Genomic DNA, 60,958 nt, shown 5'->3' with positions numbered 1-60,958 from the left:
TATTATGAATATTTTTTTTAATCTTATATTAAATAACAAATTTTAGTTTAAACTATAAAAATAATTTAACGTAAAATATATAGTTTTATTTTTTTACATATGGTTTGTTAAAGTGTTTGTGTTAAATTTGATTTTGTAAATATTTGGAACTACATAAATGTTTAGAAAAGAGTGTAATAAAGCATATAAACTATATTGTATGTTTAGAAAAGTGTATAATAAATTATAAAAACTATATTGTGTATATCACTATCATGTGATATGGTCTAATAAATAAAAGTTTATTTGTTGTATAACTTTGTCATGTTTAAAAAGATGTGGTGTAATAAATTATTGTTAGAGAAATTTTAGTTTAGATATTGTTAGTCAAATATTATGGTAACACCAAATATATTGCTAGTTAATGAAAGGTCTAATAACCTTTCATAAGTAGATTTTTTGAGATTCTTTTTTTTTAATAGTATATATGAATATGAAATAACACAATTCTATTGTTTGGTGAACCCAAGAATAAATATTTTTATTACACTCCCCCCATCTCGATCGCTTGATTCTTGTACTATATGGCCAGCCACTAGCCCCAGAGGATTGAAGTTTCGTTACAACGTCATAAAATGCTACATTTATAGAACTAAATGGTCCCTAAACCATAGTTAAGTATTTAAGCGGATGCTACCGAAGATCAGAGAATCAGGGAGCCCATGTGGGTAGATAAAGACACAAACAAGCTGAAAGACGCATTTGTCTTGTCCGAACATACCACAACATCATTATTCATGGAAATGCCCCCACAAATCTTTGTTGATTTCGGAAGTTACACTGATTTCTTGTTTGAGTTTATCAACATATACGTATGGGCAAACAATAGGCACAATGCCTTGGGGTCACAACGATGAAAAGGGCCAAAACATTTTAAAATGTAATTGACGTTAAAGGAAACTTCCCGGAAGCTACCTTCGTGAGGATACGTCCATGTACTTCTCACATGCATGTGGGAAGATGTAAGTTGTTATCGACCCACCCTTCTTGGATAGAAAATAACAACAGTGTTTATTTGTCTGTATCGTTAGATTTTTAAATCAAATGGAATCAAAGGCCCTACATTATTTAAAGTTCTTTCAGTTTGACATGTTAGGGCATCTATACTATAGATCACTAGCTTGGTCACAGACCATCTGACGATTTGGTCCCTTGAAGTGTTCGGAACAAGAAACTTACGTTACCATTTAGAAGTAATCACACTCATACCTTCTCACAATGTAAAAATAGATGTCTTCTCACAAAGAAAGAATATGCGGCTGTAACGGTTAGCAATCAAACAATTATATTTGCGGCAACCGCCCACATACGATTTCTACTGAAACGTTTTTAACGAACTATTTCAATTAAAAGTAGACGAAGTATACAGTATGAAAAATACAACCTCGTGAACAGAAGACGAGAAATCAACTTCAAAAAACAGCAAAGGAATGGTCATAAAGTGACTGACCACAACAGAACCTCCACATCCAAAAAAGCAAAACTCAAGAAAAGGGTATGTGGATGATCCCTCTTATGGTGGCAGCAAAATAGACCACTCGCCCGAAATCATGAATGGAAGATTAACACTGACTTAAGAAGGCAGCGATTGTTCAAGAGAGAGAGAGAGGGTAGCGAATCCAAAAAATGAGATAATATTTCTACTGGAATTTCAGATTTTTGTGCACCAAAAAAATGTATACTGGAATTTCAGATTTTTATTGTTATTTCTTTTGTAGAATTTTCAGATTGTTACACGGTGACAGCAATATATTACAAACTACTTGATCACAATCTAGTTAAGGGTGATCTTAACAATCTTAAAAGCATGAAAATATCATTCAACGGATTTTGTAAGTAAATTATGGGAGAAAAGATATATTCAAGTTGGCTTATTTTTATGTTATACGTAGCTAGAGTAGCTGAAACAACAAACAAGTCTAATTACTATTTTTTTCCTTATCCTTTATTTCTTAGTATAAGCCCAACCACATGCGATCGAGAATGTTGTGAAGGAGCAAAAATAACACGGGTCTTGTCCGAAAGGCTCTGATGATGGGATCCATTTCACCGCGAAGTCAAGCAGGATTGTCGTGAAAGAGATTATTGAAGCCTTGAAGGTAGTGAGAGAAGCGGATTGGCAACCAAGTCTTCACTGGAAACCACTACTGGTGAAGTTTCCCTTTTATTTTGGTGAACCGAACTCCCTAAGCCTTAGTGATCTTGAGTTATAAAAATAATAAGTTGGAAGCACCACCTGGTACGGCCCCGGTTGAAAAAAACTTTAGCATTTAGAGATAATCGTGCTTCTACATTGACAATTGATTGTGTACTGTACCAGTTCCACCCTTTATTTGCATTTGGATATTCATATTGCTAACTTAACATTTCATGAAAACCTTATGTTGTATTCATTAGGCTCGTTGGGTCTTCTTCAGATATAAGAGCATCATTGTCCAGAGTTTCTTAGGGGAATATAAGAAATTATTTTTTAATTTTTAACTAAAATATTAAAAAAATAATTTTTTATATTCTTCTAAAAATAATTTCAGTCGTGACAAATACGATATGTACAAATGTTCAGTGCCAATTATGACCTCAACTCAGTTATAATTTTTAAATAATACCTAAACTTTTTAAAACGTACCTAAATCTTACAAAAGTTAGTTAACCGTCGACAAAACAAAACCTGTGCCGTAATATCCTTTTAAAAGGGCACACTAACAACTAGATTAACGTAATTTTTTGAAATATTATTACAAATTTGTTATATAAACTACTATTCTTCTTCGTCTTATCAAATTTAAAACTTTAGTAATAATTGTTTCTGATATATATAAATATACATTAACATGTTTTTACTTATCATATCTTTGATAAACTTATATCTTACTAAATATAAATAATAAAATATTTGTGATATTTTGTTCAAAAATGTTAAGAGGCCTCTTGCCGTTCTTTCACTAAGATATCTTATTCAAAATATTAGATATATTAAACAATAAGTAAAATATATAAAAACAATCACCAACGTTTAAATTGGATAAGATGAAGAAAAATAGTAGTTTTTATAATTTCAAATTTGTAATAATATTTTAAAAAGTAACTTTAGTCTAGTTGTTAGTCTTCCTCTTTAAAAGAGTATCATGGCATGAGTTTAAGCCCCAGAATGAACATATTTTTTAAAAAAATATATATATATATATATCTAAACGACGTCGTCTTATCTTCTGTTAACGGTTGACTAAATTCAGTTAGAGTCAATGTAGATTTAGACGTGTTTTAAGAAGTTCAGGTATTTTTTTAGTTATAACTGAGTTGAAGTCGTAATTTGGTATTGACCTTTTGTTCATGTCATATTTGGCACGACTGAAATTGTTGGGGTCGAAATTAGCATTTTTTCTCGTATATCAAAACAACGTCATTTTATCTTGTTAACGGTAACTAACTTTTGTTAGAATCAATGTAGATTTAGGCACGTGTTAAGAAGTTTGGGTAGTATTTTTGAATTATAACTGAGTTGAGGTCGTATTTGGCACTGATCATTTATTCGGGTCGTATTTGGCACGACTGAAATTGTTGGTACCGAAATTGACATTTTTCCGTGTTTATACTTTTTCGTTATCACTATACTAGCTTGTGAGCAGTATTCGTTGAGTTTTTGGCAAAAGGATTATGCATACCTACTTTTGGCATGGGCTGACACTGCAAAAGCATTGTATCTAGCAACATTTTAGGTAATATGTTTTAAAGTTTGAAATCCCATAATACTTTTAATGCAGTAGAGAGGGTCCAATCTATCAAATTATATTATACTTCTTAAAAATTTTAGTTGGGCATTAGGCTTAAGCTTAACCAATGCCTCTTAACCAATATAATAGCATTGGGCTAAACACAGAATATAAACCTTTTTATAAATATATTTTATATATTTTATTCATTGCATATTTTAAAATTGAACTCTAAGACCTGAAACAAAGAGAAAAAAGTATTCCAAAACTAATGGTGAAAAGTAAATATTTCTTATTGTTTTGTTTTTTAATAAGTAAACTAGATTTTGATTAGCGTTTTTAAAACGTATGATTATTTTTGAAAAAACAAAATTTGAATGATATAAATTTGTATTTTTTATTGTGTATCTACATTTAAATTTTAGACATGAAACATTATATTCAGTGTTCTGAACTCTGACACGAACCCGAATTTTTAAGTATATATAATTAAATTAAAATTTACATGAATATAATTTTATGAAAAATAAGATAATTCATTTATATAAACTGACTTGTATCAATTTTATTATATTTGAAAACTTTAAATATTATAATTTTTTTTGAAAAAATTTTATATTAGAAACAATTTATTTTATATTATATTTTCAGCATATTATATAATTAACTATTGTGATTCAATCCGTTTCATACTTGATAAATATAATAAATTATTTTTATATTCTTATTTAAATATAAATATTAAAATATGAAATTATTTATTATTTATATATCTTATGTTAATATTTGTTTTATTATGTTGAAGTACGTTGTAAAATTCCTGAATATATTTTATTCTGTTATTTTATAATTTATAAAATAGTTAATAAATGGATTAAGTTACTTTATATTTATTAATAGGTTTGGTAATTTAATTATGAATATATATTATGTATATATAAATATTATAGAAATGTCAATTCTTATTATATAAAAAATAAAAATGACGTTTTTAATTTTAGTTGATATTAATAATGATTTTTATTATTTAAAAGTAAATATTAAAATGAAATGCATATTTAAATTTTAATAAAAGATATTAAAAAATATTATTAAAATGTAATCTTACAAAAAGATTCTTGAGAATATATTTTTAAATATATTATTTGAAAATATTAAAATAATTGGTTAAATATGATATATATTTAAATAAATTAGTTGTATGAGAAATAATAAAAATTTAAATAAATGTAATGGTACAACCTAGATTATTGCAAGTAGATAAAAAGTTCTCCTATCTAATAGTATTGATACTTGATTAATATTTTAATATTACAATTTAAATATATATATGGAAATATGAAATTATTTATTATTTATTATTTATACATCTTATGTTAATATTTGTTTTAATATGTTGAAGTATGTTGTAAATTTCTTGAATATATTTTATTCTGTTATTTTATAATTTATAAAATAGTTATTAAATGGATTAAGTTACTTTATAGTTATTAATTGATGTAGTAATTTAATTATAAATATAGATTATGCATATATAAATATTATAGAAATGTCATTTCTTATTATATAAATGAAAAATGAATTAATAATCTTTTTTTAATTTGAGTTGATATTAATTATGATTTTTATTATTTAAAAGTAAATATTAAAATGATATGCATATTTAACTTTAATAAAAGATATTATTAAAATGTAATCTTAGAAAAAGATTCTTGAGAATTTCTTTTTAGATATCTTATTTTGAAAATATTAAAATAATTGGTTAAATATGATATATATTTAAGTAATTTAGTTGTATGAGAACTAATAAAAAGTTAAATAATTGGTCCAACCTATACTATTTGCACGTAAATATAAAATTTTCATGGTTTAATAGTACTGATTCGATTTACTTAATTATAGACATTTTGATAATTTAACAAATTGAAATGAACCTTTAAAATCACACAAAAAAAATTATGGACCTATGGCAAATGTTCATGTTGCCATGGGTAAGAGCCGGCACTGGGCTTAACCTAGTTCAAATACGCATTAGGCGAAACACCTGCGGCTACTCCAACCTAGCAAGTTAATAGAAAAACAAGATAAAATCGAAGAATGCGCGGAATTTTTTGTTAGATATATCTAAGTATAATATACATTAAATATATATTTACCTATTTTGATAATCAAATTGACGACATACAATGTCAGAAAACAACCGGTTTTTATTGGTCACATGGATGCAGAACTTCCGATTTAGTTTACAGAGTCAGTATGAATCTGTTTGAGTTAACGAGGAAAAAAATGATAAAAATTGACCTAACATACAGTTAGTTAAGGTGGACATGCCTTTTCACTTTTTGTCTTTGATTCCCATATAAGCACTTTTTTTTTTGCTTTTATCTAATAAAGGGCAATATCATAATTAGATTTCATCTTCTTCTTCCACTTTCCTACTTAACTTGACGCATATTTTTCATTCCGTAACATGATTCATCATTTTTTATATAATTTTCTTCGTTTCAGCTTCGTTTTCTCGTTACCAATGACGAAATATAATAGAACTATGATGTAAACACCGATTACAAGCTTGAAACCGTCAAAAAAATTTGTTGACTCTTGAGTGTTTGGCCGCATATAGTGCAACAACGATTACACGACCCAAAATCGTCCCTCCATGGATTGGTTTTAGAACAAGGTTTTTACCGAACTAGAGAATAGGTTTTCTTTGTGTTAGAGGTTAAATTTTCAGCCTAAATATAACATTTGATAGATTACAATCAATATTCCGATAAAATTAGACATAAATATGACCATACAAAAAGATTGAAAATGTTACTTGAATATTTTTCAGATAAGTACATCTGCATGAAAAAAAATCAGTATGTTATATCTTACAATAACTTATTCTTTTCTATAAAAAACTTATTCATTTTCTGAATTAATCTATGATTTATGGAGCTTAAATTACTTTTTAGATAAGAGAATCTTAATGTTTAATCTTATGTTTTTTTCGTTTTTTCTATATTTATTTTTATAATTGTTATATTTAATCAATATTTTAATAAAATTTTACGAATACAATGATTTTATAATTTTGTTTTAACAATTCTATTCTACGATGACCCGTGGTAATCGAGGAATCTTTTCCTTATTCCCGTTAGTAAGACTTATCTGTGTTTTGTTGTCTTTTCTTTTTAGTCTAACGAATATATTTTTTTGTTTTCTCGGTTTGTTGTTGTTAATATTTTTGTGTCGTTTAGTCATCTTCTTTTAATTCATTATAAATGTTATAAATTCTGTCAAAATTTCAAAATTTAATGTAAATTTAATATTTAACAAATTTTAGTATAATATTTACTAGTGTTAAATCTTCCACTATAACATATTTTAAATATATTTCAAATAAGTACATCTATATGTAATAAACTTAGTACATTATATTTCACAATATCTTTATCTTCATCTCCATTAGTATAAACATACAAAAATTATACAATGTTTAATCAACATTTTAATAAAATTTACAAGTGAAATATTTTTATAATATTTAGGTTAATTCTATTCTACGATGACCCATGGTAATCGAGGAATCTTTTCCTTCTTTCGGTTAGTAATATTTATGTGTGTTTTGTTTTCGTTCCTTTTTAGTCTAACGGCCGGATATATACTTTTTCGGTTTGTTGTCGTTATGTTGTCGTTAGTATTTTGTGTCGTTTAGTCACTTCTTTTAATTTATTATAGATGTTATAAATTCTGTCAAAAATTCAAAATTTAATGTTTAACAAATTTTAGTATAAAATTTACTAGTGTTATATCTTCTACTATAACATATTTTACATATAATTCAAATAAGTACATCTATATGTAATAAACTTAGTATATTATATTTCACAATAACTTTATCTTCATCTCCATTAGTATAAACATACGGAAACTATATAATGTTTAATCAAAATTTTAATAAAATTTACAAATAAAATATTTTTATAATCTTTAGGTCAGTTCTATTCTACGATGACCCGTGGTAATCGAAGAATCTTTTTCTTCTTTCCGTTAGTAAGATTTATGTGTGTTTTGTTGTCTTTCCTTTTTAGTCTAATGAATATATTTTTATTTTTTGGTTTGTTGTCGTTATGTTGTCATTTAGTTATTTTCTTTTAATTCATTATAAATGTTATAAATTCTGTTAAAATTCAAAATTTAATATAAAATTTAATATTTAATAAAAATTAGTATAAAATTTACTAGTGCTATATCTTCTACTATAACATATATTTCAAATAAGTACATCTACATGCAATAAACTTAGTACATTATATTTCACAATAATCTTCATCTCCATTAGTATAAACACATGGAAAATATATAATGTTTCAGATGACTTAATTTCTAGCATTTCTTTGTTTTCTTGTTTCGCATACAATATAATATTATATTTTTAATCAATATTCTGATAGATTTAAACAAAAGAAAATATAAACCATCATATCATTAGATAGCATATTGGATTAATTTTCTACAATTGATTACATGTAATCTAGTCAGTGGAGTGTTTGGATATTATTCAATATTTCTTTCCTAAATCAAACAAAAGTCTTTGGATGCAGATACTTTATTACTAAAATAACGTATGCGCATTTAATAAAACTTATTAGTCAAACATAAAATATTTACTTTCTTTTGGCAGTATCTTCATTTATTATACAACTAATTAAACTTTCGGTATAGGATACCTTAGGAATTTCACTTTTAACTTTTAAGAAATACACTTTCCTTAAACCAAAACATAACCATGTAATGACAACAAAGCATACCACTATTCAAACAGTATGCTTAAAGAAGTAAAATAATGTCTAGTCTTTGACTATACCATCGTTTGTCTTCTACTGGTATACCACTATTCAAACAGAGTAACCGTTACATTAATCAACTTGCAACTTTCTTCATGGACTAACGTCCTCACAGATTCTCAGATTCTTCCTTTATAACACTAGGGCTCCCATCAATCTTATCATCATCATCTCTCTGTTTTCTATCTCTCTCTCTCTCTAGATTACTTAAGATGGATTTTCGAGCTCAATTACTTGGTGATCACCCCCGCCCCCGGTGGGCCAGTTCGACGTCTGATGATGAATTAAAATTTTCATACGCGGCTATGGTTTTCTTGGGCTGGATAAATGGTTTGTTTCGATCTCAAATTAACGATTTTGATTTTTGGTTTTAGCATTGAAAGACTACCCTTTATATTTGATTTGTTTGAATCTGCGTTCTGAATCAGTGGCGATGTATATGCTCGCGCCTGTTTTGCGCCCAACAAATGTCTGGATTGGACCTAACGCTTCCATGCTTGTTGAACCAAACTCCATCTTTATCAAAAGCGTTAAGGTTGTTGTTGTTGTCTGGTTACATCTTTTTGTGTTCCTTCATGTGTTGTGCTAATTAATGTATTTTTTTCTTTCTGTTAGGTGGAAAATGTGTATGGTTCTGAACCTGGTCTTCAGCTGTTTGGGTTCTATGCATCTCCTCCTGTTGCTGTAATGAATTGGTCTGAATCTCGTTTGGTGTCTGTCTCACATAGATCTTACGGGGTAGGTTTGAGATTCCTCATGATTGTTATGACTATTTGAAATTGTTGTCGCATTGGTTGAAATCATATAAATTTATTGAACTGGTTTAATTAGTCTCAGGGATGCCCTTACTATTTGAACGAAGGAGCCTCGTTGAATATTTCATATAATGTTAAACCTGAAGGCTGTTCAGTTCGGCTTGTGGTCGATAAAGGTTGGTTAATATTATATATGTTCGTGTTCTTGCTTGTCTTTCTGCTATGGTTTGCATGTTGGTTTGATATTTGTCATCAAGGTTGTGATAAGAGTACAAATACCCTAAAGCTCTTCTTTAATGAAGAACTTGTAACCGATAAAACCCCTTAGCAAAGTGTATAATTTTCCTAAACATACTCCAAAACGTAAAGCAAAACCTAACTAAGGAAAGATGTTTTAATCGTGAATGTAGTTGTTTGTTTAAAAGTGTTGCCTTTTTAGGGATGCCAACATAATTATTTAAATGCTCTCGTTTTCACAGTAATGGCCACTCGCTGGTTGTGGGAGGAACCTCCAATTGATCTGACCGCTCTCACACTGAATCTGATTCAGGGTTAGTCAACTAGGAGATCCAACTTAAGTGCTTTGGTTACACTGGTTATTCATGAGTTAATAAAAGTTTTTTTACAGGGAGTGGTGTGATTCAACTGAACATAAGTAAAACTGAAAGTTATCAACTTAATGTGGCTAACCCCAACTTGAAGGACGTAGAGGCAATAATTACTTTGGTTTCTGTTGTGTTCTTGCACACGTCCATTTTTTTTTTTGAACTTGTGATGGAATTTGTTCAGGTGGAACTGGATATTGATGTGAAGGCTGTCGTGTATGATACTAAGGAACCATCATTCTACAAGTGTAACTTCAGCAACAGCGCGTGCACATTTAATACAATGCCTTTTGTTGGAACTTCTATTGTTTTAACTTCACCAGCACATCGACAGGTATGTATTCTCTATGAACCACACTAACAATTTTTTTTATATATTATTCTCAGTCTCAGCTGAATGAATCCTCATCTCTCACTGTCTCTGAGTTCAGAGAGTATTATCTGGAGACCAAGAATGGTTCATCAGAATTTCCTATCAAGCTAGATGCACTTCATATGCCATCGTCACAGGTAAACTTTTAATTCATTTGGTATCTGAGCATTGTAAACTAATTCTTTTGGTATCAATTACATGTAGCATTTGTGAATATACAGGTCTCGTGATTTGCTTCATTTTGCTATCTATAAAACTAAATAACTGGTTACAGCATCATGGGGAAGAGAGATATGTAATGGATGATGATTCATCGATTATAAGTCTACTTGTAAACAAAGATGACGATGTATGAATCAATGTATGATGAAATTATAAAGCTTTATAATAATAAAAGATATAATTAAAATATTAACAAATCTCAATTTTTTTCTGTATTATTATTTTTTGTTTCTTGACCAACACAATTGTGATAAGACCTCTTTGTTTAACCCATTACAGGATGAGTATTATATTGAATGTCATCTTTCAAAAATGTAACGAAACCTCTAAATTAGTCCCTAGTTTTATGGTGATTTTTTTTTTTTTTGGACCATAATTTTTTTTATCAAACATCAAATTTTGTAACTACAAAGGGAAGAGGAACATCTCCTTTGACAACCAAAATAAAACTGTTATGGTGGTGAATTTTTGTTTTTCTCAAAAGAGTAAGATAATGAAATATTGTGATGGTTCGAGAAATTTAATCAAATTTTTTAAAAAAGAATGTCAAATTTTAATAAGTAAAATATTTCAAAAAAAAAATGTTTAGCTTAATTCTACTATGTCTTGAGATAGTGGATTAATTTTCATTCTTTTCGTTAGTAAGATTTACGTGTGTTTCGTTATCTTTCCTTTTCAATCTAATAAATAAGTTCTTTGGTTTTCGGTTTATTGTTGTCATGTTGTCGTTGGTATTTTAGTGTAGTTTAGTCGTTTTCTTTTAATTTGTTATTAGTGTTGTAACTTCTGTCCAAAATTTAAGATTTGATGTAAATTTTAATATTTTTTAAAAAATTGATATAAATTTTACTAGTGTTATATCTTCTATATTAAATATATTTCAAATAAGTACATCTATCTGCAAAAAACTCAGTACATTATATTTCACAGTAACTTAGTCTTCATCTCCATTAGTATAATACTAGATCTTGATCCGCGCAACCGCACGGGTGTTTGATTTCATTTTTATAAACGTAAAATAAGTTATTTCATTAGTAGCAAATATGTTTAACATTAACTATATTTTAAAATGTTTATATGATTTTTTCAAACACAATAACGTAATATGTTTGGAGTTGTTAGAGCATCTCCAACCCATCTCTATAATAGAGATCTCTAAAATAGATGAAAAAATAAAGACGATATTTAGAGGAAAAAATAGCATTCCTCTATTTATAGAGGCAAATATAGCATTCCTCTATTAGAGAGAAACACATTAAAGCAAAAACACCGTTTCTATTTTTTCTTCTATTTTAGAGATTTCTATTATAGAGATGAGTTGGAGATGGTCTTATGTTATGGAAAATCTAACTTGATTTCGTGTATTAAGATTGTTATAAGGGCAATTGTCAATAATAGCACCTTTTGAAGTTTATGTCTCAAAAATAGCTCTAGAAGGAGAAAGTCAGAAAAATGACATTCATTAAAGAGTGAAATATCCCTAATACCCTTGGTTTAAAATTAAATAAACAAACAAAAATAAATAAAAATAAAAAAATGAAAAAAAGAAAATTTTTATAGATTCAGATTATATTTTTCAGATTCGAAATTTTTATAAATTTTTAAAAAAAAAAAATTTCGAAATTTTTTTTTATTTTTTTTTCAAATTTTCTTTTTATAATTTAAAAATACTTTTTGAAACTGTTTTCAAAATTTTTATTTTTTATTTTAGTATTTATTTTTTATAAAATTTTAAACCCTAATTCCAAAACCCCACCCCTTAACTCTAAACCCTAAGGTTTGGATTAATTAACCCAAGGGATATAAATGTATATTTACCTCTTTAATGAAATATATTTTTGTGATTTTGAGCCTTGAGTGCTACTTTGGGAACAAAAACTTGGTTTGGTGTTATCCTAGTCTTTTTCTCTTGTTATAAACTAAAATATGGAAACAAAATGTGGATTTTATGGTATTTTAAGATAGTGATTTATTTCTATAGGATAATCAATATTTTTAGGGGAAATTTTACTTATACACTTTCTTTGGTACCACATTTCAAATATACCACAAGTATGTGGACATTTTATATGATTTTCTTCGTTTCAGCTTTGTTTTCTCGTTACCAATGACGAAATATAATAGAACTATGATGTAAACACCGATTTCAAGCTTGAAACCATCAAAAAAAATTTGTTGACTCTTGAGTGTTTGGCCGCATATAGTGCAACAACGATTACACGACCCAAACTCGTCCCTCCATGGATTGGTTTTAGAACAAGGTTTTTACCGAACTAGAGAATAGGTTTTCTTTGTGTTAGAGGTTAAATTTTGAGCAAATTAGTTCAATATACTGAAAAAAGTGGGATACCATTGAATTGGGGGAAAATGGTAGTGATAAGGGGAAAAAAATTGAAGGGAAATAGGGTATGGAGTGCAAATATGGAGGAAATTGTGTGTAGGGAGTACAAATACTCTTAAATTTTCAGCCTAAATATAACATTTTATTGATTACAATCAATATTCCGATAAAATAAGACATAAATATGACCATACAAAAAGATTGAAAATGTTACTTGAATATTTTTCAGATAAGTACATCTGCATGAAAAAAATCAGTATGTTATATCTTACAATAACTTATTCTTTTCTATAAAAAACTTATTCATTTTCTGAATTAATCTATGATTTATGGAGCTTAAATTACTTTTTAGATAAGAGAGAATCTTAATGTTTAATCTTATTTTTTTCGTTTTTTCTATATTTATTTTTATAATTGTTATATTTAATCAATATTTTAATAAAATTTTACGAATAAAATGATTTTATAATTTTTTTTATCAATTCTATTCTACGATGACCGGTGGTAATCGAGGAATCTTTTCCTTATTTCCGTTAGTAAGACTTATCTGTGTTTTGTTGTCTTTTCTTTTTAGTCTAACGAATATATTTTTTTGTTTCCTCGGTTTGTTGTTGTTAATATTTTTGTGTCGTTTAGTCATCTTCTTTTAATTCATTATAAATGTTATAAATTCTGTCAAAATTTCAAAATTTAATGTAAATTTAATATTTAACAAATTTCAGTATAACATTTACTAGTGTTAAATCTTCTACTATAACATATTTTACATATATTTCAAGTAAGTACATCTATATGTAATAAACTTAGTACATTATATTTCACAATAACTTTATCTTCATCTCCATTAGTATAAACATACAAAAATTATACAATGTTTAGTCAACATTTTAGTAAAATTTACAAGTGAAACATTTTTATAATATTTAGGTTAATTCTATTCTACGATGACCCATGGTAATCGAGGAATCTTTTTCTTCTTTCGGTTAGTAATATTTATGTGTGTTTTGTTTTCGTTCCTTTTTAGTCTAACGGCCGGATATATACTTTTTCGGTTTGTTGTCGTTATGTTGTCGTTAGTATTTTGTGTCGTTTAGTCATCTTCTTTTAATTCATTATAGATGTTATAAATTCTGTCAAAAGTTCAAAATTTAATGTTTAACAAATTTTAGTATAAAATTTACTAGTGTTATATCTTCTACTATAACATATTTTACATATAATTCAAATAAGTACATCTATATGTAATAAACTTAGTACATTATATTTCACAATAACTTTATCTTCATCTCCATTAGTATAAACATACGGAAACTATATAATGTTTAATCAAAATTTTAATAAAATTTACAAATAAAATATTTTTATAATTTTTAGGTGAATTCTATTCTACGATGACCCGTGGTAATCGAAGAATCTTTTCCTTCTTTCCGTTAGTAAGATTTATGTGTGTTTTTGTCTTTCCTTTTTAGTCTAATGAATATATTTTTGTTTTTTGTTTTGTTGTTGTTATGTTGTCATTTAGTTATTTTCTTTTAATTCATTATAAATGTTATAAATTCTGTCATAATTCAAAATTTAATATAAAATTTAATATTTAACAAAAATTAGTATAAAATTTACTAGTGTTATATCTTCTACTATAACATATATTTCAAATAAGTACATCTACATGCAATAAATTTAGTACATTATATTTCACAATAACTTTATCTTCATCTCCATTAGTATAAACACATGGAAAATATATAATGTTTCAGATGACTTAATTTCTAGCATTTCTTTGTTTTCTTGTTTCGCATATAATATAATATTATATTTTTAATCAATATTCTGATAGATTTAAACAAAAGAAAATATAAACCAACATATCATTAGATAGCATATTGGATTAATTTTCTACAATTGATTACATGTAATCAAGTCAGTGGAATGTTTGGATATTATTCAATATTTCTTTCCTAAATCAAACAAAAGTCTTTGGATGCAGATACTTTATTACTAAAATACCGTATGCGCATTTAATAAAAATTATTAGTCAAAGTGTCAAACATAAAATATTTACTTTCTTTTGGCAGTATCTTCATTTATTATACAACTAATTAAACTTCCGGTATAGAATAGCTTAGTAATTTCACTTTTAAGAAATACACTTTCCTTAAACCAAAACATAACCATGTAATGACAACAAAGCATACCCTTATTCAAACAGTATGCTTAAAGAAGTCAAATACTGTCTAGTCTTTGACTATACCATCGTTTGTCTTCTACTGGTATACCACTATTCAAACAGAGTAACCGTTACATTAATCAACTTGCAACTTTCTTCATGGACTAACGTCCTCACAGATTCTCAGATTCTTCCTTTATAACACTAGGGCTCCCATCAATCTTATCATCATCATCTCTCTGTTTTCTATCTCTCTCTCTCTCTAGATTACTTAAGATGGATTTTCGAGCTCAATTACTTGGTGATCACCCCCGCCCCCGGTGGGCCAGTTCGACGTCTGATGTTGAATTAAAATTTTCATACGCGGCTATGGTTTTCTTTGGCTGGATAAATGGTTTGTTTCGATCTCAAATTAACGATTTTGATTTTTGGTTTTAGCATTGAAAGACTTCCCTTTATATTTGATTTGTTTGAATCTGCGTTCTGAATCAGTGGCGATGTATATGCTCGCCCCTGTTTTGCGCCCAACAAATGTCTGGATTGGACCTAACGCTTCCATGCTTGTTGAACCAAACTCCATCTTTATCAAAAGCGTTAAGGTTGTTGTTGTTGTCTGGTTACATCTTTTTGTGTTCCTTCATGTGTTGTGCTAATTAATGTATTTTTTTCTTTCTGTTAGGTGGAAAATGTGTATGGTTCTGAACCTGGTCTTCAGCTGTTTGGGTTCTATGCATCTCCTCCTGTTGCTGTAATGAATTGGTCTGAATCTCGTTTGGTGTCTGTCTCACATAGATCTTACGGGGTAGGTTTGAGATTCCTCATGATTGTTATGACTATTTGAAATTGTTGTCGCATTGGTTGAAATCATATAAATTTATTGAACTGGTTTAATTAGTCTCAGGGATGCCCTTACTATTTGAACGAAGGAGCCTCGTTGAATATTTCATATAATGTTAAACCTGAAGGCTGTTCAGTTCGGCTTGTGGTCGATAAAGGTTGGTTAATATTATATATGTTCGTGTTCTTGCTTGTCTTTCTGCTATGGTTTGCATGTTGGTTTGATATTTGTCATCAAGGTTGTGATATGAGTACAAATACCCTAAAGCTCTTCTTTAATGAAGAACTTGTAACCGATAAAACCCCTTAGCAAAGTGTATAATTTTCCTAAACATACTCCAAAACGTAAAGCAAAACCTAACTAAGGAAAGATGTCTTAATCGTGAATGTAGTTGTTTGTTTAAAAGTGTTGCCTTTTTAGGGATGCCAACATAATTATTTAAATGCTCTCGTTTTCGCAGTAATCGCCACTCGCTGGTTGTGGGAGGAACCTCCAAATTATGAGACCGCTCTCTCATTGAATCTGATTCAGGGTTAGTTAACTAGGACTTAAGTGCTTTGGTTACACTGGTTATTCATGAGTTAATAAAAGTTTTTTTACAGGGAGTGGTGTGATTCAACTGAACATAAAAAATACTGAAAGTTATCATCTTAATGTGGCTAACCCCAACTTGAAGGACGTAGAGGCAATAATTACTTTGGTTTCTGTTGTGTTCTTGCACACGTCCATTTTTTTTTGAACTTGTGTTGGAATTTGTTCAGGTGGAACTGGATATTGATGTGAAGGCTGTCGTGTATGATACTAAAGAACCACCATTCTACAAGTGTAACTTCAGCAACAGGGCGTGCACATTCAATACAATGCCTTTTGTTGGAACTTCTATTGTTATAACTTCACCAGCATATCGACAGGTATGTATTTTCTATGAACCACACTAACAATTTTTTATATATATTATTCTCAGTCTCAGCTGAATGAATCCTCATCTCTCACTGTCTCTGAGTTCAGGGAGTATTATCTGGAGAACAAGAATGGTTCATCAGAATTTCCTATCAAGCTAGATGCACTTCATATGCCATCGTCACTGGTAAACTTTTAATTCATTTGGTATCTGAGCATTGTAAACTAATTCTTTTGGTATCAATTACATGTAGCATTTGTGAATATACAGGTCTCGTGATTTGCTTCATTTTGCTATCTATAAAACTAAATAACTGGTTACAGCATCATGGGGAAGAGAGATACGTAATGGATGATGATTCATCGATTATAAGTCTACTTGTAAACAAAGATGACGATGTATGAATCAATGTATGATGAAATTATAAAGCTTTATAATAATAAAAGATATAATTAAAATATTAACAAATCTCAATTTTTTTCTGTATTATTATTTTTTGTTTCTTGACCAACACAATTGTGATAAGACCTCTTTGTTTAACCCATTACAGGATGAGTATTATATTGAATGTCATCTTTCAAAGATGTAACGAAACCTCTAAATTAGTCCCTAGTTTTGTGGTGATTTTTTTTTTTTTTGGAACATAATTTTTTTTATCAAACATCAAATTTTGTATTTACAAAGGAAAGAGGAACATCTCCTTTGATAACCAAAATAAAACTGTTATGGTGGTGAATTTTTGTTTTTTCTCAAAAGAGTAAGATAATGAAATATTGTGATGGCTCGAGAAATTTAATCAAATTAAAAAAAAAAAGAATGTCAAATTTTAATAAGTAAAATATTTCAAAAATATTAAAAATTAAAAATTAATAAAAAAATTTGTCAAATTTTAAAAAGTAAAATATTTCAAAAAAATGTTTAGCTTAATTCTACTATGTCTTGAGATAGTGGATTAATTTTCATTCTTTCCGTCAGTAAGATTTACGTGTGTTTCGTTATCTTTCCTTTTCAATCTAATAAATAAATTCTTTTGTTTTCGGTTTATTGTTGTCATGTTGTCGTTGGTATTTTAGTGTAGTTTAGTCGTTTTCTTTTAATTTGTTACTAGTGTTAAAACTTCTGTCCAAAATTTAAGATTTGATGTAAATTTTTAATATTTTTTAAAAAAATTGATATAAATTTTACTAGTGTTATATCTTCTATATTAAATATATTTCAAATAAGTACATCTATCTGCAAAAAACTCATGCATTATATTTCACAGTAACTTAGTCTTCATCTCCATTAATATAATACTAGATCTTGATCCGCGCAACCGCACATGTGTTTGATTTCATTTTTATAAACGTAAAAATCTTATTTTACGTCATTAGTAGCAAATATCTTTAACATTAACTATATTTTAAAATGTTTATATGATTTTTTCAAACACAATAACGTAATATGTTTGGAGTTGTTAGAGCATCTGCAACCCATCTCTATAATAGAGATCTCTAAAATAGAGGAAAAAATAGAGACGATATTTAGAGGAAAAATAGCACTCTCTATTTATAGAGACAAATATAGCATTCCTCTATTATAGAGGAACACATTAGAGCAAAAACACCGTTTCTATTTTTTTCTCTATTTTAGAGATCTCTATTACAGAGATGGGTTGGAGATGGTCTTATGTTATGGAAAATCTAACTTGATTTCGTGTATTAAGATTGTTATAAACTAAAATATGGAAACAAAATGTGGATTTTATGGTATTTTACGATAGTGATTTATTTCTATAGGATAATCAATATTTTTATGGAATATCCTAGGGGAATTGCCACTAATACCACTTTCCTAATACCACTTTTCAACTTTACACTTTTCAAATTTACCTTTAAAATTTTAATGGGTAAAGTACCATTATACCCTTATTTAATCAAACATAAACCTAGTGTCTTTCTTCCACGATTTCTTCAATCTCAGATCCACTAATAACAATCTATCAAATTCTCTTCGGTGATCAAATCCGGCGAGATTCGATGATTCTGAGGAGTTTTCCGGCGAGATTTGACGACACCGGCGAGTTCTCCGGCGAGATTTGAAGACGCCGACGAATTCTCCGACGAGATTTGATGACGCTGACGTTCGGTGAGATTTGACGAAGACTTCAACCTCAAACGAACAGAACAAAACGACTTCTTACCACTAACACGTAACAAAGGTGAGAGGATAATATATGGTGATTTTCGTCACTTTCTGTAATTTTTCTCATAATCGATCAGTTTCTGGGAAAGAAGACGAAGCTTTTCTCATGAGGTTTTAAAAATTTCAAATTTATAAAACCTTATAAATATTTATCGATGAGGAACATAGTGTTATGTTTTATCGTTTTTTGATATATCTTGTTGATTCTTCAAACTTTAAGTAATTTTGTGCTGAATATATTTTTACTCCTACTAACTTATATTTCTTTCTTCTCTAGATCTTTGTCCTGCGATAAAATTGGGAGTTGCTCCAAATGAAATCACCGGTGAACTTGGGAGTTGCTCCACGACAATGTCATTGTCCAAATCGACAAGGCTAATAGGCAGTCGTTCTATCAAAACAACGAGACTGTACCACACGGATTCACACATACTTCAGAGGATATCGAGGATGGTGAAGTTATCGGTATCATCACTTTGGAAGATGTGTTTGAAGAGCTTTTGCAGGAAGAGATTGTGGATGAAACTGATGAATATGTTGACGTTCATAAAAGGTTATCCTCTTTAATACATTTATGTAAAGATGTTTCAGCTGACTGACAAAAAAAAGTCTCCCTAGTATTTGCAGGATTCGAGTAGCAGCAGCAGCAGCTGCCTCATCAATAGCTCAAGCTCCTTCAAGCAGGAGATTGATTGCACAAAAAGGAGCTGTGAGTTAATTGCAAACAAAGAATGATTTGTTCTTATGTTGGAGAAAGTTCAAGATTTTCTTAGAGATAAGTTGTGTAACTTTGATTCGCAGGGAGGAGGACAAAATAGGCAAGCGCAGACGGTAAAAGGTTCTATTACAGAGCCTGTTGAGGGGAAGCAACCAATGTAATGGATGTTGTGTCATTGCTTGAAGGGCTAAAACTCTTGTTTGCGTTATAAGAAAGGAACATAGAATAAAGTAAAGATCCAAGTCTTGACCACGTTCTGTTCAATTGGAAAATTCATCATATAAGAGATGGTTTGTCCCCCAGTTTTTTGTCTACAAATGCGTACAATTTGTAATATACTCCAGTACTTATATTCTTTTATACGTGTCATGAAGTTATCACAGTGTGCTCTTATAAAATTTATAAATGGTTCATAAATGGTTTTATAAACCTTTATAAATAGTTATATAAATATTTATATTTTTTTTTATAAACCTTTACATTTTTTTTATAAACCCTTTATAAACTCTTCAAAACCCATTAAAACCTTTTATAACCCCTTACAAATCTTATATAAGCTTTTATAAACTTATTGAAACCCTTTATAAACTTTATAAACCCTTATAAATTCTATATAAAATCTTTATAAACACATGTAAGTGATTTTGTAAAACCTTTATAAATATTTATAAACCATTATAAACATTTTAAACATTTTGTGATGACTAACTTATGGGAGCTACAAAGCAGTTTCAATATGTTCTTACTGTGAGATCAGAGGTTAGATTTGTACCCGAACCTCTTCTTTGGAGATGAAGTGTTTAAATCCTTTTAGGAGTTATGATAGTTAGAGGTGATCTTGAAGTAGAATGTGGATGGAGGAAATTAGCTAATATACAAGAAGAGATTATAGCTGTTTGCAAAGTTACTAGTGTACGTGATTTTGGCGACTAAGGTTATTTGAATTGCTTGTCAATGGTCTTCCGGCTCGAGCTGAGATCACATATGCTGCAAATGGCAGAAGGTCAAAAAAATTTCACTGAAAGTAACATGATCCTGCTAAACATTTCTTTGTCTAACTATGGAGTTTGAATATTTTTGCAGGGTGAGTTGTGTGATGTTGAACAAAGGCAAGCATATAGTTGAAGTTGTTTCGAAGTTGTTTATAAATCATTTGTAAGAGTTATAAATTATTTATAATGGTTTATATATCATCTATAAAATGTATACATATTATTTATAATGGTTTATAAATTATTTATAAGGATTTATATATAATTTATAAAGATTTACTTATAAATTTTATAAGAATTTATAAATGATCTATAAACAAACTCTTCTAACTGATTTATAATCACTTCTAAATTGATTTCTAAACTCTTATAAATTGGGTTATGAAGATTATTAAATTCTTATAATCTTTTGAATAACTCTTATAAATAGATTTATAAACCTTGTAAATTAATTATAAACACTTATAAATAAATGTATTAACTCTTATAAATAGCTTATAAATAGTTTTATAAACCCTTTTAAATAGTTTTATAAACCTTATAAAACCCTTATAAATTATTTTACAAACTCTTATAAATTGTTTTTATAAGTCTTTATAAATTATTATAGACTCTTATAAATGATTTAAGAGACTTTCTAATTGATTATTAAACCTATAAACCTTATAAATTTTATAAGACTTTATAAACCTTAATATTTTTTTGTTTATGAACTGATGAGCTCTTGAAAATAGTTATTAATAGTTTAAACCGATTTAAAAGCCTTTCTATATTAGTTATAGACCTTTATAAATTCATTTTTATAGATTTATAAATCTTTATAAATTTTAAATACGCATTTATATATCCTAAACTCAATTGATTTTACAAGAGGTAACAAAAACCAGTTTTAATAAGGTGTTATAAAGCTACTAAGATATAAATTTTGAAATAAACCATTTTGCTTTGATTTTATAAGAGCTTATAAACTTTCTAAATTAAAGCAAAACCATAAATCCAACTCATAATACTCAGAATACTCAGAATTCTACAACACAAAGTTTACCAAACACGCATAAAACATACTCAGATAGTTGTTCAAACATAAATATAAGAAAGTGATAAAGTTTTTGTTGATTCCCACATTAGTACTCATTGCAATTCCGAGAAGATATCAACCGCCAACTTTTCTCGGATGATTGCAATTTTTTCTTCACTCAGCTTTGTCAAATCCCCTATACGCATTGCATGGCACTCTATCAACTTCAATGCATAAACTCCACTGTCTTCTATTTTAAGAACCTGAAACAAAAATTTGTCAGTAATATATTAGTCTTAAGAACATAGCCGATAAATTATAATATAAGTTATTTGATCTATGACACAAATCTAACATGAACATTTATAAGCAGTTATAAAGATGTTACCTGTGGAAAACCTTCAGATACAATTTTTATTGAGAACTTGCTTGTATCCATGCTGACATCTTTGAAGAAATTGCGAATCATGAATGGTAGAGCCATCGCATATGCATTTACATAAGGTACCAAACTCGCATCTTTGAACTTCAATGCTGCACAATTGAATGATGTGGTACTTCTCTTCTCCAAGTTGACTACAACTCCAAGCCAATACTTTTCTTCTACTGCAATAGCCGAATAGAGAAAATTGATATTTTTCTCTATGTTGTACTTGTCAAAACCTGTTCCAAATTGGAAACTTTTCTTGTCATCTAAAAACTCATCATAAAGCTCATCTATTTCTTCAAGAAACTTCACTCCAACAACGAAGGCAGTTTTGTTCAGAAACAAATCTGGATTGTTTATCTGTTTCAGTTTCAGCAACTCCAAACCTGCTTCAATATGCTGGGACAAAATAACAAATATTCAGAAAAGCGATCATATAGTTTTATAAAGAAGATTAATATAAATTTATAAGGGATTATAAAGAATTTTTGTTCAAATATAGCCTAACCGTTTTTGAAAGCTTTTTTTCCCGGTGTTTCAATATCTGAGAACTACTTTGCGGTTACTATCTCTTGATTGATTCTCAGTTTCCTACATTGTACACTCATACTTATTATGTAGGTATCCAGTTTCACCTCATGAAATATATAGTTTTTTATAAAATAAAAACTTACTTTTTTTGTTTGACATTTTCCATTCTCTCATCTTTTCTTTTCTTGTTTTATCAACTGGCTCAAAAGGATGGAGAATCGGATGTTTCTTCCTTGCTCCTGCAAACGGTGGCTGTGTATGAATGGATGGTATTTGACCTCTTTCACTTCTTCTTAGTGGAACATTATCTGTATCAGTTTTAATCTTCTTTTGAAGTGGAGGCTCAATATCTTCGTTTACCTACAGACAAAAAAAAATTAGTTTTTGCAAATGGTTATTATGTCTATAAAATAAATCAATATTCATAAAGTTTGGAAAACAAACCTGGCTGTCTTGTTGTACCAATCTCTTTTTAATTTTCATTAGAGGTTGAAAATCAGAAATCTCACAAACATCTCTCATAAGAACCTGATTCATGCAAATTGTTTAAGAGGCCTTTATCGATCATGAAATATTTTATAAAGCTTTATAAAATACCTCATATGTACCCTTTCCACTACGACTTTCTTGGGAAAGGAGATCAAACTTAGGCGACGTAAATGTTGGAGTAGGCGATGTAACCTGCAAACAAAATATTTGAAAATTAGATGTTTATGATATATACATTAAACTTTACAAGGCCTTATAAAACTATACTAATTTTGTACCCTTGTATCAAAGTTTGGAGTATTGAATGTTGGAGTAGACGACGTAACCTACAAAAGAGAACTCTTTTTTTTCCTAATATTTCTGCTACCTTCTCGACATAATCAATCTTTGAGTGATGGATTATCGCTTTGGAATTATCTGGTGGTTCTCCAGCTTCCCTCATAGGCAATCTCAATGTTGTGCAAAACTCGTTTCTATCCAACTGCAATACAAGACAACACTTCTTGAGTTCACACATCTTATAATTACTTGAAACCCAAATTTATAAGGGCTTATAATGTTTCAAAACAAAACTCAATGTTCACTATCGATACTCTTTCTCTTAGATCTAACTAGGGACATAATCCTCAGCCAATCTTATTCTATTTTCTTATAACAGAAATAAAAAATTCAACAAATGACTTGAAACAAACAAAAAGATACACAAATTTAGGAAATTACTTGTAGAGAATCATGAAGAGGAGATTCGTGAATAAGAGAATCGCTAAGAGGAGAATCGTGAAGAGAAGACGACATTTTTGAGATGAGATTTTTGAATCGGGATTGTTATTGTCGCGATTCGTCGTCACCAGTTGCTTTTTCCAGAGAGATGTTGTGACTCGTGAAGGAGAATACCTTTTCTCTTCTTCGTCGTGAGTTTCGCCGTCGTGACTATCGTCGTCCGCCGTGAGTATCGCCGTCCGTCGTGGAGATTCGTCGGGGGGGAACCAAAACCTTATCTCTTTCCCTTTCTCTGATTTAGTTAGGGGGTACTTAGGTCATTTACCCATTAATGAATAAGGCATTTATGAAAAAGTCCCTTTAGTTGTGGTATAGTTGAAAAGTGGTATCCAATAAAGTGTAAAAGTAAAATTTCCCCAATATCCTATTGTTTCACGGATATTTTTATATAAAGGGATAAAAAGTTTGGAGTTGTTATGGGAAATCTAAATTGATGTGTTTATCTCATTTCTTTAATTTAAAATATGAGACCAAAAAGTTTGAAGTTTTATTTGGGTATATATATAAATCGTCTTGTGTACAAATAAAAATATGTTAAATATAGGCATGTACACATTTATCCGGAACCGAATCAAACCGAACTGAACCAAAAAGAGGTTTGCTTTGGATTTAGATCTTACTAATTAATCGAATGATCTTAAATTTCTATAACCAAAGAACTGGATATATCGAACCAAGAATCAAATAGGTACCCAAATTTCTATAATATAATTTACATACTTATAAATCTTAACTAAATTTATTTTTAAAATATTAAGATAATTTAAAAATACTATTTATAAAAAAAAGTACAAAAAGTCAAATTCCGAGAAGACTTTTTATCTGATTTTTCGTTAAAAATAATTCTTTTATCTGAAAATTTAAAATTGTCTAAATTATCCAAAATTTATTTCTGAAAATACGAAAAAATCTGATATCTAATTCAAAAGTCTATTTTTCGAATTTTGACCTGAATTAACCATAAACAAACCAAAATTTTAACAAAATTTGGTATAAAGATTACTAGTGTTATATCTTCTACTATAACATATCTTTTTGCATTTTTGTTCTATATATTATTATTATAAGTTTTAAATTTAGTCAGCATTTTGATGAAATTTTTTTAAAAAAAATATTTTTACAAAATTTTAGGTCAATTCTATTCTACGATGACTCATGTTAATCGAGGAATTTTTTCTTCTTTCCGTTAATAAGATTTATGTGTGTTTTGTTGTCTTTCCTTTTATTTGTTGTCGTTAATATTTTTGTGTCGTTTAGTCTTCTTCTTTTAATTCATTATAAATGTTATAAATTATGTCAAAATTTTGAAATTTAATGTAAAATTTAATATTTAACAAAATTTGGTATAAAATTTACTAGTGTTGTATCTTCTACTACAATATTGTTTTTCATTTTTGTTCTATATATTATTATTATTATTATTATTATTATTTTAAAATTTAATCAGTATTTTAATAAAAAAATTAAAATAAAATATTTTATAAAATTTTAGGTCAATTCTATTCTACGATGACCCGTGGTAATCATTGAATCTTTTTCTTCTTTCCGTTAGTAAGATTTATGTGTGTTTTGTTGTCTCTCCTTTTTAGCCTAACGAATTTTTTTTTTGTTTTTTCGGTTTTTTGTCGTTATGTTGTCGTTAATATTTTTGTATTATTTAGTCATCTTCTTTTAATTCATTATAAATGTTATAAATTCTGTCAAAAATTCAAAATTTAATGTAAAATTTAATTTTTAACAAAATTTAGTATAAAATTTAGTAGTGTTATATCTTCTACTATAACATATTTTACATGTATTTCAAATAAGTACATATATATGCAATAAACTTAGTAAATTATATTTCACAGTAACTTTATCTTCATCTCCATTACTATAAACATACGGAAAAATATATAATGTTTCAGACGAGTTAATTTCTAACATTTCTTTGTTTTCTTGCTTCGCTTATATAATATAATATTATATTTTTAATCAGTATTCTGATAGATTTAAACAAAAGATAATTATAAACCAGCATATCATTAGATAACATATTGGATTAATTTTCTACAATTGCTTACATGTAATCTAGCCAGTGGAGTGTTTGGATATTATACAATATTTTTTTCCTAAATCAAACAAAAGTCTTTGCATGCAGGTACTTTATTACATCTACTACTTTATTACTAAAATACCGTATACGCATTTAATAAAGATTACTAGTCAAACATAAAATATTTACTTTCTTTTGGCAGCATCTTCATTCATTATACAACTAATTAAACTTCCGGCAAAGGATACCTTAGGAATTTCACTTTTAAAAAATACATTTTCCTTAAACCAAAACATAACCATGTAATGACAACAAAGCATATATAAGATATTATCTTAACAAAAATACGAAAAACACCCTTAAAGAAGTCAAATATTGTCTAGTCTTTGATTATACAATCATTTGTCTTCTACTAGTATACCACTATTAAGACAGTGTAACCGTTACATTAATCAACTTGCAACTTTCTTCATGGACTAACATCCTCACAGATTCTCAGATTCTTCCTTTATAACACCATGGCTCCCATCAATCTTATCATCATCATCTCTCTGTTTTCTCTATCTCTCTAGATTACTTAAGATGGATTTTCGACTTCAATTACTTGGTGATCGCCCCCGGTGGGGCAGTTCGACGTCTGATGTTGAATTAAAATTTTCATACGTGGCTATGGTTTTCTTTGGCTGGATAATTGGTTTGTTTCGATCTCAAATTAACGATTTTGATTTTTGGTTTTAGCACTGAAAAACTCTTCCCTTTATATTTGATTTGTTTGAATCTGCGTTGTGAATCAGTGGCGACGTTTATGCTCATGCGTGTTTCCCACCCAACAAATGTCTGGCTTGGACCTAACGCTTCCATGCTTGTTCAACCAAACTCCATCTTTATCAAAAGCGTTAAGGTTGTTGTTGTTGTTGTTGTTGTTGTTGTTGTCTGGTTACATCTTTTTGTGTTCCTTCATGTGTTGTGCTAATTAATGTATTTTTTTTCTTTCTGTTAGGTGGAAAATGTGTATGGTTCTGAACCTGGTCTTCAGCTGTTTGGGTTCTATGCATCTCCTCCTGTTGCTATAATGAATTGGTCTGAATCTCGTTTGGTGTCTGTCTCACATAGATCTTACGGGGTAGGTTTGAGCTTCCTCATGATTGTTGTGGCTATTTGAAAACCGTTGTTGTATTGATTAAAATCATATAAATTTATTGAACTGGTCTAATTAGTCTCAGGGATGGCCTTACTATCTGAACAAAGGAGCTTCGTTGAATATTTCATTAAATGTTAAACCTGAAGGCAGTTCAGTCCGGCTTGTGGTCAATAAAGGTTAGTTAATATTATGTTTTGTGCTATTGCTTGTCTTTCTCCTACGGTTGCATGTTGGTTTGATATTGTCATTAAGGCTGTGAACACAAAGATATACCCTAAGTCACTTCTTTAATGAAGAACATGTAACCGATAAAACCCTTAGCAAAGTCTTACTAAGGAAATAGAGGTGATAGATGTCTTAATTGTGAATGAGTTGTTTGTTTAAAAGTGTTGCGTTTATAGGGATGTCAACATAATTATTTAAATGCTCTCGTTTTCAAGGAACGGCCACTCGCTGGTTGTTGGAGGAACCTCCATTTGGTGATCTGATTCAAGGTCAGTCAACTACGATATCCAACTTTAGTGCATTGGTTATCCATGACTTAAGAAAAGTTCTTCTACAGGGAGTGGTGTGATTCAAGTGAACATAAGTGAATCTGAAACTTATTATCTTAATGTGGCTAACCCGAACTTGAAGGACGTAGAGGTAATAATTACCTTTGGTTTCTGTTGTGTTTCTTGCACATGTAACTTGAGATGGTGTTTGTTCAGGTTGAGTTGGATATTGATGTGAGGGCTGTCGTGTATGATACTAAAGAACCACCATTCTACGAGTGTAACTTCAGCAACGGCGAGTGCACAATCAATACAATGCCTTTTGTTGGAACTTCTATTGTTTTAACTTCAGCAGCACCTAGACCGGTATGTATTCTCGAGGAAACACACCAACAAAAGTTATATTATTGTTCTTAGTCTGAGCTGAAGGAATCCTCGTCTTCCACTGTCTGTAAACTCAGGGAGTATTAGCTGAAGAACAAGAATGGTTTATCAGAATCTCGCATCAAGTTAGATGGACTTCATATGCCATTGTCACAGGTAAATTTTTCATTTGGTATCTGAGCATTATAAAAGTCTTCTTTTGGTATCAGTTACATGTAGCATTTTGTGCATATACAGGTCTCGTGATTTGCTTCTTGCTGGTAGCTTTAGAACTGTATAAAAGGTTTGAGCGTGCTGGGGAAGATAGACACGTAATGGATGATGATTCATCGATTACAAGTATACTTGTACACAAAGATGACGATGTTTCAAGCATGTGTTCCTGGAGTGAGTCTTTTGCAGCATATGATGCTGATCGTGAAGACTTTAGTGGCAATGAAGGTGAAGCAAGTTATGGAACTAAAACTCGCTGTGCCATTTGTTTTGATGCGAAACGCGATTGCTTTTTCCTCCCATGTGGCCATTGCGTCGCTTGTTATCAGTGCGGAACAAAGTAAGTTGTTATCCATTGAAACTAGTTTGATAAAATACAACCGTCTTGTTGAACATTCTTATCTGGTGTTGAGATATTGATCTAAAGTATCTAACATTGTGATGGCTAATATGTCTACAGGATAACAGAAGCTGCTGGGAGTTGTCCAATATGTAGAAAGAAGATAAAGAAAGTGAAACAAATTTATACCGTCTAAAATATATGAATCAATGTAATGAAAATATAAAGCCTCAATAATAATAAAAAATAAAATTAAAATATTGACAAGTCTCAGTTTTTTATTTCTGTGTTATTTTTTTTTTGTTTCTTGACCAACATCTTTGTGATAAGACCTTTGTTTAACCCATCATATGATAAGTATTATATTGAATGTCATATTTCGAAAATGTAACGGAACCTCTAAGTTAGTCCCTAGTTTTGTGGTGAAGTTTTTTTTTTTGGAACATAATTTTTTTTGTCAAACATCAAATTTTGTGACTTACAAAGGAAAGAGGAACATCCCTTTTGATAACCAAAATAAAACAGGTATGGTGGTGAATTTTTTCTTTTTCTCAAGCGTAAGATAATGAAATATTGTGATGGCTGGAAAATTTTAATCAAATTTTGATAAAATAAATAATAATAAAAATTAAGTCAAATTTTAATAAGTAAAATATTTCAAAAAATTGTTTAGCTTAATTATATTCTACGATGACTTGGGATAGTGGATGAATTTTTTTTATTCTTTCCGTTAGTAAAATTTATTTGTGTTTTGATATCTTTCCTTTTCAATCAAATAAATATTTTTTTTTTTTGCTTTCTGTTTGTTATGTTGTCACTGGTATTTTAGTGCAGTTTAGTCGTTTTCTTTAATTAGTTATTACTTATTAGTGTTGTAACTTCTGTCGAAAATTTAAGATTTGATTTAAATTTTAGTATTTTTTCAAAATGATTTAAAATTTACTAGTGCTATATCTTCAATTATAACATATTAAATATATTTCAAATAAGTATATCTATATCAGTACATTATATTTCACAATAACTTATTTTTCATCTTCATTAGTATAATTATATGGAGATTTCATGCTACAATTTCTTATATGTAATCTACCTAGTGGATGTGTGGATATTTTTTTTTCCTAAATCAAAACAAAAGCTATGCATGCAGATACTTTAATACGTCTACTACTTTATGAGTAAACTACCGATACATTACATTATACTTTAAATCTATTTTTGAAAAAAAAAAATCTACAATACCGTCTTTCAAAATTTATGAAAAAAATCTATTAGATTGAACAAAAGTATCTAACATTGTGGTGGCTTATATGTCCACAAAATAGCAGAAGCTGCTGGGAGTTGCCAAATCTATAGGAAAAAAGATCAAGAAGGTGAAGATAACCTATATACCGTGTAAGGAGTATGCATTATTGTAATATTGGATCCATAAAGCATTAACAATAATAAAAATATAATTAAATATTGTTGTGTGTTATCTTTTTATCTCTTGACCACCATCTTTGTTATACCACCATTGTTTAACCCATCATAGAATAGGAAACATATTGAGTGTTACATTTTGAAAATGTGATGGAACAATTAGTCTCTAGCTTTGTAGTGAAGTTATTCGTACACTTTTGTAGAGCCAGGCACAACATAATAACATACTAGGATAGTACCCGCGTTAAAATATGGATTAATATTCTGTTACAAAATATAAAAGTATCAATTTTAACGTTAAAGTCATCTGATTTTTTGTTTGGTGTTCACATATAATAATTGACAATACATGTTGTGAGAGTATTTTGAGATTTGTATTTATTGCTTTGTGTAAAAATAATCGTATATTTAACTTGTATTACAAATATTATAATTTCATATTAATAAATCTTGATTTGGGAATTATATTTGTGGAATAGACAGAATACATATTATAAATAATTTTTGTTATAGTATAGGAAGTTGCCAAATTGTAGTGATATTTGGTTTATTTTGTCAAGTTTATGTTCAGTTTAGATTGTAGTGATCTTTCCAGTTATCTAGTTGTTAGTAAAATTATTAAAAACAATTATATATTAATGTAACATAATTCTCAAAATTACATATTATTTGTTAATGAAAAAAAAAAGAATAGATCCAAAACTATAATGACAACTTTTTAACAGCAGATAAAAATAAAACTTTAAATTAATAGATTAGATACTCAGTGCAAAAATATCTTTCTCTTTCTGTACATAGTCACATACCTCTCTTCAATACAGTTCTGATCTTCATATCTTTCTCCCTGTAGCATAACATCTTCAGATCTAGTGTAGCTTTACAAGATGAGAATAATATTATCAATTGTGTGCATGAATGTTATTTTTTCTCTTGCCTCTGTTTATTCCTCAGAAGAATTTGTCCCTCTTCTATGTTAGTGCAGATAAGGCGACGAAAAATAAATGAAGAAAGTAACACACAATGTTAATGAAGTTTGTTTCCTACATCCCCGAGACCTCGTCCAGATTTCATTGACTTAGAACAAGAAACAACCTACGATTGCTATACGGTACAACACACACTAGTGTCTACCACTATTTTCCAAGTCAATAATCTACAAAGATTATGAATAAATCACACATGCATAAATCACATCCGGCTCACTGGAGCTCAATGTCTTCTACAGCTGCAATTTTCAGAGACCACTTCAATGAAACCGTCTGTGCTAACCCCACCCCCACCCCCGATTCTAAGCTTCAATCTTCCACTTCTCGGAAATACTTCACCAAGTACGTCAGCACCTAACGCACACCAGACACAGAACACTTGATTTTCCAAGCACATACAAAGCTCACACGAGCTATACACGATGGCTAACTCCACCACACAAAGCGCCAACTCCAACGCCACCAAACTAAGTCCACATCGGATTTCATCAGACAATGCTTTAGAATGTCCTTCGACACCAAACAATAACACACACCAAGGAAACCTCTCTCTCTTTATTCTTTGAGGTCTGTCTTTCTCATAAGGCACGTCCCTCCATATATAGTAGACCAGAACTTATTATCCACGTCTTCAACTTGCTCTTCAAATTTTCCAAATGCACTTAATGTAACTTTCCATTTCTTTAATGGAAAACTTCGTCTTCAAGCAAACTCCCTTTTATTTTATGGAAAATGTCTATATGTCTTCAAGCACATGTCATCTTTTCTTTTCCAAGCTGAGCAAGCCCACACAATCACAAAACTCGAACCCCCATTCAGCTCCATTTTCATGACACACGCTTGTACTAATTCTTGTAGTACTTCGCGAACTGATACAGATCATCGCAGCAGACTACATCTTCACTCTATTATTACTGAAGCTTCAGACCAGTTTGTTTGTGGTTAGCTCTTGCTGAGTGAAACTACCAAAAGATGTTAAAGTCGTTTATAGCACCTAAAAACAGAAGATCATAACACCGGTTTGAACATTCTGATTCCGGTGTTTTTTTTTAAAATGACCTTGTGACTCTAAAATTATGTTGCAAAATTATTTCATGTATATTAATTTATCTCAATTCATTTTATTTCTCCAACTACAATTATTCCATCTATTTTTTGTCTTCTATTTATTGTTCAGTCTATAAATGGTCACACTAGTTACAAGTCATCTCCTAACCCTAAGATATTTTTTACAACAAAATAAAACATAACTAATATATCCAAATAATTTGAGTGGTTGTTCAACATAGGATATGTGTTCCACAACAACACATTAGGGCTAATCTATACATTTACACAGATAGAAAAAATCTCGTGGTCAAAGTTTCCATGATCCATGCCGTGTTTTTCCTGTCTACATTTTTTTGTATAAATTTCCTGTCTACATTTAACTCCACCATAAACAATGAACTCCTTCATCCACAAGGACCACAACCTTTTGATGCAATTACTTTGGTTTTTTCTCTCAATCAGATTATGAGATGAGATGAGGGTGGACGTTCGGATACCCGTTCGGGTTCGGGTCGGGTATTTCAGATTTTCGGGTATTTCGGTATAGGGGTATAAAATCCGTTCGGGTATTTCTATACTTCGGATCGGATTCGGGTATTTTTAGTTCGGGTTCGGTTATTTCGGGTCGGGTTCGGATATTGAGATTTTGAAAGAAAAAAAATTATTTTTTTCATTTTTAGGTTTATTCTATTTAAAAATATAGATTTCACTTAACTGATTTTTTTTTATTTTTTAATAGATTCAATATCGATAGATTTGGAGATAACATTTCAAAAATAAATAAACATTAATTTGGCTTTTGTTTTTAAATTTTGAATGTAACTTTTGTTAATACATTAAACAAGAAACTAGACATATATTTTAATTGAGTGACAAATCATTTTTTTCCGTACTATATGTATATTATATGATCTTAAACTACATGTAACATTAATATAAATAGTTTAAATAAAATGAGAGATGTAAACGAGAAATATAAAGTTAAGTATACATATGTTTGGTTATCTTCGGATAATATTCAGGTTCGGATATTACCCGTTCGGGTTCGGATATCCAAACTCTCCTATCAATACCCGTTTGGATATTATCCGTTCGGGTTCGGTTCGGGTTTTTCGGATCGGATACGGGTTCGGTATCGGGTAAAATGCCCACCTAGAGGGAGACTGTGAAGGCCCGATAAATTTAAGTTTCTGTCTGGGCCCAACCCTTGCTTCGCACTGACATAAAAGGATGCTATGACTGAATGTTATCCCATATAACAAATGGTACATAAACGTCCTGTTACTTATTTCACCATCTTTACCCATAAACGCAACTCTCCAAATCAGTCATAAACGCAACTCTCCAAATCAGTGTCACTGGTTGTGAATGATTCAATAAAAATAGTAGATGATATTGATTTGGAAAAGTTTCAGATATATTTTAGATGGCAAGTAAGAGCATTCAACGTCTATGTATGTACCATTTGTTTCTCCCCCATTTGCAGGAATGAACAAGTAACAAATGTCGTATAGTCTTGTTACCGATTCCATTTTAAAAGTAGTTCAAATATCATACAATACGATGATTACATGAATACAAAATTGTTTTGAAGATGTCGAAAAATTCCGTAGCCAAAATACAATATTATTTATATAAAAATTAGCAATAGGATGCATCAAGCTTACAGATAATTAAAAATATATATATTGAAGGGTGAAAGAGCTTTCATGAGTTTGGAATCATATTTAACAAAGACTTATTCTTGGGTTCACTCCCTAGGGTGAACCTCTAGGTTCACCAACCAATAGGATTGTTTTATTTTATATTCGAAATCTTTTAAAAAAGGAAACAAAATATTTTCTCAAGCTATAAGTTATATTATATTTTTAAAATAAAAAAATTAAAATAAATAAATTAAAAAAGTAGTAATTAAAAATATATATTTTTAACATTCTTAGCAAAATACTAAACCCTAAATCCTAATCCCTAATCCTTAATCTCTAAACCCTAAACCCTAAATCCTAAACCTTTGGGTAAATCTTAAACCCTTGGATAAATCTTAAACTTCAAATCAAAAACACTAAACACTCAAGGGTTTACGGTTTAGGGTTTTAAGATTTAGTGTTTTTGATTTAGAGTATGAATTATCCAAGGGTTTGGAGTTTGCCCAAGGGTTTATAGGGTTTATGATTTAGGGTTTAGGGATTAGGATTTAGGGTTTAGTGTTTTGCTGACGACGATAAAAATATTATTTTTTTAAAAAATTTGTTTTTCTGTAACTACTATTTTTTTCTAATTTTTTAACCTTTTTATTTTAAAAACATAATATATCTTGACAATATTTTGTTTCCTTTTTTAAAAGGTATCGAATTTGAAATAATGAAGTCCTATTGGTTGGTGAACCTAGAGGTTCACCCTAGGGGTGGACCCAAGAATAACTCTTTAACAAAACGTTTTGCAAATTTTTTGCTTCAGAATTTCATATGATTTAGGAAGATAGATACTAGTTTGGGTAATTAGGTGAAAAATGTCTAAATGTGTATAGTTTCGAATTCACCAATATAAGAATATTGTTTTATTCCACTAAAATGTAAATACTAAAGGGGGACAATAAATCCGTAAATCTTGATCTAATCCATCAAATGTTTTTCAATCTGAAAAATTTAGATATCTAGATTTGTATGAATCAAATTAAATATTAATATCAAATATCTCTTAGAAACGAAACAAAGCACATTTCAAATTCAATATCCCTATATATATCCCTATATATTACATAATCATTTTTATATTTTTTATTTTTTTAATTTTATTAAAAATAAATATTATTTATATTAAAATATTATTATTTTACGTACTTTTTAAATTTTTTATTTTTTTAGTTTTGTTGTTATAAATTGAATCGAATAATTAGTTAAATATATAGATTTTATCGGAGGATATTTGATATAATAGCAGGACAAATCAAATAATAAAAAATTTGATTCAGACAAAACTAAACGGATCGTATATAAAGCTTCAAAATTTGAATATTCGTTTTGCGACCATCCCTAGTAAATAAAGAGACTTGGGGGTGAAGCTAAGGCTACAACTGGTCGCCGACAATTACGAACCACACAATATTACAAAAGTATACTTAACCGAAGGTTCTCGCAATGGTGATGAAACGTCAACGCAATACAATCGTCACACTAAGAAGATTGTAACATGACCAATGAAAAGCAGTCAATGGTTTAAACCGGAAAATAACCCAATCAAAATTTAAAGTTTGCATAAATGGCTTTAGATTTTAGTCAGAAAATATAAATAACGGTCACCAATGTGTTTCACTTAATGTATTTGATTATGCAGTATATTTTCTCTTAAATATAGCAGTTTATATTTTGTTTCCAATTTATCACAATTATATTTAATTTATAAATCACTTATATGAAGGATTTTGATAAAATTTGAAGTTTTTGAATCTTTGGAAACAATGGTAGTTTAAAAAGTTACGGAAAATCTATTATCAAAGTTGCATTTTTAAAAATTTCCCAACCCCAAGTAAGAGAATGTGATAAATCTATTTCAAACACATTTGATTGATTATAATTGACAAGAAAAATATTTGATTGATTATATCTCGACTGTCAGAATCTAGAATAGCGTTACCTAAAAGTGATTATTACATTATGAGAAGAAAACGATAGAAATATCCACATCCCTGAATCTTATCACAAGTCAAGTTGTTAATAGATTATTATATACTTTAATTAGAGGCTAATCATTTTTTCAATAGGCCATTTAAATAAACAGAGTACTAAGATCAAATAACGACACATTTACCGAAAGCTTTTTCTTTAATATTTTTTGTCAAAAGAAAAACAGAAAAAAGTAAATAATATTTGAAAAAAATCCAACAAAAGAAAAAAAAAGTAAACGCGTAGACAGATGGCGACATGAGAAAGAGAGAGTGGAGAAGAAGAAAAGAATTACGATCAAAGAAATAAGACATCTTTCTCTAGACGTTTTCACATTACAAACTCAAAAAAAAAAAAAAAAAGAGAATTGTATTTTTCAGTTTCGATCTAAAAAGTGAAAGCCTCTCGAAATCTAACCTTTGCTTTAGTCTTTAGAGATCGTTTGGTGATTCTTGTTTCTATTTTAGTTATTTTCTTGATTAGTTCTTGATATGGATCAGCATCAGCTTCACCAGCTTCACTACCTCAACAAACATCATCACCAACTTCATCCTCAATCTCAAACCCCTGAGCTAGCTTCTCCGGCTACCGGGGATAGGTTTCCACAGTGGAGCCTAGAAGAGACTAAGGAGTTGATAGCCATAAGAGGAGAGCTGGATCAAACTTTCATGGAGACAAAGCGGAACAAGCTTCTTTGGGAAGTTGTCTCTAACAAGATGAGAGACAAAAACTTTCTTCGTAGCCCTGAACAGTGCAAGTGCAAGTGGAAGAACCTCGTCACTCGCTTTAAGGTCCACAACTAATCCTTTCTCTTACTATTTCCTTACATATTGTGGATGTTATTTATATTTAATTATGTAGTGTGTTAGAGGTTGTGCATGGAACTATGCTATATGCTAAATGACTATACATGTTACAAGAAATTAGTATTTTCCCTAGTTATAGATTATTTAAGTAGATTAGTTTATACATGCATGTTATCTCACTGGTCATGTGTATCCAGGGATGTGAGACAATGGATGAAGAGATAGCAAGACAACAATTCCCTTTTTATGATGATATGCAAATTATATTTGCAAGTAGAATGCAAAGAATGCTATGGGCCGAATCTGAGGGAGGAGGAGGGGGAGGGGGAACAAGCGGCGCAACGAGAAAGAGAAGTCACTCGGAGCAATTTTCTTCAGACGAAGAAGAAGAGAACGTGAATGAAGAACTAGTAGGTATCAGCAATGAATCCAAAACCCTAAACCCGAGAAAGAACATTGCAAAGAAGCGAAAAGGCGGTATTAGTAATAGTGGTGGTGGTGCTAATAATAGTGTAAGAGAGGTTTTAGATGAGTTTATGAGACATCAGATGAGAATGGAGAATGAGTGGAGAGAAAGATGGGAGGCTAGGGAGAAGGAGAGAGCAGAGAAAGAAGAAGAGTGGAGAAGGAAGATGGAGGAGCTTGAGAAGGAGAGGATGGCAATGGAGCAGATGTGGAGGGATAGAGAGGAGCAAAGGAGGTCGAGGGAGGATATGAGGGCAGAGAAGAGGGATTCACTTATCAATTCATTGCTTGCTAAGCTTACTAGAGATGGTTCTCTCTAGCTATAATGTTTTTTTGAACGTAAGTTAAGTTGGTCTATCTATGCATGTTTGAGGTGTAGGTTTAGTTATTTGGTGGGAATAGTTAGTATATTCATGGGAAAAACTCGATACTCATATTTGAGTTTTTAGTGGCACTTTAGGAATATATTAACCCCACATTCTTTTTCTCCATGGTACTACTGATTCTGGTTAATCTTTTGGGCCATGTTATTTGCATACCATTTAATCTCAATGTGATAATGGTTTTCCAAGTCGGTCACCGACCTCTTATGGTTCATGATAAACTAAAAAAATTAAATGGGTATGTTCAGTAGTTTGTAATCATTTAATATTATTTTTAAAAAATGAATTATATTTTGGAATTTATGATTGAAAGAACCTTTAGGATACTGAATTTTGCTCAAAATATGGTACAGAAGAAGTGGCAGACATAGTTATTTCTCCCACGTCTGGATTCAAAATTTCTAAAGAAGATTTTGTTTGTTTCTTTTGTATTCGATATCAACATGGTAACTAGTTACATGCAATTATATCTTCGTGGCCCATAAGAGTATCAAAAATTATAAACATATCAAACAATGTGTTATGATTTATGCATAAAGAAAAGAAGGTTCACGCGTTTAGCTTTGGCCTTTAGGTGAATGAATGTAAGAATCGTGTATCGTTTCGATGAAACTTGAACGGGACAACAAGACATACTGTCACTGACATTGACCTTTTTGTTGGCAAAGCAAATGCCACAACTTGTCAGTTGTCTCCTTCAGACTCGAGGTCGGTCCTCAAACTCCATTTTCTATTTAATATATATAGGTTGCATGTGTAGACACTCTTGAAGATTCATACGTCAAGCAAGATCATGCAAACTAGCTTAACGGCTACTAAGATGTTTCACCCATACGATCAAATCTTAGTATGCATAGTAACCATCAAAACCAATGTTCAAAAATTCACTAGGAAAAATACTTAGACGATTTATATGGAATTATTACTTAGGCGAATGGGTAAACCATTTTTTAAATACCTTAGACCTGTTTTTTTAAATGGCCGCTGGTCTGAATTGTCGACTAGGCAGACGTTTAGGCACTACTTAGACCACTTTTAAAACATTGATCAAAACCATATCAGTCAAAACGAAATACTCTTTTATTAATCGAACCCAAAATGCATGTGCAGGTCACATTGTCTGCTCGTTTTAGGTGATTAAACAAACCCAAAATCTAACCAGCATTAACTCTTCTCAGTAGCACCTATAAACCTGTCTTAATCAAAACTCAACTAGAATGAAATGATATAACTCTTATGGTCTCTTTATATAGAGAAAAAAACAGTTATCCAAGTCGTTTGCAGCTCTTTAAAGTCAGCTCTCGAAAAAAAAAGAAAAAAAAAAAAAAAAAGATTCATACAAACAATAGATTTTGGCAGCCGTCATAAGGGCACAACATAGCCAGCCACTCTCATTTTATTACCCTATCTACTTCCTGCATCGTATATTTCTGAAAACGCCACCCTTAATGTAAAAACCCCATCCCCCTGAATTTCAATCAACGAGAGACACATAAGAACATGTTGCAACAGAAGTGTTTTAAGTTATAGGATTCTTACACGTTGCCATTTCTCATTGCGGTTTCTTATGGAACAACTTCATCTGAGATAACAGCCTTTCCCAAATAAACCTGTTGCATCTCCTCTTTCCAGATCTGCATCAACTTCCATAAATCAAATTTGTTTCCACCAAAAAGAGATTTAATCTTGTGTAGAGATATTAAAGTTTGTGGCCCCTACCGTGTCACGGAACTCCACCCTTATGTGAGGTACATTTGTTTTGTGAATGTCATTTCCATCAGGTCCTCTTTTGTAGTAGTCTTTTCCAATCCAGTGCGACTTTAAAACATGTCAAAAAATCAAAACTAATCAGCAGACAGGAGAAGAGACAAGTACATGATACTATAGTCTTATGTGTGTGATATAACAAGTACCTTGAGGGCATGTGAGAAACCTGACTGGTACACTGAGTTACGAGCTATCTCACACAGGTCACACGAACTCAGCTTCCAAACCTGAAAATTCCAGTTTTAATCTTTAGTCAGTTCATCAAGGACTCATATCTAAAGATGATTTAACTTTCATTGTAAATGATGTGTGTGACAAGACTTACCGAGGCAGCAATGCTGTACTCTTCCACGAGAGGTTCTTTAGTTAAGTGAATCTGAAGGGGATCATCCGTGGACAGGGAAACATTGAGACCTCTTAAGAAAAACACAGGAAACGGGTTCCGGTGGTAGTCTAGAAATAGAGAGTTGTTGCTCAGGGGAGACATGGCCAGACCAATCTGTCAAAAAGAAATTGAAATAAAATGTCCAGTAAGATATTCTTAGGACCAGACACAATACAAGCAGGGAGTCTCTGCAAACCTGGGCGAGGTAGTAGAGATACTGAAGCACAGGAGACTTTCGTAGATTGATTCCATGAGCGATGCTGTGGCATGTGAGGAATGTAGCAGCCAAGTGGTCAATGTCACCAGCCTGAAAATTTGTACACATCTTAAACATTCATTGAACTGAAAGTGAAAACACACAAAGGGATAAGTAAGTTACCTCCCCAGAATGTGGCCGTAGTGTGATCGTTGTCATGCCCTTTGACTCCCGAAGCTGGGAAACAAACAAAGTTACTTACTCCATATTACACAGAGCTAGTTGCAGCAGAGATGAGGAATGGTACCTTGTTTAACACATAGAGGTTAGCGTAACAGTAGTACACATAGTATGAGAATGCAGGATTAAATGCGTTAGTCCATTGAGCTGGAGTGGGCATGTGTTTCGTGGGACGTCTCTCAGGCTTGCTTTCATCATCGACCAAATCAAATCCAACAACCTGAAATCAAATAAACCAAAGAAGCAATCAAACAAACAAGAAACAGCAACTTTTTAATAGTTTTGATAGATAAATAGATGCTAACCTGCTTCAAGAAAACATGGAGCTGGGGATGAGAATCCGGATCCACCGTGGCTTCAAACAGAGGAATGAATATATTGTCAAGGATATTCTGGAATGATGTCACAATACCCATGTCCTTGTAGATGTTGTACAAGCGTGGGAGCTAGTGAACATACAGACATAAAAGTATAAGTCAGTTTGCAGTCATGTGACAACGAGAGAGAGACACATGAGCATCAGAAAGATAGCCAACCTGGATTAACCAGACAACGTTCTCACTGTATAGATCATTGTTCACAATCCAACTAGCCAGCTGGTCCCACTCGCTCATTTTTCTGCCGTATATAGATATTCTGTACTCAGCCATCTGCAGTGTTCAAAGTTACCTCATCAGGTTCTTATTAATTATCATTTTTTTTTATTGTAACTACTAGAGATGAACGTGGAAGTTTACCTGATATTTGCTAGCTTCAAGGTCGGAGAAAACTTGTTTTGTAATCTCACCAAGAAAACGACCTGAATCCAAAAACAAAATAAATGTCAAAACTCAAAACTGCATACCTGACGAATCAACTGAACTAAAAAATGGTGCTAAGAGGGACACATATATTTAATTACCTTGGATGAGATTATCCTGTTTAAGGAAAATTTCCCTCAGCCTACTTTGACCACATGGATTGTACTTGAGATTGAACTTGTCAAAGCGATGAAAAGTGCTCTTGTCAGCGTGCACATCCAAGAGGTCAACGTTCAGATCATATCTGTGGAAGGTTCAAAGAAGGAAAAAAATGTTTTTTCTTCAGCATAATGGTTAAATGTTATGAAACACAGATAATCTGCAGATAGACTGACTTGTAATAGTTATTAGTAGTGGAAATGTAAATTACCCAGTCAGATCAAGGCTCTCAAAAACTTCTTTCAAGGTCAAATATGTTCCATCCCTAAATATGACAACCTGCATACAGCAAAGAGGTTACCATACCTGCAAACCAGTCAATCATATACTCTCTTGAATCATATGGTTACCTCATCAGGTTCTTTCCTGAGCTTTGACTTGATAAACCTTAAGAGGTGTTTCTGGTTCATGCAAGCTGAATGATGAACATGAGTGTCTACTTTCCTAACGTTATAGAAATCACGATGCGGTGCACTTTTTTGGGCGAGAAACTCTTTATCCGCATTAAGCATTAAATGGAGATTAAATTTCTGAAACACACAAAAAAGAAAAATGTTAACCAGATGAACATGAAATTTGCTTATTGATATTAATTCTATAACTAAAACTCTTACCTGTTCTAGGAGCACTAGACGACGGTGACACAGAGTCCTCATGTTTCCAGCAGCTATGACTTTGAGTACGTGATGCAAGTCAGTGAAAAACGCTGTGGCATCAGCTACAGGGAAGAGCTCTTCTTTGACTGAGAATAGCGAAACAGAACAAATGTCATTAAGGAATGTAACCAAATCAACTTCCAATATTTGTGCTCTTACCATCTTTATTAGGAAACACGTGGACTACTCCATCTAGCATCTCAAAATGATGCTGCAAAACAAATAAAATAGGTAAGTTAAATTTATCAAAATGCATAGTGAAGTTCCATGGAAGAACAAAGGAGAAAAAAGCTCACATCAGACTTTCCCTGAGGATAATGTGCAAATGGCTCTAGATTAGGCTTTGGGGTACTAGGATCAGATATGACTTCTTTTTCCCATGGCGCAACTGTTTCTTGGAAGACATATCTCTTCCTCAATTCAAGACATTCTTGCAGACATTTGTAGGCTTCAACTTCATCAGACGTTGGCACCTCTGAACATATCATATGTAAATTCTCAATAAGCATGTGTCAGGATATAAACTTTAAACTATGGTTTAGAGATTCAATGGTTCAACTTCTGAATAAAAGCTTTAACTAACCCTTTCTTATCTCACTCAAGACTAATAGTGAATATCTGTAGTGCCAGTTAACTCATTTCCACTAGCAAATATTTTAAACATGTCATGATTGTGATAACAGGACAAAAAAAAAACAAGTAATGATTCTTACCAAGAGGGACATTAAGACGGACAAAGGTCTCCTGCTCAGGCTCTTTACGGAGAATATCAGCAGCAATAGGATCAGGCTGAACTCCATGTAGGTCACCAGACACACTGTGTGAACGAATCATGCTTGAAGCAGCCATAGATATTTGCTCTTCAGTTGCATCCGCAGGCTAAGCACAAGTTTAAAAAAGTAAGTAAGACTTTTTGCTTTGCTCATTCAATCAACAAAAACAAAATAAGAAACACTCACCAAGTCCCCATTAGTTTGCAAGTAGGAAGCATCCAAACCGGCAGTATCAGTCAAATTATCATCATCATCTGACTCTCCCATACTCTCAAAGGCACTAGCACTAGCAACAGGAGACTTGGGAGAGATTGGTCTAACAAAGCTTCCAGTTTTCCTGATACTATTAGTCCCATGTACAGAAGATCTCCCTGTAAACATCATCACAGACCATCAGAGAACCAAAACACACTAACCCCAATAAAAAGTTTGGACCTTTATAAATAAATCACACTAAACACTTATATCCAAACTAACCCACATAAAAAAGTTTGGACCTTTATAAATATATCACACAAAAAAACTTATATCCAAACTAACCCACATAAAAAAGTTTGGATCTTTATAAATAAATCACACAAAAAACTTATATCCAAACTCTAATCTGATCAATCCCTACACTCAGGAATCAAAAGACACTAAACCCATAAATAAAAATTGGATCTTTTTTTCTGATAAAGACACTTAACTCTAATATGATCAAATCCAGGACAAGTTCTCAATACCTTCAGATGGAGTATGAAGCCTAGGCAAGCCAGGAGGAATCTCATCGACACAAACATGGCCGTTGGTACGCCCTGCATCACCACCGCCGCCGCCATCGGTGGCTGCGGTGAAGGGAGTAGCATCCGGAAGAGAAGCGGGGCTGAGTCCTTTCCTTCTGACTTGGCTCCGCCGCCTCGAAAGGCTCTGACTTTGATGCTGCGGCGAGTCTCCCTCTCTTCCTTCGGTGTTGTTGTTGTTGTCTTTCTTCTCCCTGCCACGCTCGAGGACGAGATTCAGGGCCTTGAAGTGCATGAAGAACCCTGAGACGGCGACGAAGGAGGCTCCGAAGAGAGCCGCGAGGGCAAGTTGGTAAATATTGGGCTCCATGATGAAAACCAGACAGAATCTCTGTTTGTGTTTGTGTTCAGGTCAGAGTCAGTAAGCCACGAGTTTGGTTTGAGTGGCGATGGGATATTGAAGGAGAGGAAAAAGGTTTTTGTTTTAGATATTTATAGGCCCATCCAGTGTAGCCACGCCACTTGCAGAGGCCTTTTTGGTCTTGATGAAAGTAAAACCTTTTTAGGGTAAATAATAATCATCTCTCTTAAAAGAGAAGTACCATTTTTATCTACTAGAAAATAGTCATATTAGAAATCTAGGTTCATATATTAAAATTATTTTTTATTGTTTACATTAGTTTATTTAATGTATAACATTTCTAAATAATTATAAAGATATTAATAACAAATTCATTTTAACTATAAATTTAAATTTTAGTTTTAAGAATAACAAAATCGGCTTAGAAAAAATCTAACAAAATATTTTTAAAAATTTAAATATTTCTTTTAATTAATGCACTGATTAATTTCGCAATTAGTATTATAATATTATTATAAATAAATTTTAAATAAATTTTTATCATAAAAAATAATGAATTTTTTTGCTAATTTTATAAATTTTATAAGTATATTCTACATTATATTAAAATAGAAGTAGTTAATTAATTACATATTAAAATTATGTTTTTTTGCAAACATATAATTAAAATTATGTTGAATTGGTAAACCAATATATTTTGAAAAAATACTTTCATTAAGATAAATAAAATATCATTCACCGTTTAAAGTGACTAAAATATCATTCACCTTCTAAAATGATTAATATTCATAAATTATGTAATAATTTTTACAAAAAATAAAATTGTTAACATATGTTAAAATTTAATATTTAATATTTAGAATTAAATATCGTCTGTTTAATTATTTTTAAAATGACAGCAATATATTATCATAAATTATTATATACAAAATAATATAAAATTTTATATTTATAAATAAAATGTTACCCGCACGGATGTGCGGGTTAAAATCTAGTTTAAGTTAAATAAATAAGTGGGTGGTGGTGACACGACACATACAACTATAGGACAAGTTTCAATTATTTCATTAGTGTTCAATTATTTCATACACTAAACCTTTTTATGATAAGGTTTAACCACAGATACATCACCCCTGATCCTAAGGACAATTATGACTTGAGAGTTTCATAGAGACTAGGGTTTTGGAAGTGACGAGTCCATTCTAATCCAAAGAGAACTCGTAGGTTTAGCACAATAACACTTTAGTCAAAGTTATAGAAAATTAAGGTTTTAACGCTGACATGTCAAACAGTCTAGAGAGTTAGGAAGAGTGATTTTGGTCATAATCCTAAACTAAAGGTTTAACGAAATTAGAAGAAGGAAGGTTTAACAATTAACACTATAATCTAAAGCAAAAAAACTAGGTTATATGCACATATCGTTTTCCCTGGCTAAATCGTTGTCATCCAACCAAAGATATGGCTACGGTCTATGGATAATAAACTTATTTATTTAGCTATACTCTACCCTCAAAAGTTGACAGAGTTTATTCCACGGCATATTTGGTAGTATACTTTTTTGGCAGCCAAGAAAAAAAGGGAAGAGAGTGTGCAGAGGTGTGGACAGAGGCTGAACAAATGGAAGCATCAAAAGATGCTCAAGAATGAGAAAGTTCTATATTTATTAAGGAAGTTTTTCTATATACATGTGTTGTAGCTTTGCTTTGTATCAGCTGGGTTTTCAGTGGCTCCCTTGTACGCTCATCTTTTTAGACAATTTATCACAAGAATATGGTTGGTTCAGTCTCCAAACTTTTTCTCATGAGTAGTTAAGTTCAATCATCCAAACTATAAGAATGAGAACTAGTTAAATATACCGGAAGTTCTATTTTAACACATCCTCCACCACTAAGTTGCAAAGTTATTTGGCAAATATAAAGTAATATTAGCACATATAAAACTTGAAGAAATTATATTCATTACAAACAAATCATAATGTAATTAATGAATATTTATTCTGAGCTTAGTTTGCAAAATCACAAAATGGTTGTTAACTGCTTTTACATCAGAAAAAAATGAAAACTGAAGTTTTTACCTATACAGAACACAATCCTTTCATGTCTCTACAACACCAAAAGAAAAAAAAAAAAAGAGAGATAAAAAGAAAAGAAAGCACATAAAGGGATTTTTATAAAACAATAGTGACACCTCTAGCACCATGAACATAAGAAGGATGAGCAGCTTCTTGATCTCTCTCAAACTGTTGCATCTGCGTTTCATGCCTCGTGGCATCGAACTTTTCTCCATCTCCCCAAAGAGCATAAGCTTCTTCTCCATGAGCAGCATCGTCTCCAATACCAAGCTCTTCCTCAGCCATTCTCAACGGTATGAACATCTTTATAGCAAGGAGTATGAGAGTCGTCGACACTACATTCCAGACAGTAATAAAGGCAGCTCCGACCAACTGTTTCAGAAACTGTTTGCCGCCATTGCCGCCGTAGAAAGCTCCGTTGGTGTTTGGGACAGGAAGTAACAAGACGCAGAGATCAGGATGTGCAAACAAGCCTGTCAGTAATCCACCTAGTACTCCGGCTACTGCGTGTGTGTAGAATACCGCTAATGTATCATCTACCTGTTTATTTGACCAACCAAAATAAACAATTATTTATAAAGTATACTTCAAATTCATACTATTATATGATGAACTTATTATCTAGTTTATACTACAGAAACACAAAGATGTAAAAAAAAATACTACAGAAACACAATCGGATATAAAAAAAGAGTTTTATACTTATAAGGGTGAAGATAATTTACTTGTTGGAGGAGAGTGGATTTCTTGTGAATGATCATCATAGAGGCCCATGGAATTGATCCTGAGAATATTCCAATTATGATGGCCGCCCATGTTTGGATCAACCCTGCATTACATTTTGTCTGTTAGTATAATATATTAACCATGCAATGTGTTTCTGTTTGATTGTGTAAGACAAGAGTCACCAACCAAAAACACACACGTACCACTAGTTTCTCTTATCCCTACATTTTTGTTACTATCTTTGTGCAACCAATAAGACGTAATGTTATTTCTCACATATTGTTATTTTAATACGAGACTATCAAGTTGAGGTTTGAAGATTGGGACCTGCTCCGGGAGTGACGCCGGCGAGGCCAGTAACCATGCCTTGAATGGCTCCTATAACTGAAGGTTTACCAAAGAAAATAACATCGAGGCAGGTCCATACGAGGAGGCTTGTGGCGGCAGAGAGGTTGGTGTTGAGCACCGCGATTGAGGAGGTTAAGTTGGCGGCGTAAGGAGCTCCACCGTTAAAACCGGACCATCCCATCCATAAAAGCCCAGCTCCGGCAAGCATTAGAAGAACATTGTTCGGTGGGAATCTTTCTCTGTCTGCCTGAGGCCGGGGTCCCACCTATAACACGTCACACATCGAATATAATTCAATCTAAGTTGTAATCAACTCAATATCAATAATTCAACATGGTAGTAATATAGTTACGGTACGACTCTATTCTCACCTAGTGTTTGCTGACCACTTTTTCTTTTTCTTTTGCATAGTTATATTTGAATATTAGGTAGACTATTAATTACTTTTTGTTAGTGTACCGATCAATCATTAAACTGATCTATAAATTAACTAAGAACCTTGAAAATTGAATACGTAATCATCTTGAAAGAGAGCAAAACAAGACTTGGTAAATTATGACAAGTCCACATCAAAATATACTTACTAGAAAATTTCCGGCTCGATGACCATGTCGTCTACCGTATATTTAGTTAAATCCAATATTTTCAACAACCATCAATATACAAATATCTTTTTTTTAACAACCCAATTTACAAATATCTTGTTCTCCAATGTTTGCCATTTTTCCAACCCACTATTTTTTATTTATTCTATTAATAAAATCAAAATCAAAAAATAATCCGAGGATCCAACATGATTCGTAACTAAATAAACAAACCGAAAACCTTCCAGCCAATGAATACTCAATGGTAAAGACACAAAAAATTAGGTCTGAAATTATTTTGGCCACGAGTGGAAATAAAATATTTAAGACAAATGTACGAAAAAATTTAATGTAATTCTTGAAAAAAAAAAACATAAAACTGAAGACATTTAATTTTCTTGAAAACGTACCCAGTAAGCGGCAACGAAGCCGGCAACACCGGATGAGAGATGAATAACATAACCGCCGGAGTAATCAATGACACCCCAATGGTACAGAAACCCACCGCCCCATAGACTATAAGCTCCGACCGTGTAGCTAAATATCAACCACAATGGCACAAAAGCCATCCACGCTTTAATATTCATCCTCCCCAACACCGACCCGGCCACAAGTATCGTCGTTATCGCCGCAAAAGTGAACTGAAAATAAACCAAAGTCGCCATCGGAAAATACGGCATCGTCGCTTCTTTCTCCGTCGTACCGTTCCCAAACTTCCTGACAGTTTCTGGAATCTACAACAGAAAAAAAAGAGTCAACCAAAGGCATTTTCTTACAGAACACTTTTGTGGATATAAACTAGTTTCAAGACCTTGGCTTGTCCCTTGAGGTATCCTTGGTCGAAGGCGGGGCCACCTTTACCCCAGAAAGGGAGAAGCTCATCTCCAAAAGCCATTTTGTAACAGAGGAGGACCCAGCAGAGGAGAACGGCGGCGAAGGCATAAAGAGCCATAAAAGCGGAATTCACGGCCCATTTCTTCTTGACAATGGAGGCGTAGAGGATGACGAGACCTGGCATGCTTTGTAGACCGACCAGAGTCGCCGACGTGAGCTGCCACGCGTTGTCTCCTTTGTTGAGCCAATCAGGAACGCTCGGTAAATTAGCATCGTAAGCTCCGGCCATGTCTATCTCTCCCTCTTTCCACGAGTCGATCCAGATGATGAGATGACTCTTGTTTCTTGAGAGGTCTCAAATGTATGTAGTCAATGGTAAAGAGCATGAGATGGTTGGTGTGAAAACCTTTAGTTATAAACGTATAATAATGTGTGTAAACTAGACAAGTCACACAAGTGGGGTTCGTGTTTTGTTGTACAGTTTGAAGGATAAAAGTCTTCGAAGATCGATGGATATGTTTCTCATTCCTCAATTTTAGAATCTTGATATTTCAACGAAGCTTCTTTCACTATCTACGCGTTACTGAATCTATAAAGTTACCAGGATAAAACAAATAGATGTGTGGACCAAGTGGTGTGGACTTGATATTTATCTAACTCATATTTTTTTTTGGATTTTGAATGAATTAGTAGAAAGCTTGTATACTACTCTTAAGTTGTTGATTTTTATTTATCTTCTCCTATTTGGTTTAACCAAAAAAAAAAATCTTCTCCTAGTTGGTCTCAATATATAAGAATGAAAAGACTTCGAGACCTTTATATTTTTAAGTAACAGCAAAATATTTATGAATTTGGTTATATGAAAAAAAAAGACATGGAGTAGTACAATGATGTAATTCGTAAAGTTATTTTGTTGTCTTTTACATATATTTTGAACATTTATTTAAACATTATAAAATTTACACCAGAGGAACATAGCAGATACAAGGTTACAAGTTATGTTTCCACCCCTTACCATTGCCAATCACGCACTAAGATACTTCCACTTGATGCATTTTCTATCGAAACAGTTGTTGCAATAGTATTCAGAAATTAGTTTTGATTCTGACGTTGCGTGACTTCTTCTGTACCAAAAGCTGTTCGTGACATTTGATCGTGCGACCATGTTTGATACTGAACAAGTTGACCGAATGATACATTGACTGTTTAAGAAGCAAAGATTCATTCGTATGTTTGTAAAATTAAACATGATACTGGCCTGAACGTTGTATTTGGTACGTCAAAGGTATATAGATTCAATTAAACAACAGAATCAATGTTATACTATATATTAATGAGACGTCCATTTAATACGGATATAAGCACTTATAGAATAGAACTCTTCAATGATCTATTGGAGACAGACCAATTTTCTAAGAACATCTCCACTATAAATATTTACAGTGCTTTTTTCATAATTAAAATTTTTAATAATAGAAAGAGAAGAAAGAAGAATTTTGTTTTGAAGTAATCAAATGAAAAAAATAAGAATTTATGAAAAAATCATGGAATAAATTATGTGAAACCAAAGAAAATGGTGGGTTAGGTTTCAAGGATCTTATGGATTTTAATACGGCAATGCTTGGAAAGCAATTATGGAGACTGATTGAGAAGCCAAATACTCTTTTTCTCAAGAGTCTTCAAATGACGGTATTACAGGAATGCTTCACCCCTGTATCCGATTCGTTCTTCTTCTCCGTCATATGGCTGGAGGAGTATTATTTCTGCTAGATCTCTGGTTTGTAAAGGATTAATTAAAAGGATGGGAACAAGTTTGTCTATCTCTGTATGGAATGATCCTTGGATCCCAACCACTCGCCCGAGACCAGCAAACAAAAATTTTCCCAACTTTTATCCGGACCTCACAGTGGATTCCCTCATTAATTCGGAATCTCGCTCATGGAATTTACAGGCAATCAGGACTCTAGTGGATCATACGGATGCAAAAATGATTGAAAGTATTCCTTTAAGTAGGAACCAGTTTGAGGATAGGAATGAATGACATTTTACTACTAATGGAAAATATTCAGTCCGATCAGGTTATCAAGTGAAACGAGTCTATCCTGATAAGGAAAAACCACCAGATTTTTATGGCCCTACAGTGGATATACTTAAAGCTTTCTGTTGGAAAGTTCGGTGCCCCCCAAAAATAAGACATTTTTTATGGCAACTTCTCTCGGGATGTATATCGGTAATGAAAAATATCAAGGCAAGAGGGATACAAGGAGATATATGTTGTGCTCGATGCGGAGATCCGGAAGAATCAATTAACCATGTATTTTTTGAATGTCCGCCGGCACGCCAAGTGTGGGCATTATCCAAGATTCCGTCGTCTCCTAATATATTTCCTATCACTTCATTATTTGCTAATATGGATCATCTTTTTTGGAGAGTTCAGCCAAAGATGGATGACCATCAGTTTGCATGGATTTTATGGTATATTTGGAAAGCCCGAAATAACAAAGTTTTTAGTAATCTGGATATTGATCCGAGAGATACTCTTCAATTAGCTGAATTAGAATCATCACTTTGGACAGAAGCACAGGTGGGAAATGACCCTACGAGGGAGCCTTCGGTACAGACCAGTTCCTCCCTAGAAACACAAGGTCGATGGTGTTTCATAGATGGTTCATGGAAAGATAAGGATTCTTTTTCAGGGCAAGGTTGGTATAGTACTTTACAGGGGTTTGATGGTCTGTTAGGGGCAAGGAATGTAAGGGCATATCTTTCACCCCTCCATTCGGAGGTAGAGGCTTTGATTTGGGCAATGGAATGTATGAAGAATTTAAGACAGTTACAGGTAACGTTTGCGACGGATTGTTCTCAGTTGGTGAAGATGGTTTCGGAACCAGAAGAATGGCCAGCATTCGAAAGCTACTTGGAAGATATCAAACTTCTCAAAAGAAGTTTCCTCAACTCATACATCGTTCATGTTCCTCGGACGGCGAACCTTCGGGCGGATAGCTTAGCACGCAATGCTAGGAAACAATCGTCATTTGTCGTTCACATAGATGCAGAGTTACCAACTTGGTTTATAGAGTCAACATGAGTCTGTAAATTCTTTGCTGTCAAAAAAAAAAAGAATTTATGAAAAAATCATGAAAACCCCATGACATACTTATCTATTATTAATTATTTCACTTTGAAAAAATAATTTATTATTTGAAAAAAAATCTTTTGAGTTTCTTGGAAAATGCTCTCTTGAAATAGATTGATTAAATTAAAATTATTACTGGATTACAGGAACCAATCACAGTCAATAAAAAAAATTTCCAAATATAAAAATTAAACATGATAATAGGTTAATTTTGTTTACAAGTCATTACAGTTAATCTGTATACAATAACTAAAAAGAAAAAAGATTATGTCCGACCTTTATTGTAACTTTGGCTTTAGTTTCAGGTCAAACATAAAGCAAGTATGATGTTTTTTTTTTTTTTTTTTGCCAAATATGTGAATTCCATTAAAATGGGTAGAGTTTGTAACTTATTACAATCGGTTATGTCAAACTATGGTTTACCTTGGCAAAAAGAATAAAAACAAGGTAAAGCATAATAAAAGAAGAGCAAAAGACATTACTCCCTAGATAGCCAATGTTGCATTAGACCCCATCCCTGTTTTTGATTTCTCTTCGACAGGATTGCATCTCTAATAAAACGATCAAGTAATTTGAAAATGGTAGCTGGAGAAGATGAGATGTTATCATGATATCGCTTGTTCCTCTCAGACCAAATAGAGTAGATAGTTGCTGAGGCTACTAGAAGTTTGAGTAGCCTAGGAGCCACACTGTCACGTAAACTTAGCCAGTCAGAGAAGGCTAGCCATGTGTGGAATCCTGCAAATGAGTATCCCATTCTTCGCAGACAAATGGTCCAAAAATCAGCACTCCAATTGCAGCGAAAGAAGAAGTGATCTCTGTCTTCAATGTAGGTATCACAAAGGCAGCAAGAAGTTGGAATATTGGTGCCCCATTTGGAAAGGCGAGTTCTTGTGGGTAGCCTGTCAAGCTGAGCTAGCCACATATTGAAAGAATGTCTAGGGATTGCACCTTTGAACCAGACATAAGAGGACCATTGCTGAAGCGGAGCCCCTGTGACGTAAGGCTTCCCAGGTTAGCTTTGCTGAATAATTATCTAATGCAGAGTCATTCACAAGCCAGACGTAAGAGTCGTTTTCAGATATAAGTGAAGGCAGAGGAACTGTAGTAAGGTATATTTGATGTGTCTCAGCAGCAGGTGACCTTGCCCACGTAAAAGCCAACCATCCAAGTTGCAAGCGTTGGCGATGGAAGCTTGATGAACATTATCTGCAACTGCAACCCTCTGGTTGTAGCTAAAGCGTGCATCCAGTTTATAGAAAGCCTAATGTTAGCCCAACAAACAGCATGCTTGCTTATGCAACTATTATTTTTATTATTTTATCATCTCTTTTTTTTTTGTAACTGTTATTTTATCATCTCTTTGTGTATTGTTCTTACCAAAATATTTCCATTGAGCTTACAAAAAGAAAATTCCATTGGAAAATGATCAAAGAGAGAGAGAGAGAGAATGTATCATATAAAGTATAAACGCTAAAGGTAAGATATATACCGAATAGTAAACCGCCACCGTAAAGCCGTAGACTACAGCACACAAAAAGTGAAATAAGAAAGAAATATTTTACTCTGGTTTAAAATTCTAAGAGAAAGGGTGAAACACTATAAAGTATGAAGTGTTATTTGGATGGTTAAATTAACAACTAAACATGATAACAGGTAAAATTAGTGTGTTCTATGTATATATAATTAGTTTTTTTTGGGTTAAAGGTTTATACAATTAGATAGCATGGGAAGCAGACGAACAAAGAATCGAATCATCATGCAGCTAGTAACATTTTTTAATATATATGTGATGATACAAATTGGTGGTATCAAACAAACTCAAAATGTTTATATATTCAGACCTTTTTGTTTCCTTTCTAATAATCTTATACAAAGTACATAAATACTTAACAATAAAGGCACTGATATTAAGATACTAGGTAATAACCCGCGCCTTGCGCGGGATGTGATTATTAGTTTTGTTATTTTTAATAAAAATACATTAAATCTGTTTAATCTGGATATTGGTTCGGTTTTAAGTTTTTTTTTTTGGTTTTTAATCTTCTAAAATATAACTATTATTTTAAATTAATATTTATTTTCGTTTATTCGGTTAAAATGTTGATTTTTTTTTATTTTTTTTCCGGTAAAAACAAAAAATTAATATTATTTGTTTGTTTTCATGTTATGAATTTTAGATAGTCGTCATGTCGAACCAATAGTTTCATATTATAGTTTTTAAACAGATAATAGTTTAAGAAAAAAAAACTATTAAGAGAAATCATTTCACTACAATTTTGTCGGTAGTGAAAGAAACATTAAGAAAAAATATTCCAACTTTCAAAAAAATTAGATACTTCAGTTGTGGTAAATACTTAGTTACAATGTGCTCACATCAAGGTGCACATGTATGTGTATGTTAAAAGTATATACAAATAGTTGACAAATATATAAAGATATTGTTAATTAATATTAAATGACTGTTTTGCTCAAAATAATAAATGAAAAGTAAAACTAAAATTAATTTAAAATAAAAAAGGTTTTGCCATTAGTCATTTTTTCATATAAAAAAAATAAAATTGTATCTGTAAATAGGGGTGGACACAAATCAAATATCTGGGTATTTGGAAGCATTCCTGTCGATTCGATCTTTAGCCACCTAGATATTCGGTGACTCGGATATCCGAAATGTTTTGGAATTTTAAAGAATATCTGATTTGATCCGTAAATAAAATAAAATAAAATTTTAAAAATAATTGAAAATTTTAATAATAACATTTTATTACAAAAATAAAACATTATTTAACTTTTTTAAATTCTAGTACCTAGTATAATAAATTTAATTCATAAAAATATTGTAAAAGTGATATAAAGTATAATATATATAACATATATATATATATATAATTCTTTACATATATGTATATAAATCCATATAACATATCGAATTAGATATATGTTCCTAAATGGTATTTGTGATTTGCTTCTTTTTTGGATATTATATTTTAGTATTTGATTTGTTTCGTAGAGTTACGGATATCTATATTTTTTGGTTCAAATCAAAACGGATAATGAATATTTTACTCAATTTTATCCATAAACAATAAAATAATATATATATATATATAGTTTTTGATTTTGATTCGTTATTTATTTTTATTTGAACCAAAAAATTAAGAGTTTTATTGCAACTATGTATGTGAGTTTTATATTAAAAAAAACGCAAAGTACATAGTGTAAACACATTTATGAATATAGTGTGAACGCGTTAACATATTTATTATCAAATCATTGTGAGGCTGCCACGTGTCTATTATAGTGTGAATGCATTTATTACAATGCTTCTCTTTTAATATATAAGGGATTATTGGATAAGTACCTCAGGATCTCACTTAGAATTTGTCTCATTCTTACCTATAATTCATAGAGTCAGATCCAGAGTACTTGCCTGTCCAATCTTAACCGTCCGATCCTCTTCATCCGTCTTGATCACTCGGCTCTTTTTCCATGAACATAACGACAACGACAACGTTTGATCCGTTGTTGCTGTTTCTGTCTCTTCCAAAGTTGTCTCCTCGGGTACTCTTAGCTTAAGAGAGAGATCAAGATCGAGGCTGGTACTTGCGTTTCTTTTGCCCGTTGTCTTGGTGCAATAAATATGATTGGCCCTCTCTTCAATACCGGTCTCGAACTTCTCAAACGTTCTTGAATGTCCTTGAATGCTGTTGAATGTGGCTAAGTTGTTCCGTTCTTGATGGTTGTGTCTTACCTTTGGTAAGTGATTAGAAACTGAAGAAGAGTAGGTGTTTTGGAAAGACCTGTTGTTAGTCCAATATTCACTAACATGGATGTTATTGCTAACCGACGAGCCGCGAATTAAACCGGTCCTATCTATCAAACTCCGGTTTGTCTCATGGGAGCTAGAGTTCCACAATGAAGCATTTGAAAATCTACTTCCGTATCTACAGAAATAAATTCAACAAAATTAAGACTATTAATCGAGTATCATGGTAAAGAGATCAAAGAAAATATAATGATGGGATACAAAATATAAACCTGAATGGAGAATCGTGGCTATGATTAGTGTTATAGCCTCGGAACATCGGTAGCTGACTTAATTTATAAATATTCCGATCTGTGGAACTCTCGATGAAATGTCTGTTATCAGCTATGGCTGCAAGCAATTGATGGACACCTCTTAGTTGATATACTAGTTATAGTATGAGGTAACAAATCAAAACCCTAATTTATTCACATATATGTTAATAACTAAATAAAACAAATACAAACAATCAATACCTTGACCTTGATCATCCATCTTCTTGCTCCGGTACATCTAAAATTCCCCAATATGCAATTTAGTGAGAAACTTTTATATAATTTTCTCAGATTCTTTGAAAAGAGAAAACCATAATACAACACACATGATAACTATGTATAAGTGTATATGGATGTACCTGTAGATGGCTCTTGACATGAGCAATACTGAGCCCTTTGATGTTCATCATCTGTCGGACCAATTTTGGAGTTGCTCCTATACATAATCCAAAAAAAAAATATTATTTCATCAAGCAAGCAAAAGGTTACAAAAATTTCAACTAAGAATAACCAAGGAATTGCATAAGCTTTATATTTGGAAGAGTTGATGAAGAGAGTAGCCAGGGACGTACTTTCTTGACCTCCAAGTCTTTCCACGGCACGGACAAAGCGGAGATGAAGATCAGGAGTCCACCGGAGTCGAGGGACTTTAGATCTCACATAAGGCCTCACCTTCGTCTTCTTACCAACCTCAGCTTCTACTGTAGTATTGCTTGAAACCTTACTCTCTTCTCCTTCACCGTCTTCTTCTTCTTCTTCCTCCTCCTCCTCCTCCTCCTCTTCCTCCCTGTCAGTAGTCTTCCCGCTTCCATCCATACTTGGGATCATTTTCTTTGTAAAGGGGCGGAGATATGGAGCCTTTAGACTTTGGATATAGGTTTTGGAAGAAGTGGATAGATCAATACTTTGGTTTGAGATGAAAGAGATAAAATACAAGATGAATTGTACTTGGTTCAAAGCATGGAGATTTGGTCTTTGTCTATGAGAAACCCTAGATCAATATACACTTCAGATTCCCTCCTCTCTCTCTCTCCTCCTCCCGAGGCATGTAGACAAACACTCACCTAAATCTTGTTGCAGATGCTAAAAAGTTTTTCTTTTCTGTTCCCAGCTAATTGATTTTGGCATTTTTCTCCTGTAGACAGCTCTCTATATATATATATATATATATATATATATATATATATATATATATATATATATATATATATATATATATATATATATTTGTAAAATGTTATATAGATGTATGCATGCATAATGTTAGTATTTAGCATGCAGGGAGAAAACTATATATTTATTATTTAAAGTAGATAGATTGATATATTTACCTATAGCATAAAATACCAAAGAATTACAAGTAACGCTTATTTTTTTAGTATTGTGTCACCAGCAAGGATGAAAACAGATCCAAAAGATAGAAATTACGCTCGTTTGCTAATATTCTAAGTAGTCTAAATTACCCTTTATTCATCAAACTGGCCTTTCATTAGTATGATAGATATAAATAAAATTCATGTATCGGGACTAACACTATATCAAATGCATTAATTAGTATGAATGTATGATTAAGATATTATTTGCGTTTAGAAACAAACAAAACACCAAGAATCCAAAATATGTTGACACCTACAGAATCAATAGTTTAATGCAAAATAGAATTCACAAAATTAAAATATACCTAGAGTAGTTTTGTCGGAATTAGGATTTAAAGTTTAAACTTTGAAGAACTTGAATAAAACCTTTGTCAATTAATGTGCAAGTCATGGATGATCGAGATAAATAATTTTTTTCTTAAGATCTTTGATTTTGATTTTTTTTTTACTTAATTCTCCTTTTACCCGTTTTTTTGTTTGCAAATTTATTTTCGATCCTTAATGTTTTAGAAGATTCAGTACGTGACATCAATAAATTTTATAGAAAAATATTAATTGTATATATGTACAAGAAATGCCTTTTGAAATTGGATTTATTTTCAATTGGTTTGCAGTAATATAACGATCAACTGGTAGTCCAGAGAGTCAATACATTATATGTTCTCATACACATTTTGAAGAGCAATTGGAATAACACAATTACCAGTGATAAACTCTAATAGAAACTTTTAAACCAAAAAAAACTATGGAAACTTGCATCTATAGATGTAAAATATCAAAATTTTAAGTGTTTTGGCATACTTCAGCATTTAGAAAATAAGTAACTACAATACTAGTTAACACATGAATAAATAATGGTACGTAGAAATATTTTCACAACAAAAATTGGATATATTTTCACAAAACGGATTGATGAGACGATGGGATTTAGGGTTTTGCATGGCATTTAATGCAAACGGCAAAAGACAAACGAGAGTGGTAGATAGACAAATAAATTAGATTACAAGGCGTGTGACTGCTCAGCTGTCCCTGATGTAGACTCCATCACACAAATATTTCGTCTTCTTTTTTTTTTCCAACGGGAATCACGGGATATTATTGCTCCTCCCTTACACAAAATTATACTATCTCCCTACCTCATATGCATTTTGTAGATTCGTAACAAAACTTTAATTTATGTAACCAAGAAACTAAATTAGTGGTCCTTGCTTGGTTTGCGATACACATCCGACCCCCGTGAAACGATGAATAGCGTTGTTAGTTGAGCCGTTTTTAACATCTTTTTAAAACCTTGGTCTACAAACTTTTTAACCATGTTCTACAGAGGTTGAAACGTTTGGAACAATTTTTCTTTTACATGCGGTTCCATTAATATCATTTAGATCCATATACGAAGTCCGATTACAGTTACAGGAGAACCTGGTAACTCACATGATTAATCAGTACTCTTTTTTTGCCACAAATAGTGAATATGTCGACGAAAAGTATAACTGTTTGTATAGTAAATTTCAATCAATTTTTGGTGTATCCTAAAATTAAGTTTGGTTCTAAATGAGTATATGTTGTATCTTAGATAAGAAAGAAAAATCTCCAATAAAATAACACCACGGAATGTAAAATTCTTCAAAATTAACATGTGAACCAAAAGAAAGTTGTTGAGGAGAGGGAAGGAAAGAATGGAGGAAACTGTAAGCCTTGATGAAGATGAAAAAGAAGGAACTTTTTCATTCCCCCCACGTGTAGAGAGGCTTCCCATCGATCATTCACAAGCTTCTTGTCACCAAGCCTTTTTCCCTTCATTTATTTTCATAAGTCTCCATCTGCTTCTACACGTCTATTAGGGATAAATGTTCCACATCGGATATTGGAAGGGATCTTTAGCAATATATAAGATGGATGGGCCACTCCACTTAGCACCAATTGGTTTTAGATTGGAAGCCCATCTAGCTTAACATGGTATCAGAGCCCGATCCACGCAGTCCAACCCGATCCACATCGATCTGGCCCAAAGTTGGCCCATCGATCCTTGCCCGAACATTCCAAGATTGACGCTCAAAGAGCCATCATCTCGAATGGGCGTATTAAGGATAAATGTCCCACATCGGATATTGGAAGGGATCCTTAGCAATATATAAGATGGATGAGCCACTCCACTTAGCACCAATTGGTTTTAGATTGGAAGCCCATCTAGCTTAACAACGTCTACACATATGTTTTGGTATCCATATATCTTTTCTATTTGTAGGCACATCTAGATTACTAGATATAGGCTTGTACATGCATGCAATGCTAATTTCATTTATGAGCATATCTGGAGTTTCGATGCATCGGCGTCAAATCATTTTTGCATTTTCGACTTTCAGCAATGTGGGAATCTATAATTGAATCGATTCGACGATGTCTTAATCGGACCATTGAAGATAAATTTGTTTCGCTGATGTTTCCATCTGTTTTAAAAAAAGGTTCTGAACGACTACTCATAACTAAGATCTTTATGGACATATATTCCTAAATTCCAGAGAAGTGTATTTTGTCATTAGGCAGAATTAGGTGGTTCTAAACAAAGTACGCAGTTTCAGGCGGGTTTAGACAATTTTACAAAATTGTTAATTAATTATTATTTAATTTTAGTTTTTAGTTTGTTTGTTTGTTTGGCTGCAGTTTTTCAAAATTTAGTTTCATAAGATCAAGTTACATTAATGATTTTAACTTCATATGTATGCCTATATGGTTATACATACAAGTTCAAAGGTTTGTATATGGATATGATGATAACTAATGAATTCTAATTTTAATTTATTTTAATTTGTTAATTTTAAATTTTTGATATATTTATGAGAGAATATCCATAAAAAAAAAATATCCATAAAAATTAGGTGTGTCTTGACGAGATTCTTATACAACCGGCCTGTGAACTATGAAGTCAACCTGTACGTAAGAGTTAATTTTTACTCCTACAAATACGGATCCAACATTATCTTCAGTACTTACAACTTGGCAAGTATGTCTGTTTCTTTGCTCATTTCCAAACCCATAATTAAACAAAAATACATATTCGGATCATATTATACACAAATATCAGTATCATCTCAAATCTCACTGGCAGATTCTCTCTCATATTTGTGTATAGAATATATATTACAAGATGTTTAGTTTAATACAAAAATGTGAATGTGCGGAATCCAAAGTTAAAAATAAAAAATATTGTTTTCGGACAAATCTAGGTATAAAATATTAGTAGGTATGTTAAAATCATATGTATCACCATATTATGAAGCTCACACACTTCAATGTAACTGCAGTATCTTATATATCATTAGAGCCTTTGTAAAATTTAATAGTTTTGATTGGTATGTTAGTTGGACAATAGAATAATGAAATAACAAAGTTTTAGAAAAAAAATGAACAGAATAAAGTTTTCTAAAATAAAAATACAATATTGAAAAGTTATTTGTAATAGATTAATCACTTTTTTTTGTAGTTACAGTTTTAGTACTCTCATAAGATATAGTAAAAAAACTAAACGTGGAAATACATATTTTTGATAACTGTTATGAGTTTGAATAATATGTCAGCCGAATAATGTAATATGAGAATAAAACAACGACCGAATGTTGAAAATAATTCTATCGATAAAGTTTTGTGAAATAATTATAAAATACACAAAAGCTAGTTTTAGTAACAATATCTCATTTTCTAATTATAGTTCTAACGTGCTCATAGTACATACAATTTTTTCCTTAATTTGTGCATCCTCGATGAATGCCGGAATGGTAAAAAATGGCAGGAAGGTAAAAAAAAAAATAGATTTGTTTTCCTTGTATAAACCAGATGCATATATTAATTTACGTATGGATAAAGCAATGACTAAAAAATCATCGTTTGAATATGGTCATATTATATATGTAAGTTGGACGCGAGACGATGACCCTTTCAATTTTCAAAAGTTAATCAACGTGTACCGAGATTCGAATGCTAAATTGATAAAGAATGTAGCCCTGTTCTTTATACGAACGCGGAACCAGCGGCAGCGGCAGAGAAAATACACTGCGACGGAAGCAAATTAAACGGTACGGAAAATTGAACTGCCGCAGCGTTAACTGCTGAAAGAACAAAAGATGAAATTCAGTTGTCGCTGAAATATTCAGCGTTTCTTTTACTCCTCGATCACTGCCGCAGCGTCAAAAAAACAGGCTGAATTTGTTACATGAGTGATGTGGTTGACTTTTTTTTGCCTACTGATAATAGGTTAAATTTCAGACGCTGCCGCTGGTTGCCACGTTCACGAAAAGAACAGGGCTTGTATCTATTGGGTAGCTGAAAATTATTCTGATAGCGATCTCAGTCCCTACCAAACCGAAAATCGATATGGAAAAATACATTGTTTATGTGACAGGTTTGAAGAAAATTGCATTTCTATATTCTCATCTGAGTATGA

At 31.5% G+C, this 60,958-nt stretch overlaps 7 protein-coding genes and 2 long non-coding RNA genes across 13 annotated transcripts; 5 read left to right on the top strand and 4 right to left on the bottom strand.

The window, feature by feature from the left end:
• Window positions 1–8,605: 8,605 nt before the first annotated feature.
• Window positions 8,606–10,728, top strand: LOC106454633 (E3 ubiquitin-protein ligase APD1-like). Of its 2 annotated transcripts, none has more exons than XM_048780529.1 (9): window positions 8,606–8,914; window positions 9,013–9,119; window positions 9,200–9,322; window positions 9,422–9,515; window positions 9,819–9,890; window positions 9,968–10,050; window positions 10,129–10,278; window positions 10,376–10,454; window positions 10,539–10,728. In XM_048780529.1, exons 1-9 carry the CDS (start codon window positions 8,797–8,799, stop codon window positions 10,670–10,672), a joined length of 960 nt encoding a protein of 319 aa, XP_048636486.1. In that variant the 5' UTR covers window positions 8,606–8,796; the 3' UTR covers window positions 10,673–10,728. The 2 variants fall into 2 exon arrangements, with proteins under 2 accessions (XP_048636486.1, XP_013752196.2); XM_013896742.3 differs by having other exon boundaries at window positions 8,616–8,914; window positions 9,416–9,515.
• Window positions 10,729–15,074: 4,346 nt separating this feature from the next.
• On the top strand, window positions 15,075–17,246 carry LOC106454634 (E3 ubiquitin-protein ligase APD1-like). Of its 2 annotated transcripts, none has more exons than XM_048780528.1 (9): window positions 15,075–15,441; window positions 15,540–15,646; window positions 15,727–15,849; window positions 15,949–16,042; window positions 16,346–16,417; window positions 16,488–16,570; window positions 16,647–16,796; window positions 16,894–16,972; window positions 17,057–17,246. In XM_048780528.1, the coding sequence occupies exons 1-9, from the start codon at window positions 15,324–15,326 to the stop codon at window positions 17,188–17,190; spliced, it is 960 nt and encodes a 319-aa protein (XP_048636485.1). In that variant the 5' UTR covers window positions 15,075–15,323; the 3' UTR covers window positions 17,191–17,246. The 2 variants fall into 2 exon arrangements, with proteins under 2 accessions (XP_048636485.1, XP_013752197.2); XM_013896743.3 differs by having other exon boundaries at window positions 15,090–15,441; window positions 15,943–16,042.
• A 1,427-nt stretch (window positions 17,247–18,673) lies between these two features.
• Window positions 18,674–20,057, top strand: LOC125609272. Its single transcript, XR_007339674.1, has 4 exons — window positions 18,674–18,986; window positions 19,248–19,523; window positions 19,598–19,679; window positions 19,772–20,057. It is a non-coding gene; the product is annotated as an uncharacterized LOC125609272 (long non-coding RNA).
• Window positions 20,058–22,090: 2,033 nt separating this feature from the next.
• Window positions 22,091–24,261, bottom strand: LOC125609271. Of its 2 annotated transcripts, XR_007339673.1 has the most exons (5): window positions 23,424–24,261; window positions 23,254–23,337; window positions 23,101–23,184; window positions 22,634–23,016; window positions 22,091–22,524 (listed from the first exon to the last, which is right to left on the bottom strand). It is a non-coding gene; the product is annotated as an uncharacterized LOC125609271 (long non-coding RNA). The 2 variants fall into 2 exon arrangements; XR_007339672.1 differs by having other exon boundaries at window positions 22,091–23,016.
• Window positions 24,262–26,415: 2,154 nt separating this feature from the next.
• Window positions 26,416–28,792, top strand: LOC106454635 (E3 ubiquitin-protein ligase APD1). 2 transcript variants are annotated; one of them, XM_013896746.3, is made up of 10 exons: window positions 26,416–26,654; window positions 26,755–26,861; window positions 26,961–27,083; window positions 27,184–27,277; window positions 27,542–27,595; window positions 27,664–27,746; window positions 27,812–27,961; window positions 28,057–28,135; window positions 28,217–28,532; window positions 28,653–28,792. In XM_013896746.3, the coding sequence occupies exons 1-10, from the start codon at window positions 26,543–26,545 to the stop codon at window positions 28,726–28,728; spliced, it is 1,194 nt and encodes a 397-aa protein (XP_013752200.1). In that variant the 5' UTR covers window positions 26,416–26,542; the 3' UTR covers window positions 28,729–28,792. The 2 variants fall into 2 exon arrangements, with proteins under 2 accessions (XP_013752200.1, XP_013752199.1); XM_013896745.3 differs by having other exon boundaries at window positions 26,417–26,654; window positions 27,178–27,277.
• A 7,173-nt stretch (window positions 28,793–35,965) lies between these two features.
• On the top strand, window positions 35,966–37,494 carry LOC106454637 (trihelix transcription factor GT-3b). The gene is made up of 2 exons (XM_013896747.3): window positions 35,966–36,443; window positions 36,656–37,494. The coding sequence occupies exons 1-2, from the start codon at window positions 36,144–36,146 to the stop codon at window positions 37,241–37,243; spliced, it is 888 nt and encodes a 295-aa protein (XP_013752201.2). The 5' UTR covers window positions 35,966–36,143; the 3' UTR covers window positions 37,244–37,494.
• A 1,035-nt stretch (window positions 37,495–38,529) lies between these two features.
• Window positions 38,530–43,474, bottom strand: LOC106450946 (AMP deaminase). The gene is made up of 20 exons (XM_048780527.1): window positions 43,008–43,474; window positions 42,469–42,653; window positions 42,223–42,388; window positions 41,806–41,984; window positions 41,669–41,720; window positions 41,468–41,595; window positions 41,204–41,383; window positions 41,065–41,132; window positions 40,796–40,938; window positions 40,632–40,693; window positions 40,431–40,544; window positions 40,200–40,340; window positions 39,962–40,114; window positions 39,838–39,891; window positions 39,655–39,765; window positions 39,399–39,572; window positions 39,220–39,300; window positions 39,026–39,124; window positions 38,846–38,940; window positions 38,530–38,773 (listed from the first exon to the last, which is right to left on the bottom strand). The coding sequence occupies exons 1-19, from the start codon at window positions 43,372–43,374 to the stop codon at window positions 38,872–38,874; spliced, it is 2,526 nt and encodes an 841-aa protein (XP_048636484.1). The 5' UTR covers window positions 43,375–43,474; the 3' UTR covers window positions 38,530–38,773; window positions 38,846–38,871.
• A 1,866-nt stretch (window positions 43,475–45,340) lies between these two features.
• Window positions 45,341–48,414, bottom strand: LOC106450947 (ammonium transporter 2-like). The gene is made up of 5 exons (XM_013892773.3): window positions 47,906–48,414; window positions 47,505–47,828; window positions 46,490–46,775; window positions 46,162–46,265; window positions 45,341–45,976 (listed from the first exon to the last, which is right to left on the bottom strand). Exons 1-5 carry the CDS (start codon window positions 48,215–48,217, stop codon window positions 45,533–45,535), a joined length of 1,470 nt encoding a protein of 489 aa, XP_013748227.2. The 5' UTR covers window positions 48,218–48,414; the 3' UTR covers window positions 45,341–45,532.
• A 5,999-nt stretch (window positions 48,415–54,413) lies between these two features.
• On the bottom strand, window positions 54,414–56,286 carry LOC106409015 (putative two-component response regulator ARR20). The gene is made up of 5 exons (XM_013849701.3): window positions 55,717–56,286; window positions 55,504–55,580; window positions 55,346–55,382; window positions 55,103–55,220; window positions 54,414–55,008 (listed from the first exon to the last, which is right to left on the bottom strand). Exons 1-5 carry the CDS (start codon window positions 55,970–55,972, stop codon window positions 54,468–54,470), a joined length of 1,029 nt encoding a protein of 342 aa, XP_013705155.2. The 5' UTR covers window positions 55,973–56,286; the 3' UTR covers window positions 54,414–54,467.
• Window positions 56,287–60,958: the final 4,672 nt, after the last annotated feature.

The sequence above is a fragment of the Brassica napus genome, chromosome A5 (assembly GCF_020379485.1).
Source record: "Brassica napus cultivar Da-Ae chromosome A5, Da-Ae, whole genome shotgun sequence".
Lineage (NCBI taxonomy): Eukaryota > Viridiplantae > Streptophyta > Magnoliopsida > Brassicales > Brassicaceae > Brassica > Brassica napus.
The sequence above is the reverse complement of the archived record's forward strand: the minus strand, read 5'-3'. Positions and strand labels throughout refer to the sequence as shown.

What these genes read in the sequence shown, in the direction of transcription:
- LOC106454635 (XM_013896745.3), top strand. Translation starts at nt 26,543, where the DNA reads ATGGATTTTCGACTTCAATTACTTGGTGATCGCCCCCGGTGGGGCAGT. An exon ending in ATTTGGTGATCTGATTCAAG is followed by an intron (nt 27,596 to 27,663) that starts GTCAGTCAACTA and finishes GTTCTTCTACAG; the next exon opens with GGAGTGGTGTGATTCAAGTG. An exon ending in CTTCAGCAGCACCTAGACCG is followed by an intron (nt 27,962 to 28,056) that starts GTATGTATTCTC and finishes CTGTAAACTCAG; the next exon opens with GGAGTATTAGCTGAAGAACA.
- LOC106409015 (XM_013849701.3), bottom strand. Translation starts at nt 55,972, where the DNA reads ATGATCCCAAGTATGGATGGAAGCGGGAAGACTACTGACAGGGAGGAA. An exon ending in ATGTCAAGAGCCATCTACAG is followed by an intron (nt 55,383 to 55,503) that starts GTACATCCATAT and finishes GGGGAATTTTAG; the next exon opens with ATGTACCGGAGCAAGAAGAT. An exon ending in GATGGATGATCAAGGTCAAG is followed by an intron (nt 55,221 to 55,345) that starts GTATTGATTGTT and finishes AATTGCTTGCAG; the next exon opens with CCATAGCTGATAACAGACAT.
- LOC106454637 (XM_013896747.3), top strand. Translation starts at nt 36,144, where the DNA reads ATGGATCAGCATCAGCTTCACCAGCTTCACTACCTCAACAAACATCAT. An exon ending in ACCTCGTCACTCGCTTTAAG is followed by an intron (nt 36,444 to 36,655) that starts GTCCACAACTAA and finishes ATGTGTATCCAG; the next exon opens with GGATGTGAGACAATGGATGA.
- LOC106454634 (XM_013896743.3), top strand. Translation starts at nt 15,324, where the DNA reads ATGGATTTTCGAGCTCAATTACTTGGTGATCACCCCCGCCCCCGGTGG. An exon ending in TCGGCTTGTGGTCGATAAAG is followed by an intron (nt 16,043 to 16,345) that starts GTTGGTTAATAT and finishes TCGTTTTCGCAG; the next exon opens with TAATCGCCACTCGCTGGTTG. An exon ending in TTCATATGCCATCGTCACTG is followed by an intron (nt 16,973 to 17,056) that starts GTAAACTTTTAA and finishes GTGAATATACAG; the next exon opens with GTCTCGTGATTTGCTTCATT.
- LOC106450946 (XM_048780527.1), bottom strand. Translation starts at nt 43,374, where the DNA reads ATGGAGCCCAATATTTACCAACTTGCCCTCGCGGCTCTCTTCGGAGCC. An exon ending in TTGAAGCTAGCAAATATCAG is followed by an intron (nt 40,545 to 40,631) that starts GTAAACTTCCAC and finishes TGAACACTGCAG; the next exon opens with ATGGCTGAGTACAGAATATC. An exon ending in ACGTTGTCTGGTTAATCCAG is followed by an intron (nt 40,341 to 40,430) that starts GTTGGCTATCTT and finishes TATGTTCACTAG; the next exon opens with CTCCCACGCTTGTACAACAT.
- LOC106450947 (XM_013892773.3), bottom strand. Translation starts at nt 48,217, where the DNA reads ATGGCCGGAGCTTACGATGCTAATTTACCGAGCGTTCCTGATTGGCTC. An exon ending in ACCTCAAGGGACAAGCCAAG is followed by an intron (nt 47,829 to 47,905) that starts GTCTTGAAACTA and finishes TTTCTGTTGTAG; the next exon opens with ATTCCAGAAACTGTCAGGAA. An exon ending in GCTTCGTTGCCGCTTACTGG is followed by an intron (nt 46,776 to 47,504) that starts GTACGTTTTCAA and finishes GACGTGTTATAG; the next exon opens with GTGGGACCCCGGCCTCAGGC.
- LOC106454633 (XM_013896742.3), top strand. Translation starts at nt 8,797, where the DNA reads ATGGATTTTCGAGCTCAATTACTTGGTGATCACCCCCGCCCCCGGTGG. An exon ending in TTTCTTGGGCTGGATAAATG is followed by an intron (nt 8,915 to 9,012) that starts GTTTGTTTCGAT and finishes GTTCTGAATCAG; the next exon opens with TGGCGATGTATATGCTCGCG. An exon ending in CCAACTTGAAGGACGTAGAG is followed by an intron (nt 10,051 to 10,128) that starts GCAATAATTACT and finishes GAATTTGTTCAG; the next exon opens with GTGGAACTGGATATTGATGT.